The sequence below is a fragment of the Amphibalanus amphitrite genome, unplaced genomic scaffold (genome assembly GCF_019059575.1).
Source record: "Amphibalanus amphitrite isolate SeventyFive unplaced genomic scaffold, NRLGWU_Aamphi_draft 000444F_arrow, whole genome shotgun sequence".
Classification (NCBI taxonomy): domain Eukaryota; kingdom Metazoa; phylum Arthropoda; class Thecostraca; order Balanomorpha; family Balanidae; genus Amphibalanus; species Amphibalanus amphitrite.
This window is the reverse complement of record NW_024881938.1, coordinates 61792-133551: the sequence shown is the minus strand read 5'-3', so window position 1 is coordinate 133551 and position 71760 is coordinate 61792. Positions and strand designations below refer to the sequence as shown.

Sequence of the window (71760 nt, the reverse complement as noted above, 5' to 3'; positions counted from 1 at the left end):
GCCAGAGGTGCTGCCTCCATTGTTTATACTGCCACTGGAACAGACAGAGAAGTCTGTCAGAAAACAATGTTGGTGGTTTCATGATGGCTTTGTTTCAATATCCAATTTGGAAATTTAGAGAAGGCTTCGAATGGTTCAACGATACTTGTGTATTTTGATATATGATGGCAGTTTTTCATGATGAAAATATATAACTATTAAGAAATGATAAATAACGTGGCAGAAACGTAACATATTATATTATTAAAATGACCAAAAGATGAAATAAGCTTCCTTTTACTGCCATCTGAAGAGGCTGGAAAGCGGAAACTCATTCCAAGTTTTGTACCATTTTATCATGAAAGGTTTACATTTCTCCCAAGTTATCGATCATCTCTGATTATCTGTACTTATGTTGATGTGCACTGTAAGAAAACCTTTGATAAAGAAAGATGAAAATGTGTTTAAATGTCAGATAAAATAGGAAAAATTACAAAGGCGCAAAATTAAGTGTTACATAATCTGTTTTATCTGGATTTGAGTCCGTCCAACGATGTGCAGCAACATGCAAGATGCGATTTATATGTAAACTATGTTTGGCATGCATGCTATTGTTTGTATTTACGGTTGTATTTGCATTTGTTTGTATTTACAGTATTTACACTCTTGTAAGTTCATGCTTCGAATGTAGTTAACACTTGAAGGTGTGGCCTGGTTTCCTACCAGCTTTTAAAGTTTAATTTACCTACCAGTGCACAAACTTAAAATAAGCTAATTTTGGTGACAACAAAAATAATACCACAAATCAGTAACACACATATCACAGCAAACAGCAGGTGACACATATTACCAAGGCTTCCTACTACCGTGCAAATATGAATGTTCACCATGGGATATTGACCAGTTCCGTTCGCGCCCGAGCTTACCTGGAGAGACCGAGCAGGTAGACGAGTCCCAGCGCTGGTATCCAGAAGCTGGTGCTGAGGAACTGTCCCAGCGCACTGCTGACGTTCGTATTTCTAAACTTCCTTCGCGATGGTGCATTGCACGCACAGGATAGTCTTTTATCAAGCACAGGACCGCGCTCTGGAAGAGATAAGAGTTGTTGCTTTTGTTGTTGCTGCTCCCGGTGCTTTTGCTTTTTCTGCTGGTGTTGATGACGAGCATATTCCTTCTGTTGCTCTTCCTGGTAGTCCTGCTGATGCTGTCCTTGATGTTGCTCGTATCGCTGGTGCCGCGGAGGGTCTGGCGGTACCTGATTGCCTTCAGACCACTGAACTCGGCGGGACGCCATCCATCGGCGCAGACCGTGGAGCCTCCTGGACATCATCCTCGGAAGCCAGGTCATCGCATTCGACACTCTCGACCACAGCCTTCGCATCCTGCTGGGCACAGTGTTGCTGTTCCAAATGGCCGCTCCCTGTCGCCTGTTGATGACAGGGCGACTGGCTCGTCTTGTCAGGTACCCTTCAGAAGAAGTGGACGAACCTTCCCCGGGATCGAATTCTCCATATACGAAGTTGCGGGATATTGAACTATTGGTCACCGACTTCTCAAGTAAATTTCTAGTCATGGTCCTTCGAGTCACTATGCCCGAGCCCATACCGTCAGAGATACTACTGTTGCCGACATGACGATATGGCGCCGTGGTTGTCCTGAGCCGGGGATATCTCCACGTTGCATAGGACTGTTCAGTCACATTAGACCCACTCTTTTCATTGAAATGCCTCACGGTATCAGAACCCGTCTGGTTCTCACCACTGGATGACTGCACCGATCTTTCCACTCTGCTGGCCACAGCGCCTGTCCCTGGCAAATTGTCAATAATATCCCTGACAGTTCTGCTGGAACCCTCGCCGGCGTCGGAAGCCCGCAAGGTGACGATGTTACTCGGTGAGGTGATTTCTTCCATCTCCGTTTCCTTGTTGGTGACGCTGCTCGCCATCGTTTCATTTGTCGAGTTATGCGTCGTTCTGCTTAGGGAATGGGCCTCGCCTTCAACCAGTTGAATGAACGTATCAGTCAGACCTGAAAAGTACAAAACGCCGACGTTACTTTCTGATTACTTTCGAAGTGGTTGCATTATTGCGATGTCATTTTCTGCATTCCTAGAACCAGCCTGTATATCTAGGTTTGTAGTTTACGGCAAGCAATATTGTCGGTAGACATTGACGTGCTTTGCGGGTGTAATATCAACCGCGAAAGCGAGTGCCATTTCACACTTCTTCGATGAAACGCTGTTTGGCGACACGAGCAATGAATGGCACAACGAGTCGCGGACGCAGTCTAGAACCCTGGGCTTTTTATGGAAAGACTATATGCCGTGACGAACAGGTGAAAAATCAGGTCGATTCACTGGGTGGTCCATATGACACGCGCTCCATTCCGGCTCGTTTAACGCCAGGCTTTCCTGCAGTTGCGGAGCGTGAGCCGGTCTACCATCGTGCGATGTAGGCAACTGCGATTACATCGTCTACCAAGAATCGGTACAAAACTGGTTTGTCGCTCAAATGCGAGTCTATAACATCTCCTGATAAGAGCTAGGAATTAATGACTTGGAAAAATAGTGACTTAAGTCACGGAGATATGTGGGCGCATGAACGTATGAAGAAGGTAGGTGAAAAGGAGATATACCTACTTTTGCACCTGATATAAAGTTGAAAAAGCTCCTATGCATCGTAAAACAACACACTCAATCACAAACAACACATGCATACAGTTATGTAAATACATATAAGTGTTTAAAGATTGGATATGAAGATGGATAACTTTTTTATAAATATTTAATGTCGACTTTGGCACGCCATGGCATCAACAACACATATAGAACGTGGCGAATTGGCTTGATGTCAGCCGCGTGTGTCATGGTCCATGAATGATGATAATGTGCGATTATGAGGAAATAACACCGGCAAACAAAATTACGGGGTATTAAATCATGCAGCATAGCAAAAGTGGGCTGGGACGTAATGAAACAAATGACTTAAGTGCTACAAAAATACGGTAAAATGAAAATCTCGACAAATTATTGCCTTATACTAAGTACAGTTCTCATGATTTTCACGCGTCCGGCTGATTGCTAAATGCTAGATAAAAGCTATCGCCCACGCCCAAAGTTACCACTCACTGCCCGTGTCTTCACGCGGATCTCTCACCTGTGACCAGATGCTGGTACACGTCCTCCAGTTGACCGCACGAGCCCAGACCAATGACGCCGGCCAGGAGGCCACACGCTGGCTCGGAGCGCGTGACGAAGAACCTGCCTCCCACGGCGGCCGGCCCCACCCAGGCGGCGCCGACCGCCAGGAAGGCCCACAATAGGATGGTGACGGTCGCCTGAATATAGAACGGGTGGTGGTTAGAGGAGTCGTTTTTTTTAGTATCCAAGTTGATGTAGATGGACAGACTGTCGAACAGCACCTTCGTTCGAATCAATACAGACACAGTAGTAGGTAAGTACAGGTTCAGTACTGTTCAGGCAGCGTACCTTGACCTATAAATTACACGCGGGTGATATGATCAACCAAACGATAAACACTGAAAGATGGTATGCCGGTGTAGGCTGTAACATAAGCATGAGTGGTGTTCCATGCGTGTCAATGGCGACACGACAGCTGTTGCGCAATGTCGAGTTGCGTCAGCAGTTTTTCATTGAGCAGGAACGTCTAGACTAGGACAGACATGATTAGTGGTGCGCTGTTCTCGTTCTCAGAAGCGTGCATGTCCAACTTTGGACGAGACTAACCTTGAAGCCTCCCTCCACCACGCCTGGAGGTTCGGAGTCGAGTGCATCTGCCCTGGAGCACGCCTCCTGGCATTGGTCGAGGCGCACTGGGCCGGGGATTACTTCACCGCTGTATGGAACCGAGCCCCTAAAATCAACAAACACATCGGTCACATAATCACCAGGCCCGTGCTGCGGAGTACGACACGGGACTAACTGCACTTTGTGTAAGATCTGAAGATAACTGGTTCGTTCAGGCTGCAGATCTGCACTGGTTTTGGAAATCGTTAGGCGCGGAAGTCCAGATTTTACCGGTTTTGCCCCTGCAGATGTCCAGATTCACTTCTTATCGCAAAGGGCAAAATAACAGAATGCCGACTTCTGGACTGACTAATCACGGGACTCAAAGTCAACGACGCACTTAAAGGATGGGAGAGCAAATTTGCATGTATTTTTTCTTTATCAGTTAAATTGTTTTTATTCTCCGTTCAGAAAAAGACGGAATAATTAATCCATCAATAATAAAAATCAACAGCACAGCACTATTCAAATGATTTTTTTTATAGTGCATAAAAGCAAGCCGTAGATAATCAGATTTAATTGTCAAAATATACCAACGTCTTTCGGGAATAGTGAAATGTTGACAACGATCATTGATCAATTCATATGACCTCAACTGACCTCTATTTAGGTATCCATTGGCCATTAGTTGCAACCAGGCCATGATAGATTGCTATGGATTTCATCATCGTATAGTTAACCAGAACTATACGCCACATCACACTCACCTGATCAGGTGGTACTGTGTGAGTGCCCGGATGACATCAGTAAGTCCTTCTTTGGTCTGATCAGCCAGCAACGCCGAGACGCTGGCTGAGTCCGCGCCGAGAAGCTGCTCGAGGTCTCCGGGGGCACCCACCGAGCCTGCTGGCTTGCTCCAGTTGATGAGATGCGGAGGGACGTTCGACGTGGTTCGTAAGCCCAGGCCCATGTCACTCCACTTTTGATGACATCATAAGGGGGCCGCAGGACAATTAATGGCGCGGTGCGCCACAATCGCTCCCAAGCTACTTACCAACAGCTGCCATTTTTGAAAATACTATTTTGAAATAAAGATTCAAATAATGAAAATATTGTAATAAAGTTGTAGCTGAAATCTATACCATATCTAAAAACTTACTGAAAAATGATTTATTCATAGTAAAAATATAAGCTCGATGCGTTTTTACGTTGCTTTCCTGCTGCTGCAGAGGGTTTTTAAATCGTCTGTATCTTAAAAACCGGCCATTTCTTAGCATATTGCTACTCTTTTTTGTCGCTGGAAAATTGGTTGGGCTTTCCATTGACATCAACGGTTGAGCGGTATGTGTAGAGTGTCATCAATAATCTTCAAATGAAGTTAGTCATTTTTACGTTGTAAAGGAATGGAGTACCCCTTGCGAGCATCAGGGGTGACGTCACTCAGGATCTGTCTCTGATTGGTCGGCGGGGGAGTGACTGTACCTTCTATAGATGGCCTTGCGTAAGCCTTCAGTGGTCGGCTCTCGGCGATTGTAGTTTACCGTGGAACTTAGATTCTGTCTGAGCTGAGATATGAGCCACGGATTGAGTTGAACGCTGAGGTCGGGGCCGTTAAGTGATGCGATATGTGATGTGCTCTGTGAACGGACTGCGTTTGGTTGATTGTTCTTCGTACCAAGTTGAGGTCGTGGTCCATGATGGTAACTCTCAGCAGAACCATGTTCTCTGGTGACCGGTGGTGTTCTTGGCGCCTCAGCGACTAGCACTCGTCGGATGTCACTCGGGCTGGCACGCTGGTCTGAGTGCGATACCTGGTGTACAACACTCAACTGAGTCGTAGTTAGATCAGGAGAGGCCGGCTCTCTTTCCCCGTCTTTATGTCGCGGCTTATATGTTTTGTCAACAGAGGAGAAAGCTGATTCCTTGGTATATTTTGGAGCAGGCGGCCTCACTCCCGCTGTGCCTCGAAACGTCACATGAGGGTTTCCTGACGCAGGATTACGGGACATCCAGTCCCTTCGTGTCAAGTGCGTCCCGTGTCTGTCCTTCATCGAATTCATTAGAGGCACTCTTGTAGAAGTCGCCGAGGACGATTGTCCCAGTGATGGTGGCTGCATCTTAGTCTCTGGCTTCACTGGGAGATGTAACGCTCCCCTGGACTTCCCAGTTTTCCTCTGTGATAATGGCCGACCGGTCCTGCGGTGGACATGATTAAATTGTATTTTAGGCTGTCCCCCTCTTCTCCTTCCGCCGCCCTGGCCCACCGATACCACTGGCATAGGCCTTCGGCTCACCACCACTGGCAGCAGACCGACTGAGAGAAGTGACATGACCGAGGGTGGTCCCTGCTCCGGTGCCGGCTGTGACGTCGCCGGTGACGTCAGTCGACCAGTGACGTTCGTCGGGAGTGACTTCACCGAACTGGACATCATCAGAGGTAGCATCAGCGGCAGCAGCGTCAGGAGAGTTAGCGGCAGCCACAGGGAGCGACACAGTCTCGAGAGAGGCTGCAATGATGGCGGAGACGAGCCGAGAAGACAGTGCGATGGTCCCATCGCTGTTGAGGGACTCATCGTTTCTGGGTTGGAACTAAGCTGCGTAGCTGGACGCTCCAGTCTTCCGAGGCAATGGGCCTCCGTAGAAAGCGTTAGATGACGCGTTCTGCCGCATCGCTGAAAAGGAAAAGGAAAATCCCGTTAATGACAAACCTCGCATACTACTGATAACATTTAAGTTGACATATCTTTTCTTAGAACTCTGCACCTAGTTTCACCAGTTGACTACCAGAGCATCACAGACCACACATATAATTTCTTATTTATTTGGCACTTCAAGACAAACCAAACAGAGAGCAAAGACCGAAAGATTTAGCTACGAACTAGAGGATGACAATGAGGTGATGCACTGGATAGATGGTGCAAGCAATAAGCATACCCACTCGCACACAAACTGGAACATCTATTAGATGTTCCGTTTAGCCCTTGGACTAATATCAGCTGCGACATTTGCAGACACGTGTTGAGAGACGCGCGACGATACGATTTCTCTCCAGCTTATTGAGCAAACAATGCAAGACAAATTGCCGTGGAAAACTGTGGTCAGGGTCTGCTGGCGCATTTAGGTAGATGCATAAATCACTTATTTTGCAGTTTCTGTTGCAGACTCGTTATTTATTCGCATTAGCGTGCCACCACCATGACTACACAAAGGTCTTTGATGCGTGATGAATCATTCGCTCGCTGTTGCGCAAAGATAATGGCCTCAGAAGTAGGTCTTAAGTCTAGTTCAATGACAATTTTTACCTTCTTTTTAATATCTTACCGGCACCATTTCGCCCTAATTTAGCTAAAGCTTAGCAGAAAAAAGCGACAGAATGTACGGCTCGTTATTAGACAATTCATTTCACCAAAGCATTATCTGAGCAGTGATTTCAGTATTGTTGCATTGTTGCATACTGTCGCGTTAAATACCGTCCCGTTTGTTAGGAAAATTGCATTCTAACTTGGAATTTGGCCCCATTTCAAGCCGGTCACGTTCAATGTTATCAGGTCATTAAGCTGGTCGAGAGAGTCTATGCGCTTATAATTCGATTCGACATCTCATTCTGAACATTTTAGCATCCTTTCTTACGTGCTTACCCTACCCACTTTGATCAGAGACACATATTGTCAAAAGAGAAACTAAAACTTAACCCTCGCCGGCACAGGGTTGATGTAACCTCTCCCTAAGGTTTTTCGCGAATAACTCGCGTAAAAAGCGGCCGATCGCGACAAAACTTTCAGTACCCACCCATTGATAAATTTTACATCTACCCAAAAAAATTATGACCCTGAATCAAATGACCTTTGACCTGTGACCTACTTTCCGAGACCATGTTTGCCCGTAATCGCGATTCGGAGTGTGTCGGCTCGCATTAGCCGCGCGTTTGCAAGCTTTTCGTGATTTCAAACGTTAACCCGGCAGTTGCTGGGGTATTTCGCCACCCACCGTTTGCTGGGGGGGGGGGGGGTTAAACGCCCCCAGCCGATAACTCGAGAACCAATAGGCGCAGCGAAACGCACGAGGCGGCAAACGAAAGAACGCGACGAGACGCTTCAGATGAGTACTTTAAAGTTGAATTTTGAGGTCACAGGTCGGGTCAAGGTCAGGTCAAATACCTGAAATCGGGCTTTCAGTAGCATGGACTTCAGGACTTCGCAATGGGCGCCTCTCGTCATAATCTCTGTCAAAACGGTGCACAATCCATCATATAAGGCCTAAAAGAGTGTCAGCTCCATGTAGGGGTCAGTCAAGCATAGGTCAGGGTCAAGGTCAGGTCAACCCGGTAGGCACATATCCTCGAAAATCAAAACTGATATTCGCAGCCTGTGATACATGTTTTTTGGGTAATTTGGGGCGTTGAACACGATGGTGACATTCATTTTATCATATGTGTACGTGTTTGGCTAAAAAAGTTCAATTTAAGAAATGCATGTATCATGGTCGTGAAGTAGTCACGAGAAATTGCCAAGATTCAGTTCAATATTTTGGAAAATGCGGAACGATAATCAATAATCGAAGATAGCCATTTGATTGTTCATGGTATTGGCAGTCTAATCGCGTTTACGGCATGTCTGTATGTCTATTTTGTGATTTTATATGATTTTTTGAACATATGCCGTTTTTGGTCGAAAAGTCAGAAATCATGACGTAACTAAAACCTCGATATCTCAAAAATGTTCCGACTGATTTTTTTTGAAACTTTGTCACAATAAACTTCAATCAATTCCCTACAGGTACCCAAAATTTGGCGCGTCTGCGGCGCGCCGTTTTTATGCTATGGCCCGGCGAAAAAAGTGGGGGCGTTTAACGCCCCCCAGCAACTCACGGGTTAAAACATGTGGTTTGATGCTGCTTCCATGCATTAGGGTGGCTGTCAAGGTCACCTGAAGGTCAGGTCAGGTCACTGACCTTTGGTGACCTCGGTTCACTTTTTCGAGTTTTACATGTTTCTAGGCTAGTTTTTGGAGCTGAATTCGAATTTAGCCCCATTTGGACATATACGAAGTAGTTTTGGTGCCTTCGTAACATGTTACGAAGCTGTCAGAGGCAGTTGACGCGTACTACGAATACCTGTCATGGCCCCTACTGGTTGAACTGACTTGACCTGACCCGACCTGGTCTAAATGCTTAACCCTCGCGGGCCCGGGGGGGGCGTTTTTCGCCCCCCCCCCCTGGCGAATATTTGCGATAACTCCCGAACGCTTAGGGATAGGAAAACGAAACTTTCAGTACCTTTTCTCCCATCAATTTGACATCTTCTGAAGTAAAAAATTTGGAGCTAGCCCCCTTGATGACGTCACTAGGTCAATTTTTCTAGACCCCTGCACGGCAAACTTTGGCGTCACAGACGCAAACTTCAAATAGCTGCTAAAAATAGAGTTTTAGAGATGAAGACAAATTACGAGCACGGTTGTGTAGCATTTGACCAAGAGAAAATTAGAAAAATAGTTTTGGTGACCTGAGGTCAGAGGTCAGGTCAACGACCCCGAAATGTGGTTTTAGTTTTTCGTAAATAACTTCGACAAAAATGGTCCTAGAGCTACGGCAGTGGTACCATCGCATTCGCCTTGTCAAGCCGCGTCAAATGATATGTATTTTGTTCGGAAAAGGTCAAGTTTTATGTTGACCTCATTTGACCTCGAATGACCTCTGGTTGACCTTGACACATGAAAGGTCGTTCATGATGGATTTGTACCCGCTGATCACGAATCTGGCATCTATTTTCCTCTAAGCCTTCATTTAGAGCTTCCGGATGGCAAAATTTTCTTATTTATTATTACTAGCTTGAATCAGTGAAATAGCCTCTAGCAGGGATACTTTTCTGTGACCTTGACCTTTGAGCAGCCTTGTCTCGTAAGATGAACCACAAATAGGGAATTGATAAGCCTCAAAGCATTTCAAAACATCTTGGAAGCTAGCACGCAAGAAGTGCGAAAAAGTGCCAAGTTTGAGGTCAATTTTGAGCGTGACCTTGACCTTGACCTTTAATTTTGAGCACATTTTTGGAATCCTCAGATCCTCTTCTTTCGTTTGACACCCAATTTTGCCGCTTTGATGCAGCCTGCCGTCCTCTAGAAGGCTTAATTTGATATCACTACACATGTGCCGGTTTTTGCCTTTGACCTTGATCTCTGACCTTGAAAATTGACCTGAGGTCAAACATTTTAGGTGCTTTAGAATCGTCTCGCAAGGACCTTTCGTTCGGTATCGCTTTTGTTTCCGTAGCTCCCTTATTTACGGAGTGAGACAGGGGGGGCGAAAAACGCCCCCCCCCCGGCTGCGGTGGTTGGGATTACCCCCCGGGCCCGGCCGGGTTAAAGACATCATTTGTGATCAAATCTAACACGATATTGGTGATCAGCACCCCGAAAAACCCCATAGTAACTATGATTTTTTAAATTTTTCATAATAAAATTCAAAATTTATATTTTTATTTTTTTTTTCAAAAACTTTTCGGCTTTTCGAAAAAAACGAAATATATGTGATAGAACACATGCTTATGACTCTCGCACGTTTTAGCTAAATATCTTCAAAAATGGCCAAGTTATACGCATTATTGCAAAACATTCACAATTATAAATTTTTCATTTTTCAGTACGTATTTAACATCGTACACCAATATAAATAACACCATCGTGTGTCTGAGCTCAAACTGCATTCCATAGACACGTTTTTGTTGAAAAAGTTTAACTTCAAAATTTCACCTTTTTGACCTGAAAGTGACCTCACCTAACCTAAATTCAACTCAAAATGTCCTCGAATGACACAAACGACATCAAACTCGAAATCTATGGCCTAAATGAACCATAAAACATGTGTCACGTGACAGACGCATGATATAATATTTCCGTGACCTGTGAGGGAGGACCTGACCCTGACCTGAAAATCAAAGTACAAGTTTGGTACCCTCAGGGTATCTAAGGCATCTGTTCACGAGTGTGTAAACCAAAAATGAGCCTGATCTGACTTGTAAGACGCGCGGCGGCCAGAGCCCAAAATGTGATAAGCCAAAATGTTAATTTTTTTACTTTGACTTGACCTGTGACGTTATCGGTGACCTCGAGGTCAATGAAATTAGGTTTCGCTCGACAGCTTTCCGGGGCTATCAGACGCCGTTTGAATTTTGACGATCAGCCCAGAAGTTTCGGAGTTAGGAGGGGGGCTATGGAGAGCCCCCCCCCCCCCCCCCACAGTAGGGTGCGTTATACGCAGACCCCAGTGGGGCGCGGGATATGATGCATGCATTCGGGTGGGTATCAAGGTCACCTAAAGGTCAGGTCAGGTCATTGACCCTTGATGACCTCTGTTCACTTTTTTCGAGTTTTGCATGCTTCTACAGGTAAGGTACAGGTAAGCTTCTGTAGGTAAGTTTTTGGCAGTGTTCGCCACGGGCCGCAAAAACCCAGTCCAGCCCAGGCCAGGCCCATGGGGTCGCAGCCCGGGCTCGCAGCCCGGCCCAGCCCGAACCCATTCATGGTAAAAGTGTCAGAGCCCAGCCCGGCCAAGCCCGTTAAAAATGAATGGATCAAAAATTATGAACACCACAGAGGTATTATGTCATCCAAAGTTTGCAAAGAAACAATCTTTGCGAGCAGCATGCCCAATGCATATTGCATACGTGCTTTATTAACTCGTTTTTGAGTCTAGCACAGTAATAAGCTAGTTACGGTTTTTTGTCTCAGTCACGAACCCCTAAATACTTGGCAGGACCCCTACTGGTTAACCTGACCTGACCCGACATGGCCTAAATGCATGAAGACATCATCTGTGGTCAAAACTTACATGGTATTCGTGATCAGCACCCCGAAAAAAAAACATCAGAAGCCACACTTTTTGACGTTCTAACAGGTCCCGATTTTTCCGACTTTTGGGTCATTGACCTGACCTGTAAGTTCAACCGATGACCGAGGACCTTAAAATTAGGTATCATCGGCTTCCTCTCGTTACGGGCAACACGCTGTTTTTTTCCGCGAAGCTCTAACTTGATTAGGGGCGAAACGGCAAAGGGTGTTCAACGGATCCCCTCTCCCTTATACATATGTTCGAGGCTAGGAATTCACATATACGGGCGAGAGTTAATATTACTGCAAAATATTAACTTTGGTACTGTGAGCGCAGCGACATTTTTGCCCTTCGCAAGGAAGTTACGCATAACGGTCATCAGAATTGAAACGTTAGGTAATAAATCTGGTCTTTCAGCGTCAATTAACCCTCGCCGGCCGAGGGGGGGGGGCGGGTGCCGCCCCCCCCATAGGGTTTTTTCGCGATAGCTCCGAACACGCTGGCGATAGAGAGCTGAAACTTGGCATACCTGACCTTTGATCCAAGCCGCATCTTTTGACACCAACCGCATTTTTGGGTCAGGTCAGGTCACTGACCTATGACGTCATAAGTGAACCTCTGCACGGTCTTCAGATGTCGCAACTTCGCAACGCCCTCACTGCCAGAGGAGATGTCACAGGGAAATGAAACTTGCAGGATCTAGTATCCATTATGAGTCTCACAACTTGTATATCTCGGATTTTTCCTAAAGGTCATATGAGGTCAGGTCATTTTCGTGACCTCACCATTATAAGTCAATGGGGAAAAATGAAAACTGCTATTCTGGCGCCGGGAACGATCTCCAACTATCTCAAGCACACAGAATCGTGATTTGATGCACTCCTTGCAAGGTTAGATGCGTCACTTTTGCAATGTTGACCTTGCGTGACGTCATTTATGACGTCATCAAGGTCATATTAGTTTTTCGTCAATAACTCTTGATCAAATTGAGCTAGTGAGTCGAGAAAGCCACCAATGGACTCAGGAAGACCTGCCGAATCGAATGATATGCGACATGCCCTCTTTCGACCAACTTCGTGACCTGGGGGTGCTGACCTAACCTTGACCTGAGGTCAACACCCCAAGGTGACCTGACCCGGACAAAAAGTATATCATTCGACGCGCCTGAGCGAGGCGAACACGATGCTGCCAAAATCGCGGCTCTGCGGCCGTTTTTTGCGAAGTTATTCACCAAAAACTGAACCGTACCCTGGGGCACTTGACCTGACCTCAGAGGTCACCGGTTGACCTAGGACCTTAAACTTGGGTACCAATCTCTGCGTCTCGTAACGGCGCACACGCTCGTTTTTTCCGCGACGCGCTAGCTCCACCAGGGGCGAAACGGCGAGGGGGGGGGGGTCGTACCCGCCCCCCCCCCCCTCGGCCGGCGCGTATGTAGAAAACCAATAGGTCCGGCGAGGGTTAAAGAGCGGGTTGTTGTATTAATATACATAGCAACGTCACAATGTTGACGATATCTTTCGTGAAAAAGAAACGCCAAGAGGGTTAGACCCACCCAGGACCACCCATTCAGCCAGGACTGTTCCTATACAAAATGGCCCAGCGGCCAGCACGAAACAGCTGAGAGAATATGTCACACCTTTGGAGACTCCACCGCATTTCATTTATTGTACGACCATGGTTACCATATAATCGTGGGTTTCGTGGTTCTGAGTGACGTGGTTGGCGCGACAGAACCGCTGTCAAAATAACCTCAAGTACGTATATCGCCTACCGCCAGCGAAACCCACCAGTAATAAGCCGCGATCCCGACACATTTCAATTGATGTCATAAGCCAGTGGCGGTCGCAGGGGGGGGGGGGCATCAGGGCCATGCCCCCCCCCAAAGCCAAATCAGGGGGGGCATCATATCATTTGCCCCCCCCCCCCCAAACAACCGATGGGCCCCCATGGCCGTATGGGGCCCTGGCCCGTATTCGATTGTCACGAGGCTCGAGAAACCCACGCCAGCTATTAACAGCTCCCATACCAGTCTTTGAGGGTCCTACACTGACCTCTGAGGGCCCTTCAGTGGCGGTCAAGCGTCCAAATTGACCGCTGAGGCCCCACATTGACCTCTGAGGGCCCTCCACTGGCCTTTGAGGGCCCCTACACCGGCCTTAAGGGCCCAACCGGCGTCTGAGAGCCTCACACCGGCCTCTGGTGGCCTCATTTCTGTCTCTCGAGTCCCCAAGACTAGACTTTAACCCTCGCCCGTAAACGGCGATCTGCCACCTTCGCCCATGCAGGGGGGGGGGGGTTGGTGCGACCCCCCCTTGGCGTTTGAAAACGGAGCGTCGTAGAGCTTAGCGGAAAAGACCAACGGATTGCTCTCGCCGAGATCTCGCGATTGGTGGTATATTTTTTGGTCCTAGGTCAACATTTGACCTACTTTTGACCGGTCAAAGGTCAAATTTTCGGAAAAATAGACTTTTTCAAATTTTCCGCGGCGATTGCGGCAAAACGGTGGGAGATATCGACTTGAAACCTTCACTATCGTGTTCCTTGATCAATTCTCTATCGTTTGGTATGAATTTCGTTTCCCTAGCTCTAAAAATGGCGCGTTGGGAGCGCCGGAAGTCGGCAAGGTCACAGTCGGCGGCAGAAATTCGAAAAATCAAAATTTAAATTTTTGAAATCTGATTGTATTTTTGGATTTGGGATGTCCATTTGCTCCCTATAGAAGCTAATATTGCTGCATATTCCCATTGAGGTGACAAGAATTAGCAAAATAGTGGTTCGGGCGCTTTTCAAAAATAGTACCGGACGCTGTTCCTCTTGTGACGTCATAGCTCCGTGACCTGACCTGACCCGGTCAAATTTCTTATACCATATGATAGCCAATACTTGCCCCAACATGCATGGGAAGTTTCATCACGATCCATCAACCGATGTCCGTACCACCGGCAGGAAACCTCGGGCGTTGGCACTCAGTTTGTGAAAATCCGGCCGGAGGCTGTTCCCTTTGTGACGTCATAACTCCGTGACCTGACATGACCCGGTCAAAATTTTTTATCAAAAGATGCGCAAGGTTTGCCCCATAAGGTACCCAAAATTTGGCGGCGCTGCGCGCCGCCGTTTTTGCACTATTTCCGAAAAACCTCAGGGGGGGGGGTTGCACCAACCCCCCCCCCTACATGGGCGAGGGTTAAGTGTCTCTGAGGGCCCCGCACTGGATTCTGAAGACCCGATGCCGGCCTCTAAGAGCCCGCATCGGCCTCTGGGGGTCCATCTTGGCCTTTGAGGGCCCTCCGCTGGTCTCTGGTGTACAACGCCGGCCCATATCGGCCTTTTAGGGCCCCACACTGACCTCTGAGGGCCCCATGCTGGCCTGCAAGGACCCACATTAGCCTCTGAGGGCCCCCGCACTGGATTCTGAAGACCCAATGCCGGCCGCTCAGGGCCCGCATCAGCGTCTGAGGGCCCATCTTGGCCTTTGAGGGCCCTCCGCTGGCCTCTGGGGCTCAACGCCAGCCCATGCCGGTCTTTTAGGGCCCCACACTGACCTCTGAGGGCCCCATGCTGGTCTGTAAGGACACACATTAGCCTTTGTGGGCCCCGCACTGTATTCTGAAGACCCGATGCCGGCATCTAAGGGCCTGCATCATCCTCTGAGGGCCCATCTTGGCTTTTGAGGGCCCTCTGCTGGCCTCTGGGGTCCAACACCGGCCAATGCCAGTCTTTTAGGGTCCCATTCTGACCTTTGAGGGCCCCATGCTGGCCTGTAAGGGCTCACATTAGCCTTTGAGGCCCCCTGGATTCATAAGACCCGATGCCGGCCTCTAAGGGTCAGCATCGGCTTATGAGGGCCCATCTTGGACTTTGAGGGCCTTCTGTTGGCCTCTGGGGTCCAACGCCGGCCCATGCCGGTCTTTTAGGGCCCCACACTGACCTCTGAGGGCCCGTGCTGGCCTGTAAGGACCCACCTTAGTCTCTGAGGGCCCGCACGGGCTTCTGAAGACCCGATGCCGGCCGCTCAGGGCCCGCATCGGCGTCTGAGGGCCCATCTTGGCCTTTGAGGACCCTCCGCTGGCCTCTGGGGTCCAACACCGGCCCATGCCGGTCTTTTAGGGTCCTATTCTGACCTTTGAGGGACCCATGCTGGCCTGTAAGGGCTCACATTAGCCTCTGAGGGCCCCCCACACTGAATTCTGAAGACCCGATGCCGGCCTCTAAGGGCCTGCATCGTTCTCTGAGGGCCCATCTTGGCCTTTGACGGCCCTCTACTGGCCTCTGGGGTCCAACGCCGGCCCATGTCGGTCTTTTAGAGCCCCACGGTAACCTCTGAGGGCTCCATGCTGGCCTGTAAGGACCCACATTAGCCTTTGAGTGCCCAATTCGGTCTCTGATGGTCTCAAACTGCCCTTTGCAGGCCCTGTACTGGTCTCTGGTAGCCCTAAACTGGCCCCTATGGGCCCAAACCAGCCTCTAAAGGTCCCACACCGGCCTTAATGATGGCCCTATTATGTTCTCTGGGGGGGGGGGGGGCTCAAGCCTTACCTTTGGGCGTCACGCACTTGCCTCTGAAGGCCCACATCAGCCTCTGGGGCCCTACCTGGGGCCTTTCAGGCCCTTCGCTGACCCTTGGGTCCAACGCCGGCCTCTGGGGGGTCTGACAACGTACTCTAAGGGCCCCATTGCAGCCTCTAGGCGATAGGTATCGCCGAAGCGCTATCGATGGGCCCATAAGTGTAGGAACCATGGGTGCAGTGGGCGCAGTTGCACCAACAATAATTCTGCAGTGGGTGCAAACAATGTATTCTGCATCCACAGTAATCTGGAACAAAACCCCCTTTTCTAAGCAACACTGCTTTCCATGCAGCACGACAAATTTAGGATATTTGGCCCACTATCCATCTTCCGAAGTATTGGCTACTGTAATGGCCTTCAAAACTTACATTTGTGCTCAAGTAAAAACAAAAAAAAAGATGAAACAGAACACATGTGATTGAACAGTGAACAGATACCGATGAACTGTCAAAAGTTTTAGCACGATGATCTTAGAAAATGGCAGTTAGCCGCGCCGCCTTTACTTTTGCGGTAGTCCATTCACAGTTGCATGAATTATTGACAATATCAATGTTTCAAAATGCACTTATCGGTACCTTTTCGACATGGTACACCCTCAAAGCTCGCATTTCGCAATGAGCCTCCTCTCGGGTGCCGCTCACTACCTCCCCCCCCCCGCTTCACCGGCCATGGCCTGGATTTCTGCACCCGTGCACTACGTCCGTGGGCCCCTTTAAGCTAGCACCGGGCCCCCCCGGGTCAGCGCAGGGGCCCCTTTGACAAGTTCCCCCCCCCAAACTCCAAGTCTGCGACCGCCCCTGTCATAAGCCATTTTGAGAGGGGTTACTAAAGGTCACTACACTACGGTCAGAAGCGCAGTAGCCGCAAATATCGAGTGCAACGCCCGCCTACTGATAAGTAAATAAACAGACGATAATCAATTAAATATTATGTTTCAAATGAGCTCAAAGACTGCATTACGTCAAAAGCCATGATAACGATGCTACTCTATTGCGCAAGTCGCTAAGTCACGGCGTCATTTATCGTTCTCATGACACCAGCATGATCAACTTCTCTCGTTAGCAGGGCTGTATTGCCCCCCGGCCCGGCAATGACTTGGACAGTCACCAGCCGCCAGGCCTGAACGCTACAGCTGGGCGCCCGGGGCATCGACCCAAATCGCCCCCTCTTACGATCTATGGCTGTTTATCGACCTATTTGGCTAGCTTATGTTGAGTGATAAATGCCCTTTTGTACTTGTTAGTGATCATTACCTTCTGATAGATCGATTAACAGAGGGGTAAAACGGGTAAGCGCGAGTTATTTAAAGACATTTTTATATGAGGAGCAGTGTGATATAGGTACTAGAAATTAAATCAATTAATCCTATTCATCTTACTATTTAACCTGCCCATATATTGTCCGCATTCCACCACCGGTTGAGGCGTAAAATGCCACCTGTCCAAGTTATGAGCTGAATACGCTAATCACATAAAACTGTTGATGGAGATGGCCCAGAAGATTATTTTCATATAATTTCGACATGTGACCTGTAGTTCACACGTGAATGGAATGAACTGAATCGGAGCGATTGGGTTGGGAATTATTAGACCGTAATCAAACGACTCATGCACACGGTCACCTTCCTCAATCCTCACGTACCGTCGGTTTGTCCACCCCATGAGCTGTATCCGTCCTCCTGCTGATCACGGAAGTCCGCTCGGCGTAACACACCTGCCCCGGTCGCTCCGTCCGGGTCACCTGCACGCTCGTGTCAGGCCGCGCCGAAGGACTGCGGTCTGGAGGCACGTCGCGGTGCTTACTAATGACACTGGTGGCGGCGATGCCGCCAGCCTGTGCCGCTTGGCTGCGTGCCGCACTGGGTCGGTAGGCGGTTTGGGTTCAGCGCTTCAGTGCCGTCCCCGCCCCCGCCACGCCAGTCTACCTGCCGCGGCTATGATACGGTCATTGCAGGCCCCGGGCGCTTTCGCTAATTGCTGGTCGCCCCACTTTGCAGTGGTGTCAATGTATGTAGGTGTGTGTGCGTGGTTAGTGGCTAACCAATTTGTTCGGGCGGAGGTCAGCAAGGGTGGAAGTAGAATCGGACATGGTTCATGACGGTGACTTACTTTACATGGAATGGCTGTTAGGAAGCTCGAGCACTTAGCTGCTGTCATTTTTTATGTTTATCGTGGGGTCCACTGTGTGAAAAAATGGATCATATGTGTGCCGTTATGATAATCCTGCTTATTCAGCCGATCATACGAGTAGGTATGCCCTATCTATCTATTTATCTATGGACCAAGTACTATAATTGTTTCACAAGGTTTATAGCGTTTTTGATATAATTCACTGTTTCTCACTTATCGCCGAAGGACTGAGGAGTGAGGGCGGAGCCTTCCGGCTTTCCACGAATCAGCCGGCTTTTCACCCACAAAGTTATGTTTTCTCTGTCAGTCAAAGCTCGGTGTCCGGGCCAAAATAGCCGTCATTGAACGTGCATTTTGTGTCATCTGTTGTATTTACATTTATGAAAGCGAAATAGTACTAGGCCTGATTTACACTCCTTAACAAACTTCTGCTGTTATCTCTTATCCTCGCACGAATATCCCTCAGACGACCGTATTTCAAATATTCGACGCGATTGTGATTTGATTGCTATGATAGCCGATAATATACCTTCCGCATGCCATCCTCATTTGCAAATTGGGCTACAAAATATGTACGTTTTTTTAGGTCTAGCGCCATACAGCCGGATGTGCTCCTTCCCAGCATTATGGATATTCCATGGGTCGTGGACGGTGGCATTTGAACGCCGTTCCGCCACTGCCTATCGGCCGTTTTGGCCGCCCGGTGCGGCAGCTACCTGATACCGTTGGCGGCCGTGGCTGGACCACTATTGGGCCAGGCGGTTGGTGGCCACCGCACCAGAACGGTCCGATCGTCACCCCGAACACCCGCCGCGGTAGGAGCCAATTGTAGCGCGCGACGCGGGCGAATGAGGCGAACCCACTGATCGGTTACCCGCCGATTGAAACGAGCCGTGAAGTGCAGCCGAATTTTCCTCCAAACAGAAAACTCTGAGAAATAATGTTCTTTTTTCTTAGATACACGTATTTAGTTGATACTTCTGAATAGAGGGGCATTCCACGTCAAGTGGGACAAAAAATGACGATTTTGAACCTCACCTCCTCCGATTTTTGCGAAACTTGGCGAAACTACTCATCTATATGTGAAAAGAAAGGAGACATTTTTTTGTCAAGATATGACGTCACGTTTCCGAGATACACGTCATCAAACATTGACTTAGGCAAGGCACATTACCATCTTTAAAGCGTCATAACCTTTACAGTTTTAGACATATCACCATGCGACAAAGTTTGAAATGGAGGGAATGGATCAGGCTTTAATTTGAGAATAATGATATTGACGTCATTAACTAATTAGTGAACATAATTAAAATTCAAAAAATAAATTTTGAATTTCTGAAGAATGGGTACTCTTCGATTTTGCTGATTTTTACATATTTTATCCTCCTATACATTAGCTACATCATATACAAAATTCAGAATGGGCCGACGTCTTTGTAACTGTCTTTTGGACTTCGTAATGTCTGGCACTCGCGTGTTTCGTTTCAGCAACCAAGGAGAGGCGCTACCCGGAGATGCTCGTTTCTACCCCAAACCAAAGCAAACCTAACCTGACCTGACGTGACCTGACCTAATCTAACACGCGTAAATATGTACAGCCCTCACGGCAGTTGCCGGCTGGCCAAATGCTACTTAGATACGAACACTAGCCCTCACGACAGTTGCCGGCCGGCCAGATGCTACTTAAAAACGAATGCGAGTTAAAACATTTGAGGCTGACCGGCCGCGAGCCAGCGACCTATAGATTACGATGTGGGTACATTCGGCACACTAACTACTAAGCCACGAAGATAGTTGGTCATCGCTGAGATGTAAGCCAGTTTTTTTAATGATGCAATTGGGCATTATCCGGGCAGCGCCTCTCTTTGGTTGTAAAAAGGAAATACGCCTGACTTTCCCAGCGCTAGGGGAGAAAGGCCCGGTTTAGCCAAAGGAAGTATTAAAAAAAAAACGGAATTTGATTTGTTGGTGGGGCGGTGGGGAACTTTATCGTGTGCCAATTTCATGACCCTAGATAAATACATTCAAGCCCAAGTGAGGTTAAACGTGATCAACTTTACCATAGTGATTATTTTGCGTTTATACACCCATAGCTCTAAGAATTACCGGCCGATTTTCCTATTTTTTTATTAACCCGCGCCCTGCTGGGGGGGGGGGGTGTTTGAACACCCCCCCCCTGTGGTTTTTCGCGAATATCTCCAAAACGGCGGCGCGGAGCGCCGCCGTTTTTGGTACACCTTATCATACATCAATTCTACACATGTTGTGAAAATTTCAGACCAAGGTCATTCAAGGTCAGGTCACCAGGTCACTTGAAGTGACCTCACCTCATAAAAACTTTCAATGTCTGTCATAGCTACACCGAGTGACCGATCGCTTTGAAACTTTCAGCGATTGCTAAGAGCAATAGCATGTACAAAATGTATATCTCAGAATTTTGATATCGATGACCTAAGGTCAGGTCAATTTTGCGACCTCCCCATTATAAGTCAATGGGAGAAAATTGAAATGCGCCTCTTTTGGATGAAAGACATTATAAACACTCCCAAACACCGAATTACAAGTGGTTTAGACACACTGAACTTGAAAATGGTGTCCGTGACCCTTGTTTATGCCCTGAGGTCATCTTAGGCCACGAATGGTATCTAACAGTTTTTCGCAAATAACTTTTGATAGAGGCATGCTAGAGCAATGAAAACGCCTTAGATGTGTTCAGCTCGACGATACGGATCGACTGATATGCAACATGACCCTTTCCGGTCAGGTCATGACCTTGACCTGAGGTCAAATTTTCAAGTTGACCTTTCAAGGTCAAGTTATAGTTCATTCGATGCGTCTTGACGAGAGGAACACGATGCCGGTAAAAGTAAGCTCGTACAAGGCTTGGGTCAAAAGTTATTGCAGAAAAACTGTTTTCGAAAAAATCGGTTATTTTTGCAGTTTTTGCCCCCTGCAGGCAAAACCGTTGACGTTAGGTCAAATCTGAGAGAATTACTCAGAAAGGGCGTTAATAGGGCTATCGAATGCGCTTTTCCGCGGCGCTGTAGCTCTATTGGTTCCCGAGTTATGCGTTGGCTTCTTGGAAATTTTCGACATTGGACCTGGAAATCGGCGAAATTTTGCCTTCAATGACCTCTGGTGACCTGACCTTTGACCTGACCAAAAAATTGACCGAAGTGATTTCGTCATTATTTTTACGCTCTTTCGAACGCCGCCTTCCGCGTATCGCTACGTGGCCCAGGAGCCGAGTTACAAGGGGGGGTGTTCAAACACCCCCCCCCCCCCCAGCAGGGCGTGGAAATCCAGGACCCCCAGCAGGGCGCGGGTTAATTCGATGTTTTAAGCATGTTAACCCGCGCCCCGCTGGGGGGGGGGGGCAGAATCTGCCCCCCCTCCCGTTTTTCGCCAATAACTTCTAAACGCGTTACGCCAGCGACGTCAAACTTTCAGTACCTTATCATACATCAATTTGACACGTTCCCTGAAAATTTGAGCAAAATCCGTCGGAAAATTTTTGAGAAATTGACGTTTTAGTGACGTCATGTTCGCCATTTTCGCCTCAAAAACGGCAAAATTTCAAACGCCGCTAACATCTTCATTTTTAAAGGAATCAAGACGTAACAAAAAAGGTTATACGTGATTCTACTTTGTCTATCAAATGGCTATCTCGGTTTTTTGAAAATTTTGGATTTTGGCCAATTTTTTTCCAAAAAACTGACTTTTTTGGGAAAATATTTATAAAATTCAATATTTTGAGTTTATCGAAAAAACCGGAATATATGTCAAAGACGTGGTCTATGTGCACCTACATACCAATTTTTAGAAGAATCGGTTCAAAAATGTGGGAGTTATTCAAAATTTTATGACGTCACGACACACAAAAATTTTGAAAAATGATTTTTTTTTGGAAGTTCTAGACCTCGTACGGAAACAAAAATAGCACCATTCGATTCGCCGTGAAAAACTGCATCGAATAGACACCTTTTTAGGCCTTAACAACCAACTTCAAAATTTGACCTCACTTGACCTGACCTTGACCTGACCTCGACCTGAAATTCATCCAGATGTGGTCCATATCACTTATTGAGTGTGCCTATTGAATTCCATGAGTAAAATGACCCATAAAACACGTGTCGCACATGCCATTTTCTATATTTTGTTTTTGGTGACCTGACCTGACCTTGACCTTGACCTTTGAATGACATTGTGTGCAATGAATATTGTCTTGGTAGTCTAAGAACACGTTTTGGGCAATCAGTCTCAGTCCATTCTTCGGCAACTACGGTGCAAGGCCGATACTGTAGAAACTTGTATTTTGTACCCTTGACCTGACCTTGACCTGACCTCTGACCTACTAAAGCAAAAAAAATTGGGCTCTTAAGATCCGCCTTGTTGAGAGCTTTCGATTGCCGTTTTCCCCGTCTTTCTATGACCATCGGTTCGGAAGTTAGACAGGGGGGGGGGGCAGAATCTGCCCCCCCCCCCCAGCAGGGCGCGTATGGCTGAATAGCCCAGCGGGGCGCGGGTTAAAGGGACAGTATCATCGAAAAAAAAATCCATGTATGGAGCTGATTTTTTTTTTACTAGCATTTCTTATTTTTCTGAATCACAAAAACATAGTTTGAGGAGCGAACTCGGTGAAAAATATTGCAACCACATTTCATTTTCATGATTCATTTTCATGAGCGAACCACCACTATACAAGCATGGCCGCCAGTTTGGAAGCATGCAAAATTACTACAGAACTGGCGCAGATTTGACGCTACGCTTACGCGGTCGTTCTTCTGATTGAGTTGTCCTTAGGGAGAGGTAGCCTTAGGTATTGCCTATAAAAATATAACGTGACAATTGGAGGGAGTGACAATTGGACGTGACAATTGACAATGGGAGAAAATATCACGTGACAATCACGTGATAAACGTCATACATTGGAGGGAGATTGTGATTCAAGCTGGAGGAATTCCTTTGTTGAGCCGCTAGAATCCGAAGGAAACAGCGGAAATTGCCTACGACTATTTAATGAATTTAACGGTGATGAATAAGTGCGAAAAACGTTTTGGCTTTATAAAATTTGATAAAATGACCAGGGTAAAAGTTTTATTACTGGCGGTCAATTCAAAACGGCGCAAACATTTAAACAGTGAAGATAGTGAAGCACGATTCAAAGCAATTCAAAGTGTGGTACACCTTTCGTACTTTGAGCGGCGATAGCGGGATAACGGTGTGGAGCTTCGAGGATCGGTCTTCAGTTCCCGGACCAGAAAGGTGGGGCCTATGCAATGTCAAATTTCATCAAAATGGTGATACTGTCCCTTTAAGAGAATCTCTAGTTAAGCTAGCAATAAATTTGGCAGTTAGTGACCTGCTAAGAGTAAGCTGTCGCCGGCAGAGTCGTGGGTCGGCCGATGCGGGAAACGTTTCAGTCACAATATTCTGTTTGCAGCCTAATAATTCAACTTTTACTAATTTAGTTTCGTTTTTTTACCATAATATTGCCTGTACATTTCTAAGCCTTCACACAAGATTTGACGCAAATCGATAACAATCAGCGGTAAGAAACGCAGTGCAAAGATGGAACCGTCCCGCGCCGGCACAGTCTACCATTCAGGCGGCAACGGCCGGCGCCGGCCGCCGAGCCGCTCCGGCAGGAATGTTTGACTTTACACCGCTATTACTAGAAAAGTTGTGAACCGATTTACCTATTGCTTGCACCAGAATATTTGCAATTCGATTCTGGACAGGTATTGACAATTTGACGTTAATATAATGAATACGACGTGAGTTATTGGCGAAAAACAGGTGGGGCTGGCGAAATCCGCCCCTTTCCACTGCGCGTGTATGTTGCACTTTTTGTTGCTATATCATCCAAAGTTATCGTTGGCCCACTCTAATTTTCTCAGCAGGTGTGCCTTACGTGTAGTGGAAGACAATATCAAAATTTGAGCAAAATCGAAGGGTACCCATTTTTCACAAATTATATTTTAAGAAATTAATTCAAAATAAGATAAATTCAAAATTTTCAAAATATGTAAAAACTGCCAAATTTTGATAGTATAACTCCTTATGTATACGTTCCACTTTGTTTAATGTTAATAGCTTCAAAAATGTTCAAGCTATAGACCTTTCAAGATTGCGATACACGCCCAATTCTGCTAAAAAAGCAGAAGTTCAGCGGCTTGTATCTCTGTAGCCCGAGGGCATATGACAAAATCCTTTGACCCTCAGAGGTTTCACCCAATAGGCAATAAGCATACCAAGTTTGAACAAAATCGCAGAGGTGACCGATTTTGACTGTCCCGGTTGACATGGAATGCCCCTAGACGGAATGACGAAGCTAGAGCCTGTCCAACGTTGATTTTGCTGCGTAGGTCCTGAACACAGTGAACACTGTTCGATGGTGAGATTGCAAAATGTCAATCTAATTTAGAAGCGACAGTTTAGCGTGTCACATGCCACTGAGACAGCAAAGAAAAAAGTTGCACACTTATTGCCTGACCAGCGCGTGACTATTAGTAAAGTGATCTAAGCGCGATGATTTGAGCAGACGGCCTTTCACACCCGAAACGATCGGTATCATCGTGTAATTCATCCGTGTATTATCCAAAATGTCTAAAAACACATGGCACACAACTGTTACGCGCGGCAAAATCACAGGACACATCATTATTGGTGCAAATTGTATAGAGTACCTCGGCCACCTCGACGCCTAGTCGGTGACAAAATAAACATTTATACAATCTGAATACTACACCGTCAATACAATGCCACATATTTGTGCACGGAGGGCAACCGTGGTTACCCGTCGCTAACATTGGCACAGCAGGCGGCCCCAAATTTGTTCACTGATCGAGGCACCATTGCAATAAATTCGCCTTATTCACTACCTAGGCGTAACTAAACGGGGACGGCAACACCAAGCGGACACATTAGCCTCCAGTTACAGCATTCGGTGGAATGTTAGTAATACACAGCAGGAGGAATAATAAACTAAAAAAGGCAAACATTAAGTAATATATGCCACCGCCACCAAAACGCGCGAGTTATAAAATCAGTAGAAAGATGGACAGAAGTGAGACGGAATCGACAGGGAACCCAATGTTCAACCCACCACCACAGCAAGGTCGGACGCAGTGCAAGAGTGCATAGCAAGACCGCTAAAATATTCTTAAAATACGCGTCTCAGCCAGAGTTTGTGCAGTGTGGTTATAGTGACGACCAGTCAATCTATAACACCGTTCCACGATCGAAGGCTGCACGCCCACTAGCGCCCTCTGCGCAGCCTCTCTCGCTGTAGGGCGCATCCGCAGCCTGCACCCCGGCGCTCGCATCCAGCACACATCAGCTACGTCGTACCCGACCACGACACCCCCGATACCGCGCACTACTTCTCGGGCTCCTCCACCCCACTGCGCCGACCCGGCCCACCGCGGCGGCCGGCCGGGCCAGGCCCGTCTGGGCCTTCACCCCTCCTTGGCAGGCGAGGTGGCGAATTCCTAGATGGGCTTGTAGAGCAGAGTGGTGACGTACTTTTTACGGTAGCGATGGGTGGCGCTGAGCACCATGACACCGTCCTTGATGCTCAGAGCGTACAGATGGTTAAGCATGACGTGGTTGGGCGCTGGCAGCAGCGTCGGCTCCATGGAGCCCGGCGTGTCCTTGTTGAGAATCACCTCCAGAAGATGCGGCGGCAGTGCCGGAGGGTGGTTGGGCGACGACGGTGCCCACGGCTTGGGCTGCGGCACCTCCTGGCCGTACTTGCCCGGCGGAGAGCCGGACAGATCGCCGCCAGCCGACACGGTCTCCATGTTGAGCGCGTCGCACGCCGTGAAGTCGGATAGTTTCACGGTGATGAAGTTGCGCTTGTCGCCGTCGGTGACGGTCGTCGGCTCGTTGTTGTCCACCATCCATTCCCCATCGATGAAGAACTTGTACTCGTGTCTGCCCTCGGGCAGGTTGACGATGCTCATGTGCTCCGAGTCCGTGTTGCTCTCACTGCGGGCCATCGGCACCGGTTTCCAGCCGGTGAAGCTGCCGCACAGCTGCACGTTCTTGCCGCCCTTCTTCCACTGGATGACGACCGGCAGGCGGCGCTCCTGCGGGCCCTCAGCCGGCGGCTCTGGCGTCGCGCGCGGCACCGAGATCGGCACCGAGCGCTGCGTCATCAGCGGCGGGTGGTGCGGCGGCACGACGGCTTCGATGCCGCTGAACCGGCGCCCCCTGTGCTCGGGCAGCACGGGCGCGCTGCCCTCGTGCGTGGCCGACGAGTGGCGGCGACGGTCGTGGTCCCAGATGAACGGCGAGTCGGAGAACCGGCCCACCGGAGAGGCTGAGCCGCTGGCCGTGTCGCCAGACCGGTGGCGCTCGCGGTTCTGGGCGTTACCCATCCTGCCCGGCTGACAGGGTCACTGGCTGTGGGCACACAACACATGACAATGGTTACTGCAAGGGAGAAATGTGAACAGACCCAGGCCTATTGGATTTAGTTACAATGCAATAGCTTGGGCCAGCCTGTACCATAAATTTGATAGAAATTCAATCTAAAACCAGTATAGCGCCTGTTGGGGCGACTAACGGAGCGAGCGAGGGGGTGAGTCTTGCACGTGCGAAATTTCGAGGGGGTACCTCCAACTGACTTGTGCACGGCACCCTACTAACCGGTCTCTAGCGATGTGCCAAATTTGAGCGCAATCGGCCCAGCCGTTCTCGAGATCTGGGAGCGGCACCCTGCACGTGCGCACGTGCAAAATGGGTCCCAACTGACTTGTGCACGGCACCCTACTAACTGGTCCCTAACCGTGTACCAAATTTGAGCGCCATCGGTCCAGTCATTCTCGAGATCTGGAAACGACCCCTGCACGTGCGCACGTGCAGCAGCACCCCAACTCTGGCACATGGATATGCAGTGCCTAGTGGGTGCCTACCTACATGCCAACTTTCAGCGCAATCGGCCAAGTAGTTACCGAGATATTGCAACAATTACAAAAATGACACCTCTTCGTTTTGCACGTGGCACGTGCATAAGGGGTCACCCACATGCATCGGGAATAGTCCAATACTTGGTAGAAGGAATGAAGCTACCCTACAAAAATTACCGCGTGTAAATCGGTCAAGTGGTTGCTGAGATATAAGCCTCGCAAAAGCGTCCGCACGGCCGGCCGGCCGGCCGGCCGGCCGGCCGCTCATACTCAGAAATTTCCGTTATTCTACGTAAGACTCCGCTCGCTTCGCTCGCTCCGTAACAATATAAATGGAAGGCATTGTGTGGAACAAATTTCGGATCTGAGGAATATATGTCACACCTATCTAAAAACAGCATAACCTGACCTGACCCAACCTTATCTTACACCTTATCTAACCTACTAAGACCTAATCTGAAGTATCATTGCCTTTTGCCTAGCATATGATGTCTGTGTGTGTACCCATAAGTGGATATAGTGGTGGTCAGGAATAGATCTAAGACAAGCAATAGGTACCAGCTGAGGTAAATTTTCAGGTTCAGTTGACAGTTACCTTGTAGTTGGCTTCATGCTGTAGCTGAAGCCAACTGTAGAATGCCTTAGCCTGAGAATTAACTTCATCTTTTGCCTAAAATCTCTCCTTTGCTCTCTGCATAAGGACAGAGACCTTGTCTTCATTTTCTTCATGAAAGGAGGAGACCTTCATCCTCCCCATAATCAACTCTAATTACGGAGCGAGCGAAGCGAGCGTAGTCTTTCCTTAGATTAACGGAAATTTCTGAGTATGAGCGGCCTGCCGGCCGGCCGTGGTCACGCTTTTGCGACGCTTATATCTCAGCAACCACTTGACCGATTTACACGCGGTAATTTTTGTAGGGTAGCTTCATTCCTTCTACCAAGTATTGGACTATTCCCGATGCATGTGGGTGACCCCTTATGTACGTGCCACGTGCAAAACGAAGAGGTGTCACTTTTGTAATTGTTGCAATATCTCGGTAACTACTTGGCCGATTGCGCTGAAAGTTGGCTTGTAGCTAGGCACCCACTAGGCAATGCATATCCATGTGCCAGACTTGGGGTGCTGCTGCACGTGCGCACGTGCAGGGGTCGATTCCAGATCTCGAGAACGGCTGGACCGATGGCGCTCAAATTTGGTACATAGTTAGGGACCGGTTAGTAGGGTGCAGTGTAAATGTCAGTTGGGACCCATTTTGCACGTGCGCACGTGCAGGGTGCCGCTTCCAGATCTCGAGAACGGCTGGGCCGATTGTGCTCAAATTTGGCACATCGCTAGAGACCGGTTAGTAGGGTGCCGTGCACAAGTCAGCTGGAGGTACCCCCTCGAAATTTCGCACGTGCAAGGCTCACCCTCTCGCTCGCTCCGTTAGTCGCCCCAAAAGGCGTTATACTGGTTTTACTCTTCAGCACTGGATTATGCACCTACTGGTGAAATGACAACGAATGACACATTTACCTAGCACACCTTTGCTGCAACATGACTGGTCCTATTTTCTACTTCCAAGTTCTACAAGTAGGTATCTTAAAAAGACAGATTCCGAAGAGAAATGGACCATGTAAAGGCTTCAAATAGATTAAACTGGGGTCTAAAGACTTCATTGTGCCATGGTGGCAGACCCAGAGTGGCAACTCTGTATGAGATTGATGCTACTGATGAACAAGAGAAAGAGTGAAAAGCACAATGCAATGGTTAATAGACAAAATAATCACAAGTAGGTGCACTTGCTGATCCAGAAGAGTGGTCTTACCAGGGGGCGTCGAAGTCTAGTTCCTACCAACCTGGCACTCCCATGCCTACGTCACCACGAGGACGCCCGAGGGCATTTACATGTTGAAGATAGGGAAATTGCCATAGTTTAGAGCCGCCTGAAGGGCAACCTTGAGATAGATGGTAATGTAAATGTGTGCTAATATGATCATCAACATGTTATTTATCCAAATCCAGGGCCAATTAATCGATAACCTGTCACGTTTTCCAGTGGTGATGCGCTAACTTTCGTGGTTTTTGCAGCCAATAAGGGTGTTTCATAGTGCGATTCAGCCGCATTATCGACTTTAATGCCATAAACCGCCACGGAACATACGATTTGCAGCTCCCGGCGTGATAGCTGCCAGTAGGACTCCGGAGTCGGAGTCATGAAGTCGGTCAGAGTTGACAGTTCTGACCTGAGTCGTCGAGTCGGAGTCAGAGTCGATTTTAAAAGCTGGAGTCTGAGTCAGTCACCGAAATTCGATCCCCTCCGCGCAGACCTTTCAGGGTTCCGTAGTCGGAGTTGTAGTCGGTCGGAGTCGACAGTTCTGACCAGAGTCAGTGTCAGAGTCGATTTTGAAAGTCAGAGGCGGAGTCGGAGTCACCAAAAATACATCGCCTCCGCAGACATGCTAGGGCTGTGAAGTCGGAGTCCGCGGTCAGAGCCGACATTTGACATCAAAGTCAGAGTTGATTTTTGAGTCTGAGTCAGAGTCGGAGTCATCAAGAAACCCATCGACGATCCGCAGTACCATGCAAAGGGCGCTGTCGATCGATGCCCTGAATTGCCTATGAATTGAATGAATAGATGACGATTAATTAGGTAGGTACCTTCTATTATTCATCCCCTGCCACTTGGTGGACTTACTTTCAGTAGAAAAAAGACGCATTATTTGTTTTTTTTTTTATTATTTATTGACAAATACTTTTTGAGCAATTAGGGATGCAGACACAAAATACAATGATAGCACCTCGCTGGCGCAAATCATTGCTAGATAGATGTTGAAATGTGTTGCCGTTGAAGAATCTACTGATTTTCCTGGCGGCTCTCGTTTTCAAGTAACTACTGGTCTTGTAAGATCTCTTGATTGCTCTCCGTCTGGCGTCTTCCATGAGGTTTTCTGAAAGCTAATCAAACGTTGCCACGGCTGCTCTTGATTGCATGGCGCCTGCTGGTTCTGGGTTCTTAATTGGTGGTTCTTGCGTCTGATCCTGTTGCTTCATGTTCAATCAATCACATTAAATTTCTAATGGAACAGACACCTCTACCTTTTCTTTCACTATCAGTCGACTTGCATTTACCCCTGTGGCCTACTCGCCCTTTTATTTTCACGCTAGATTCTACCAGTTATTGAAAAAGCCTCGAATAAAAAGCAAGAAAAGTATGTCAAGTTAAATAATTCACACGGTCCTAGAAAACCCGAAAAAAAAATCAAAAAGCCTGTCCATCTCACGTCCCTCACTTCATAACAAAAACCAGCCAAACATGCGAAAGAGTCCTTAGCAACGCCCTAGCAACGCATTTGTCTGAAGTGCGCAATATGTGTCACATCTGGAAAATTTAGTAGCTACTTGATTATTCAACTAGAGTTGGTCTATATCAGCTAGGCTTTTATATAAAAAATAAGTGTTTGCTTATCGAATTTATAGCAACTGGTTGCTTAACTTCGAAATAATGATTTAATACAGAAAAAGCTTGTTTGCGACATATTTGTAAAGAAACAACGGAAATAGCTTTGACTCGTGCGCTATTCTAGTACATTTTTGGTAGAAAACTTCGTCCAACCTTATGTTTTAGGGCCTTGGGTCTTACACATTGGAGGAAGCATATACAAAAAAAAAGTTATTTCCTCTTTTAGCACACTCTAAAAACTGGACAAATTGGCAAAATAGGAAGATGAAAGGAAAGGACACATCCTTCTAAGCTTAAAAGTGAGATCAACCATCAACACTCCCGAGTTATTACGGAGCGAGCGAAGCGAGCGTAGTCTTTCCTTAGATTAACGGAAATTTCTGAGTATGAGCGGCCGGCCGGCCGTGGTCACGCTTTTGCGAGGCTTATATCTCAGCAACCACTTGACCGATTTACACGCGGTAATTTTTGTAGGGTAGCTTCATTCCTTCTACCAAGTATTGGACTATTCCCGATGCATGTGGGTGACCCCTTATGCACGTGCCACGTGCAAAACGAAGAGGTGTCAGTTTTGTAATTGTTGCAATATCTCGGTAACTACTTGGCCGATTGCGCTGAAAGTTGGCATGTAAGTAGGCACCCACTAGGCACTGCATATACATGTGCCAGAGTTGGGGTGCTGCTGCACGTGCGCACGTGCAGGGGTCGTTTCCAGATCTCGGGAACGGCTGGACCGATTGCGCTCAAATTTGGTACACGGTTAGGGACCGGTTAGTAGGGTGCCGTGCACAAGTCAGTTGGGACCCATTTTGCACGTGCGCACGTGCAGGGTGTCGCTTCCAGATCTCGAGAACGACTGGGCCGATTGTGCCCAAATTTGGCACATCGCTAGAGACCAGTTAGTAGGGTGCCGTGCACAAGTCAGTTGGAGGTACCCCCTCGCAATTTCGCACGTGCAAGGCCCACCCTCTCGCTCGCTCCGTTAGTCGCCCCAAAAGGCGTTATACTGGTTATACTTTTTACACAAAACATTCATAAGTTACAGCCAATCACCCATTAATTCAGGTAAGGTGAGTTTAGGCCAGATAAGGTTAGGTCATTTTGATCAAACATGTTGATGTTGGATTAGGTTTTTCATTTCTGCTTAGTGTACCTGCCTTTTTTAGGAGTAAATGTTTGTTTGAACAGTTTTCTAGGTTAATATGATTTAGGCAATATTGGGTGGTTTCTTATCATTTTTGAGCCTAGGGTGCAAAAAGATGATTTCACCAAAGAAGTTTCTGCAAATTCCAAAAACTCCCATTCCTATTTGTCATGCACTGTTGTGCATTTTAAACGTTAACACAACCTTTTCCTCATAAAAGTTGATCACCTAAAAGTTGTGAAGTTGAAGTTTCCTTTTTATTCTTTAAAAACTGTACATTTTCATTGATTTTGACTGCCATGGGGGCATTTACCCCAAATGCACCCACTGGATCCATCAGTAACTGAGAAGGTGGAAGATGACCCGTAATAAAAAGCATTGTGCGACACATGAAATATACATAAAATCTGTAAACATGAATTACGTGATCAGTAATTGGCATTAACACAGCAGTTGTGCCAGCTTTCAACAGATGTTTCATGTCATTCAAAGTCTTAAACAACACAACCTAAAACAGGAACCATCGTTTTAAAGGTATAACCTTACCTAACCTGACCTACTGATGTTTGCCTACTGGGGGAAAAGGAAGAAGTGACTTGCATGAATAGATTGCAAGCAATGGTAAGTCAAATATTTTTAGGTTAAGTGGTTATGCATCAGGCTTCAGGCCTTCGGCCTGAAGCCAGATACACAACCACTTAACCTAAAAATATTTGACTTACCATTGCCTGTAATCTCTCCTAGGGCATTGCCTTCGGCACTGCACCGCTCCGCCACGATTATTTTGACGTCACTTTCCTTACAATTTATTATCAACCGTAATTTCGCTCAACCTTGGTTGGACCATTTGTAGCGGGTGCGCCGCGCAGACGGTCTTTTGACACGTGCAGTTCCGAGCGCTGTTCGGCGGCCGGCTAGCGCGCTAGCCCGCGCACACATACGTGCACGTTGCCCCGGCAACGGGCTATTGACCAATGAGAAGCGCGCTACGGGGGGCACAGGTATATGAAAAATCGCAGTGACGTTGCACTTTCCTCGCTTCTCATTGGTCAATAGCCCGTTGCCGGGGCAACCAGCACGTATGTGAGCGCCGGCAAGAGTACTAGCCGGCCGCCGATCAGGGCCCCGGTCGGAGGTGGGGCCGCTGGTGGTGATACTGGTGATACTAATGTACTGGTGCTTTTAAATTGGTTTCTAGAAGGAATAAGTATCAGAAATGAAATCAGGAGGTCTTAGAGTATCGTGTGAATGACTTTTATTTACCCCTCTGTTTTGCGGACCTAAAGTAAATAAATACCATTTCTTTCCAACCAAGGAGAGGCGCTATGCCTGGCCCTGGAGGTACTTCTTTCTAACAAAACCTAAACAAACCTAAACCTAACTTAACAAGATGCTCAATTATATTGAACCTAGCATCAGCATTAGGGTGTGTCGATAGTCGCAGATTCGCGTTAGACAAAGATATAAATTGGCGCGAGCATGCCAAAACACTAGCCCTGCAGTTGGTTTTGCGTAAAAATGCGATTTGACGAGGCTCGGGCAGGTCGAATTTACAGCGAAAAAGTCGCAGTCGACGGTGCTGCCACCTACATTGCCAATAACGGGCACTATCATATCGTGATAATTGGGGTAGTTTCAAATGAGAAATGACTTCTATTTTTGTTCAAACTGCTTAAGAAGAAATAAAACTTTTCGGAAACAAACATTTTTCCCAAATATCGCGTTCCATTTTTTCCTGTTAAGTTGTTAGGAAAGTGGTAAATTTCAAGGTTGACGGCTAAAAAACGAAACAGGAGGAACAGAGCAGGAATCACCAAGACGTGTGCCGCGCCGATGCTGTAGCCTGTAGATAAGGGGTGAGCAACAGAACCAGCATACCTAACGATTTTGATTAGTGATAGATATTTTTCTCTAAATGAAAGACTATTAGTAACTCAGGCAAGCCTTCTAATATAGGTATCGACAGGGTTGCGGTAAAAGGTACAATCGATGGCACATTACAATTATTCTGAGTTGGGAAACAACACTCTTCAGATACCTACCATCAACAACCTCACTATCTCCTATATGGGAGCTATATCATCTGATTCCAGCGCCCTGAAAACAAACAGGTTATTACCAAAAATCTCTATATTAGCGCCTACCGACATACGCTGAATGACGCTATCAATACCCGACATTTGTAAAAGGTGATTCGCCACACAGCCCGCCGGCGTCTGAGGGGTTGAATAAGTGAGCCAGATTGCCAGCGACTCACCGCTGAACTACCGGGCATAACAAAACGGACGATGCGACATGACTCAGAGATCATCACAGACGCAACGAAAAATGTAACCGAAGGCCATCTGAGCTGTTGTTGTTGTTGTTGTTGTGTGTTCCCTCCAGCCGCGTCACCGCGGTGTAGCCGTGCGGCTCTGGAGGTCCCTCACGGCGGCCGCCAGGGCCGCCACCTCTCCGTCGTCGCGGACGTCTTCCGGGTTCAGGAAAATCGTTCCGTACATCCGGAGACGCCAGCCCATGAGGGCCGGGCACCGGAAGAAGAAGTGCCGGGGCGTGTGGCCTCCTCCCGGCACACGGTGCACCGGCCCGCCGCACAGTCGGTGTCAGGGCACTGGCGGCAATCATCGGAAGGGTTCCGTCCAATCCGGTGAAGGTATTGGCGGGATCCTGACCAGTGGCCCGTGCGGAGCTGGTGGACGTCGACGGCCGACGATCTGTCCCCCGTCGCGGCCGGCGGCGGCAGCCGGTTCTCCATCAGGGTCAGGTACCAGCCCTCCGGCCAGGCGGCGATGGTGCGGTCGCGGGCCAGTCTGGCGGCCGCGCGGTGGGCGGTAGCGACGTCCACCGGGACCGCCGCCTGGGGGAGCGCGGTCGCCTCCTTGGCGATCGGGTCGGCGCGCTCGTTTTCGTCGACGCCGCAATGGGACGGCACCCACCTGTAGGTGGATCCGGCGGGACGGACCGGCCAGGGCCGCTAGTTCGGTCCAGATGGCGGCTCCTAGCAGGGTCTTCTGGGACGCCGGGCCCTCTCTCAGCGTCGCGAGGGCCGACTGCGAATCCGAGCAGATGGTGATCGGCGCGCTCGGCTGGTGCGGGTGGTCGCGCAGGTGGTTCAGGGCCGCGCGGAGTGTGACCATCTCCGCCCTGAAGCTCGAGCAGAGTTGACCGGCAGGGACGCGTAGCTCGTCGGTTGCACCGTCCGGCCACTCCACAAAGGCTCCTGCTCCTCCGCTGTGGACTCCCGCATCCGCCGATCCATCCGTCCAAACCCAGATGGCTTGCTGGGGGAGGGACGCTAGGTGTCTCTGCGCCGCCTGGTGCAGTTCGTCAGGTGGGGCGTCCCGCCGCAACGCTCCGATGTCCAGGGAGAATGTGACGTGTGGGCAGGCGGCCACCTCCCACGGCGGCGCGCGGGCGGGCAGCAGGGGCTCGATCGTGAGCACGATCCCAGCAGCCCGCCAGGTGTCGTGCCCCACCCCGCCCCATCTGAGCTCGTGCGGAACCCTCGTTCAGATACGTAATATCGCTATCTGCCACCTCGCGGTTCCCTTGTCAAGCCGAACTCATAGGCGGCGGAACGGGGAGGGCACCGCGGCACCGTGCCCCCTTTGATTTTGGCATTTTAACATTAGCCCTATGGGCGTTGCATGGAATGAATGGGACCAAAAGTCGGCAGTGCCCCCCTTAATTGAAGGTATTCCGCCGCTACTTGGCCGAACTGATGACACGCAATGGCCAGTCAGTCACAGCTCAGCTTCCTGCGGAACACAGGAAGACACATTCAGTGAGAGTCGGTGGTCATTGATTGTGTCAATATTATTGACATGGTGACTAAAGAACGGTTATATTGCGCCAATACTGTTGCCAGTAGCAGCACCACCAATCTTTTGAACTAAAACCACTTGACATCGGTAAAAAGAAACCCTCTAGCTTTTTTTCAAGCAATCCGTGAATTACAGGGGATTAGAAAAACCGAAAACCCAAATATTAGCACTAGATAACATAGATCTTAAATTTTGGCCAACATTTTTAAAGCATAGGTACATCAGAGGAGCTGTTGGCGGCTTACCGTCGCGTCTGTGATGATCACTGAGTCATGTCGCATCGTCCGTTTTGTTACGCCCGGTAGTTCAGCGGTGAGTCGCTGGCAATCTGGCTCACTGATTCAACCCCTCCGACGCCGGCGGGCTGTGTGGCGAATCACCTTTTACAAATGTTGGGTATTGATAGCGTCATTCAGCATATGTCGGTAGGCGCTAATACAGAGATTTTTGATGATAACCTGTTTGTTTTCAGGGCGCTGGAATCAGATGAAATAGCTCCCATATAGGAGATAGTGAGGTTGTTGATGGTAGGTATCTGAAGAGTGTTGTTTCCCAACTCAGAATAATTGTAATGTGCCATCGATTGTACCTTTTACCGCAACCCTGTCGATACCTATATTAGAAGGCTTGCCTGAGTTACTAATAGTCTTTCATTTAGAGAAAAATATCTATCACTAATCAAAATCGTTAGGTATGCTGGTTCTGTTGCTCACCCCTTATCTACAGGCTACAGCATCGGCGCGGCACACGTCTTGGTGATTCCTGCTCTGTTCCTCCTGTTTCGTTTTTTAGCCGTCAACCTTGAAATTTACCACTTTCCTAACAACTCAACAGGAAAAAATGGAACGCGATATTTGGGAAAAATGTATGTTTCCGAATTGTTTTATTTCTTCTTAAGCAGTTTGAACAAAAATAGAAGTCATTTCTCATTTGAAACTACCCCAATTATAACGATATGATAGTGCCCGTTATTGGCAATGTAGGTGGCAGCACCGTCGACTGCGACTTTTTCGCTGTAACTTCGACCTGCCCGAGCCTCGTCAAATCGCATTTTTACGCAAAACCAACTGCAGGGCTAGTGTTTTGGCATGCTCCCGCCAATTTATATCTTTGTCTAACGCGAATCTGTGAGAAAACCCCCTCTGTCGACACACCCTAATCAGCATCTTCATCTTAAGGTCCAAAATCTGAACGCCTATTGCAATAGACTTTAGGCATAGATCAAGATTAGCTATGTATTGCCTATTGGCTTCTTAGCAGCTTTAAATCAACGCTAGACCTTTGAATTAATTTTTCAACAATACAAGCAGCCTTCTCACCTACCTGTCAATATAAAATTTAAACAAAATGGGCGAGAAAACGCGACCACAATTGTCACAAACTCATTTGCGTATTTTCCTCATTCTCTTCTCAAGGTACGTCCATCAATTGAGCAGCAGATTGATATTCGCGAATATCAAACTAAAAATTCGATATTCGGACGGGGAACGCAATAACTCAAGAACCAGTGAACCGATTTTGATGAAAAGACCCTCATTCGATTCCTCGTTCCTCATTCCAGGTTGACAGCGATTTCCAGGTCACTAGGTCATGACCTTCAAGGTCAAGGTCAAGGTCAAAGGACGGGGAACGCTCTACAGCCTAAAGTTACCGTCCGATTGGCTTGTTAATGGTCTCAATCGATTCCTCGACCCCGATTCCAGCTTGACAGCGATTTCCAGGTCACTAGGTCATGACCTTCAAGGTCAAGGTCAAGGTCAAAGGACGGGGAACGCTCTACAGCCTTAAGTTACCGTCCGATTGGCTTGTAAATGGTCTCAATCGATTCCTCGACCCCGATTCCAGCTTGACAGCGATTTCCAGGTCACTAGGTCATGACCTTCAAGGTCAAGGTCAAGGTCAAAGGACGGGGAACGCTCTACAGCCTAAAGTTACCGTCCGATTGGCTTGTAAATGGTCTCAATCGATTCCTCGACCCCGATTCCAGGTTGACAGCGATTTCCAGGTCACTAGGTCATGACCTTCAAGGTCAAGGTCAAAGGACGGGGAACGCTCTACAGCCTAAAGTTACCGTCCGATTGGCTTGTAAATGGTCTCAATGGATTCCTCGACCCCGATTCCATGTTGACAGCGACTTCCAGGTCACTAGGTCATGACCTTCAAGGTCAAGGTCAAGGTCAAAGGACGGGGAACGCTCTACAGCCTAAAGTTACCGTCCGATTGGCTTGTTAATGGTCTCAATCGATTCCTCGACCCCGATTCCAGGTTGACAGCGATTTCCAGGTCACTAGGTCATGACCTTCAAGGTCAAGGTCAAGGTCAAAGGACGGGGAACGCTCTACAGCCTAAAGTTACCGTCCGATTGGCTTGTAAATGGTTTCAATCGATTCCTCGACCCCGATTCCAGCTTGACAGCGATTTCCAGGTCACTAGGTCATGACCTTCAAGGTCAAGGTCAAGGTCAAAGGACGGGGAACGCTCTACAGCCTAAAGTTACCGTCCGATTGGCTTGTAAATGGTCTCAATCGATTCCTCGACCCCGATTCCAGCTTGACAGCGATTTCCAGGTCACTAGGTCATGACCTTCAAGGTCAAGGTCAAGGTCAAAAGACGGGGAACGCTCTACAGCCTAAAGTTACCGTCCGATTGGCTTGTAAATGGTTTCAATCGATTCCTCGACCCCGATTCCAGGTTGACAGCGATTTCCAGGTCACTAGGTCATGACCTTCAAGGTCAAGGTCAAGGTTCGCGAATATCAAGCTAACAATTCGATATTCGGACGAGGAACGCAATAACTCAAGAACCAGTGAACCGATTTTGATGAAAAGACCCTTATTCGATTCCTCGTTCCTCATTCCAGGTTGACAGCGATTTTCAAGTCACTAGGTCATGACCTTCAAGGTCAAGGTCAGGGTCAAAGGACGGGGAACGCTCTACAGCCTAAAGTTACCGTCCGATTGGCTTGTTAATGGTCTCAATCGATTCCTCGACCCCGATTCCAGGTTGACAGCGATTTCCAGGTCACTAGGTCATGACCTTCAAGGTCAAGGTCAAGGTTCGCGAATATCAAACTAACAATTCGATATTCGGACGGGGAACGCAATAACTCAAGAACCAGTGAACCGATTTTGATGAAAAGACCCTTATTCGATTCCTCGTTCCTCATTCCAGGTTGACAGCGATTTCCAAGTCACTAGGTCATGACCTTCAAGGTCAAGGTCAAGGTCAAAGGACGGGGAACGCTCTACAGCCTAAAGTTACCGTCCGATTGGCTTGTTAATGGTCTCAATCGATTCCTCGATCCCGATTCCAGGTTGACAGCGATTTCCAGGTCACTAGGTCATGACCTTCAAGGTCAAGGTCAAGGTCAAAGGACAGGGAACGCTCTGCAGCCTAAAGTTACCGTCCGATTGGCTTGTAAATGGTTTCAATCGATTCCTCGACCCCGATTTCAGGTTGACAGCGATTTCCAGGTCACTAGGTCATGACCTTCAAGGTCAAGGTCAAGGTCAAAGGACGGGGAACGCTCTACAGCCTAAAGTTACCGTCGGATTGGCTTGTAAATGGTCTCAATCGATTCCTCGACCCCGATTTCAGGTTGACAGCGATTTCCAGGTCACTAGGTCATGAGCTTCAAGGTCAAGGTCAAGGTCAAAGGACGGGGAACGCTCTACAGCCTAAAGTTACCGTCCGATTGGCTTGTAAATGGTCTCAATGGATTCCTCGACCCCGATTCCAGGTTGACAGCGACTTCCAGGTCACTAGGTCATGACCTTCAAGGTCAAGGTCAAGGTCAAAGGACGGGGAACGCTCTACAGCCTAAAGTTACCGTCCGATTGACTTGTTAATGGTCTCAATCGATTCCTCGACCCCGATTCCAGGTTGACAGCGATTTCCAGGTCACCAGGTCATGACCTTCAAGGTCAAGGTCAAGGTTCGCGAATATCAAACTAACAATTCGATATTCGGACGGGGAACGCAATAACTCAAGAACCAGTGAACCGATTTTGATGAAAAGACCCTTATTCGATTCCTCGTTCCTCATTCCAGGTTGACAGCGATTTCCAAGTCACTAGGTCATGACCTTCAAGGTCAAGGTCAAGGTCAAAGGACGGTGAACGCTCTACAGCCTAAAGTTACCGTCCGATTGGCTTGTAAATGGTCTCAATCGATTCCTCGACCCCGATTCCAGGTTGACAGCGATTTCCAGGTCACTAGGTCATTACCTTCAAGGTCAAGGTCAAGGTCAAAGGACGGGGAACGCTTTACAGCCTAAAGTTACCGTCCGATTGGCTTGTAAATGGTCTCAATGGATTCCTCGACCCCGATTCCGGGTTGACTTTGACCTTGACCTTGAAGGTCATGACCTAGTGACCTGGAAATCGCTGTCAAGCTGGAATCGGGGTCGAGGAATCGATTGAGACCATTTACAAGCCAATCGGACGGTAACTTTAGGCTGTAGAGCGTTCCCCGTCCTTTGACCTTGACCTTGACCTTGAAGGTCATGACCTAGTGACCTGGAAATCGCTGTCAAGCTGGAATCGGGGTCGAGGAATCGATTGAAACCATTTACAAGCCAATCGGACGGTAACTTTAGGCTGTAGAGCGTTCCCCGTCCTTTGACCTTGACCTTGACCTTGAAGGTCATGACCTAGTGACCTGGAAATCGCTGTCAAGCTGGAATCGGGGTCGAGGAATCGATTGAGACCATTTACAAGCCAATCGGACGGTAACTTTAGGCTGTAGAGCGTTCCCCGTCCTTTGACCTTGACCTTGACCTTGAAGGTCATGACCTAGTGACCTGGAAATCGATGTCAAGCTGGAATCGGGGTCGGGGAATCGATTGAGACCATTTACAAGCCAATCGGACGGTAACTTTAGGCTGTAGAGCGTTCCCCGTCCTTTGACCTTGACCTTGACCTTGAAGGTCATGACCTAGTGACCTGGAAATCGCTGTCAAGCTGGAATCGGGGTCGCGGAATCGATTGAGACCATTTACAAGCCAATCGGACGGTAACTTTAGGCTGTAGAGCGTTCCCCGTCCTTTGACCTTGACCTTGACCTTGAAGGTCATGACCTAGTGACCTGGAAATCGCTGTCAACCTGGAATCGGGGTCGAAGAATCGATTGAGACCATTTACAAGCAATCGGACGGTAACTTTAGGCTGTAGAGCGTTCCCCGTCCTTTGACCTTGACCTTGACCTTGAAGGTCATGACCTAGTGACCTGGAAATCGCTGTCAACCTGCAATAAGGAACGGGGAATCGAATGAGGGCATTTTCATCAAAATCGGTTCACTGGTTCTTGAGTTATTGCGTTCCCCGTCCGAATATCGAATTTTTAGTTTGATATTCGCGAATATCAATCTGCTGCTCAATTGATGGACGTTCTCAAGGTCACATCGGCGCTTTCACAGGCTCGTCAAAATGGACACATATTCATTGGAGGACAATCATTTGAGAGGACACAATCATTGGAGGACAATACAATTATAATGCTTGGCATATTCATTTATCAATTATCATTGTACGAATGGAAAACACTTGAGATATTGGTAATGGTAATATTTATTGTGTTGGATTTTGTGGTCCATTACATACAGGGTGTCCCAAAAGTAAGGTCATGATTTAAAACTTAAATATCTCGAGAAGTAAGAGTCCGAATCACTTCCAATTTTAACACGTACAAGTTACATCCATAAAATTATTTTCTTGCATGCTTAAACCATTTTTGATCAAACCTACACCGAGCAGTAGGCATAAAACTGAGAAGGTCGAAATTCAACTCTTAGAGAGGGTCCGTCATTAAAACAATGGATAAATACCGCCCAGTTTTCGGCCCTAAGCAAACCCTATCAGCTCGCCCTATCTCTGAACTCATGCATAGTTTCGCATCAACCGGTAAAACGTCAGAAAAAAGGTATAATGTACAGCCCTCTGCAAACTGCGTGGTAGGTATTCTTTTTTCGACAAAACCGATAATAACTCAAAGGCTCTGTTATCAGTCGGTCGGATCTCATTGCATATAGATGCGCCATGCTTCACTCCTTCGATTGGTTCTATCACTGAACAAAGTATAGGCCTAGTGTAGCAACAAAATGCAAAAGTTTGTTTTGGGGGCAAATATAAACTTTTGTGTGTTGTTGCTAAACTAGATGAAAAATGTATACCAAAATAAGCCCAATCTAATGTGCGGAGCCTCGCGCGTCTTCCCGTTACGATTTCCGAGTGACCGTTAGCATAGCATTCGCGTTATCCTCGGTTTTGTGGGGAAAAGAATACCTACCACGCAGTATGCAGAGGGCTGTACGCACAGGGCATGTATACTTAGCCACCTGTGCTTCGAGGTCCTGAGGACGACATCGGGAATCGGGTGAAAATAAATCAAGAGAGGTGGCCGAGAGTCCTCCCAGTGGTTCTTCCGCTCGTCGCAACGCAGCTGTGCCGACACCATCAACCAGCAGTGGTTTCAGCAGGATGGAGACTATGCTTGCACCGTCCTGAAGATCATGCATTGTCTCCGAGAGTGGATGTGAGATCGCGTAATTTTCAGTCAGGGCAACGCCATTGAATGGCCTCCGCGGTCACCTGACGTTACACCTTCATATTTTATTTTCTGGATACACAACGGAAAGGTTGTCTTTTAGGACAACCCAACGAGCCGGGAAGAACTAAAGGATGAGCCCTCCGAGCAAACATAAGCGGCATCTCACCAGAGAATCGCTCCAGAATAGTGGAGGAAGTAAAACGCAGTCTATTCGTGCCCGCGGCCCAAAATGGTAGCCATGCAGAAAAGCAGCAAATGTGGGGCTACGGGCCAATGTATTGACTCATATGTAATTATGTAGGTATATCAGAATAAAATTTCATAAAATGCTCTTTTATATGATGTCCTATTTATTTCTATCCATCGTGTATTTTTGGCGGTGTGGCCAAAACAAATGATGACCTTACTTTTGGGACACCCTGTATTTCGAGTATACCTATCTTTTTCAATTAATGGAGACATACCTACAATATTTTTGCTTCTCGAATAGCGATTTAGGTATAATCACCATTGCGATTTCATTCTAAAAACGAAAACGAATCATTTCTTCAAGCTGCAAATCGTTTCGTTTTAGGTTTACTGGGGTCTGGGCCTGCATTTTCTCCGAGTTTTAGTCCTCGTATTTTAGAGGGATCGAACGAACCCCTTCAGTTACCTGTAGGCCTGACAGCTCTTCTCGCGAAGGTCTTTTTTTCGGTCGAAAATGGCAGAACATGACGTCATTCTGACGTCGTTTATGGCCAACCTATCATAGCCTCTGGATTTTTTTGTCACAATGTGTAAAATTGATGCCCTGAGGGGTCCTGAAAGTTTAATGGCGATATCTCCAGCCGTTTAGGAGATATCTACGGAAAAGGACAGGGGGGCCGTTTCGCCCCCCCCCCTCCTACGGGGCGCGGGTTGAGCGGTAGGCTCGTATGATTGACAACTTGAAACAGTCCGTCTTGACCACTTACCAGAGTGGTCCGCCTTCGAGCAGTTACCGTCACGTGGATCAATTATAACCAGAACCACAGCCAGAGAGTGAGCACCTGGTGCCGGATCGGTATGAAGGGCGCGCCACCCTTTTCTGTATGTATGTACTTGCGGAGCGTCATTGGCACGGCATCCTGCACGGCGTTACCCGAGGCCCCTGAGGTCACCGCCGGCACCCGGGTCACCGCTGGCACCGGGGTGCAATGATCGCCAGCCGGTAGCCAGCTCCCAGATCCAGCAGCGGCGCCAACCCTATGATAATCTGTGGGAGCGCCTGTGACCTCCTTTGTCGCGTTGGAATCTAATTTTGTTGGCCGTCATCACCAGCATGAACCATTTGTCACCAAGGGCAATCAGAGCTCTCACCAGCCTGTCAACGATTATAAAATGAAGTACGAGTCACTGCTTCTGCAAGTCAGTTTTTTTTAGGACAGACGATGAAAGGGCACTTTGGTAGGTATTTGCAAGTGTGTAGGTACTGACGAGACTGCAGCTAACGATCGTAAGTGCCGGCGGGGTACTGCATGTAGATAATACTGTGTAATGTTTATCTGCATACATACGTCGTCCACTCCAGAAGTTTTGAGACTTTTTCAGTAGAGACATGTATTTATCTCGGAGAAGCATGAAACTTCAGTCACCCTCGAAGTAGGATCCCCCGTGTTCGATGCACTTGTTGTAGCGCTCCAGCCACTTCTTGAAGGCCCGCTGGAAGTCTCCCAAAGTGAAGGTGCCAAGGGCCTCTGTCACAGCATCCTTCATCTCTTCCTCATCCTCAAACCGGCGGCCCCTGAGTTTCTCTTTCAGTCTGGGGAACATCCAGAAGTCACAGGGGGCCAGATCTGGACTGTAGGGAGGATGAGGGACGGTTTTGATGCCCATTTCTGCCAGGTAGCTTGTCACCATGATGGACTTGTGGGTGGGTGCGTTGTCCTGGTGAAGGTGCCACTGGCCAGATTTGAAGAGTTCTGGCCTCTTGCGGCGAAATCTCTTCCTGAACTCACTCAGAACCTCCACATAATATTCTTTGTTGACCATCTGGCCGTGGGGGACCCAGTTGATGTAGATGATGCCTTTACTGTCAAAAAAAACGGAATCATCATGAGCTTTCCAGTGGACCTGCTCTGTCTGGCTTTCTTGGGTCTGGGGGAGTCAGTGTGCTTCCATTGGGCACTCTGTCTCTTGGTCTCTGGGTCGTAACAATAGATCCAGCTTTCATCACAGGTCACCAGAGAGTCAATGACACTCGGATTAGAGGCAATGAGCTGGACCATCTCCTTGCTGTCACCGACACGCCTCTCCTTCTGTTCGTCACTGAGCAGCCTGGGAACAAATTTCGCACAAACCTTACGCATGTTTAAATCTTCATGAATAACTCTGTGCACAGTTGCCTCACCAACTCCAAAATGTGCGGCAACTGTAAGAAGGGATACCCGACGGTCCTTATCCAAAAACATACGAAGTTTGTCCACAAGATCCGGCGTTCTGACGTCCCTCTCCCTCCCACATCTCTCCTCATCCCTCACTTCCTCTCTGCCGTCCGCGAACTTCTTGTGCCACCGGAACACAGTTGCACGGCTCAAAAAGTCTCTCCATATGCACCTTTTATCATGTCAAATGTTTCTGCGGCATTTTTACCAAGTTTAACACAAAATTTTATCGCATAGCGAGCCTCCAAGTTCTCTTCACGACAGTGGCGCAGCCAGGGGGGGTCAGAGGGTCAGCTGACCCCCCCGAAATTTCTGTCAGGGGCCCGCTCGAGAGAGAGAGAGAGAGAGAGAGAGAGAGAGAGAGAGAGAGAGAGAGAGAGAGAGAGAGAGAGAGAGAGAGAGAGAGAGAGAGAGAGAGAGAGAGAGAGAGAGAGAGAGAGAGAGAGAGAGAGAGAGAGTGAGAGAGAGAAACCGGGAGAACGGGCCCGGACTTGGAGCCCAGGTGGACGTGGCCCGGGCCCCCGTGGGGATAGGGCCCGGGCCCTCGGGTGAATGGGGCCCGGGCCCCGGGTGGATGGGGCCGGGTCCCCGGGAGAACGGGGCCCGGGCCCCGGGTGGATGGGGTCGGGCCCCGGGTGGACGGGGCCCGGGCCCCCGGTGGATGGGTCCGGCCCCAAGCCCCCGGGAGTACGAACCCCGGGCACCGAGTGGACTGGCCCGGACCCCCGGGTGGATGGGGCCCGGGCCCCCGGGAGAACGGGGCCCGGACTCGGAGCCCAGGTGGACGTGGCCCGGGCCCCCGTGGGGATAGGGCCCGGGCCCTCGGGTGAATGGGGCCCGGGTCCCCGGGAGAACGGGGCCCGGGCCCCGGGTGGATGGGGTCCGGCCCCGGGTGGACGGGGCCCGGGCCCTGGGTGGATTGGACCCGGGCCCCCGGGAGAACGGGGCCCGGGCCCCTGGTGGACGGGCCCCGGAGCCCCGGGTGGACGGAGCCCGGGCCCCGGGTGGATGGGGTCGGGGCCCGGGTGGACGGGGCCCGGACCCCCGGGTGGATTGGACCCGGGCCCCCGGGAGAACGGGGCCCGGGCCCCTGGTGGACGGGCCACGGAGCCCCGGGTGGACGGAGCCCGGGTCCTCGGGTGGACGGGGCCCGGGTCCTCGGGTGGACGGGGCCCGGGCCTTCGGGTGGACGGGGCCCGGGCCCTCTGATGGACGGGCCCCGGAGCCCCGGGTGGACGGGGCCCGGAGCCCCGGGTGGACGGAGCCCGGGCCCTCGTGTGGACGGGGACCAGCCCCCTGTGGATGGGGCCTGGGCCCCCGGGTGGATGGGGCCCGCTAGGGTGACCCGCTTGCTCCGCAACGCGAATAAGGGATATTTTCGATCGGTGGGCGTTTGATTGGTCTTGTGTCCGTGGGTCATGTATACATTTCGGTCGGTTGTTTTTTTGACGGCTAAGCATTTTGGTTTGGGAAAAAACATCCATCGCATCGAGGTGCTCGTGTCTGATAACCATACGTCTACTATAGAACTTGCCAAGTGTATTTTATAGCATAGGTTGACGTAGGTCATTGAAAAATGAGAGCCATAGATAAATTGCCATGTAGAGGTTTTTTCATATTTTTTTTAGAATACTGTTGCTCGTCTTGCAAGAGCGATGATTGGATCTTGGACAAAATTGAATGCTCTTTCCAACGATGCCATTTTTAATTGTCAAACGTATCAGGTTATGCAGCAAAACCCGTGTAATTAGGTAATTAAGTCATGAACAAATACCATTTTCTCCAGCGATTTGTTCCGCATTGTTTTTGATCAATTATCTTTTCACAAGTTTTCCTTGAGAGGCGGTACATTTCTCTTGCCAACAGGCGTTGTTTGAACCCGCTCCGTCTGACAATCACCCGAAAATAGCATTAAGTCCAAAATCCGTCCGAAGCGTCAATTTTTCAAGCATAAGTGCCCTCACGGGTGCACGTGGCGCGTGCCATCCCTGCACCGCTCACCATTCGATAGCCCGTTCGATCCTCGTATACGATACCTACTGTGTTCCCCATGCCGATCGGACCCACGGTTACCGAGATACCTACTGCACGGGGCCCGGACCCGTGTCGGGCAAATTTAGCCATTTTCGCCCAATTTTGCAAGCCGATTTATACATGTAAAGTCTATGACGCGAATTTGCACTTTTTGAGCACGCGCCATGTGCTCATCACCGGCCCGATCGAGCTGAGACCCCTCACAGGCACGTTCCCCATCCTTAATCTATAAGTTGCGCAAAGTTCAGCGCACTATGTAGGTGCAACGGTCTGGCCTGTACCTACCCCGGGATAAGTAACACCATGCCGGGACCACGGTGACAGACAGAATCTACGTCCCCACATCACCACACCACAACAAACCTGGCCCAAGGCAATACATGACCCATGTGAGCGCGTTAACCCTCGCCGGCTCAGGCCATTTTGCGTCCTTCGACGGCACAAGGGAGGGAGGGTACGACCCCCTTCCTCGCGTTTGGCCCATGATCGAGCTTCGCGGAAAAAAAAAACGAGCGTGTTGCCCGTGACGAGAGGAAGCCGATAATACCCAATTCCAAGGTCCTAGGTCATTGGTTGACCTTCCAGGTAAGGTCAATGGCCCAAATGTCGGGAAAATCGGGACGTGTTAGAACGTCGTAAAATGTGGCTGCTATAGGGTTTTTGTCGGGGTGCTGATCACGAATATTATGTTAGTTTTGATCACAGATGATGTCTTTATGCATTTAGGCCAGGTCGGGTCGGGTCAGGTCATGTCAACCAGTAGGGGTCCTGCCGGGTATTCGTAGTACCAACATGTCAACCGCCTCTGACAGCTTCGTAACATGTTACGAAGGCACCAAAACTGCTTCTTAAATGTTCAAATGGTTGCTAAAATCGAATTCAGCTAAAAAAAAACAGCCTAGAAACATGCATTACTTGCAAAAGTGTACCGAGGTCATCATAAGTCAATGACCTGACCTGATCTGACCTTGACATTGACATTGACATTGACATTGAGGTGACATTGACATCACCCTTATGCATGGGAGCAACATCAAATCACATGTTTGAACGCTTGAAACCACGAAAGGACTGCAAACGCGCGGCTAATGCGAGCCGGCATACGCCGAACCGCGATTCTGGCCAAACATGGTCTCGGAAAGTAAGTCAAAGGTCATTTGGGTCAGGGTCATGAAATATCTAGGGTAGGTAGGTGTAAAATTGATCAACGCGAGGGTGCTGAAAGTTACGTCGCGATCAGCCGCTTTTTACGCAAATTATTAGCGAAAAAAAACCTAAGGGGTGCATCAACCCCTCCCCCCTGTGCCGGCGAGGGTTAAAACTTTTTTGTGAGCAAATTCACGTAATGATCAAGAATAATGGCATAATCTACATATGTACTACAGCAGCCAATAGATGGCTTAAGACAGGCACATCAGCCTACTTAAATCTTGTCCGACAGAAGCAGGCAATAGTTCCGATTGCATATGCCTATATGCATATGCATATTGCGGAAGGGGCACTTTTCGGCCTCGAAAGATACGAATTCATACGTCATAGTAACATATTTCTGTTGTGGTCAATTTGCGTAAAAATTGAACACCGGGTGATTACCGAGCTATTGTTCTATCCAAATTTTCTGATTCATACTCGCTCAGGGTTATCGTGCAGGTAAAGGGGGCCCGCTCAGCAGAATGTGTATGAAATATGGAGAGACTCTGAAAAATGGGTGGGGGGTAGAGGTGGCAAAATGTGGACCCGAGGACCCGGTCCAAAGAACCAGTCTGGACCCATATGGGTCCAGACCGGGTCCTGGAAATTTTCTGACGGGTCCAACCGGGTCCTACCAGGCATAAACTATACATCTTGCACACTACACATTATTGCAAAATATGAAGTGAATGAAGTGAATGTTTCTTTGCACGCAGTAGCTCATGAGTATTCCCAGTGGGGAAAAGGCTGTTTTACATCAGCAAAATTATGATACGTACAAGTAGTTTGTATTGATTGACTTTTAGGGAATGGGTCCAACTGGTTCCGATACCAACTTAGACCGGGTCCGACTGGTTCCAGAAATGTCCAGTCGGGTCTGGTTCGAGTCTGGTTCCCAAAATTTTCAACTTTTGCCACCTCTAGTGGGGGGCCCGCACACAAGGGGGCCCGCTTTGGAGGTGATGACCCCCCCGAAACGAAATCCTGGCTGCGCCACTGCTTCACGACCTGACTGCATGCTGCATAACTGGCCACTGTGACAAGCCCCGTGGACCTTCCCGTGTTCAGGGTCATGCCCCAGCCGCTTCTTACCACGTAGAAAAACAAAATTAGGCACGTGCGTTAATGACAACTGTGGTAATGACATGTGAGAAGTATGTACATTTGCCTAGCACTGTTGATAGGGATTTTACGAGGGCAGTCTCAAAACTTCTGGAGTGGACCACGTATGTGAAGTCCGTGAAGAGCACGTTGGCGCAAGCAAACGTGATAGGGATCCTGGAAAAACGATTTTTTTTTTTGCATAATCACTCTATCGTCCGGTCCTGGGTTACGCGCATCGTCTGACAGTGACCACATGGGCCATGTTTCACGATACGCTGCTACCCGACGCTACCAGGCACTGGCGCTCCGTTTTCCGATGAAACGTTAGCCAAACTGCCTCCAGTTTACTTACATTTCCATGAAAACCGAAGTGCAATATCTGTTAGGCACCTTGTAGCTCCGGGTAGCGACGTATACCGTGAGGCATGGCCCAGGTCAGCCATGCTGAACTCGCCACCATCCTGGCAGTCTCGAGAGTCCAGCAGCCAAACTCCGACCAGCATGGCCCAGGTCAGCCATCCTCAACTCTGCCAATGCATCCTGCCGGTCTCGAAAGTTCAGCAGCCAAACTCCGGCCAGCAGCCGCACGGTGGTTGTGGCGTCAGTGAGCCGCACCTGCATATCGGCCCACAGCTGGACTGGAGTGGCCGAGATGGAGTGGCGGTCTTTGTGCTGCGTGCTGCTTATGGTGACGACGACCGGTTGTGTCACGGCCACGTCCTCCCGATGTGCCGCTCAGGAGGTCTTTCAACTCGTGACTGCAAGCGGTCCGTACTGGTAATGATCAGTTCGGGACCTCTTGAGGGCCTTTCGAGTCACGAGTGATAGCTTTAGAACGCTGAGTGGGTCACGATTAAGATTCAATGGCGTCAACCTTGCACTGCCACGATCCCTCTTTCTCTGGCCAACGGCAGTGATCACTCGTCAAGGCGTGGATATTGTGATCGTGATGCTGATAGAAAAAAAAACTGAAAGCTGAGCGATCGGTCGAAGGAATCCTGTCAAAAGTTCTTACACGAGTGACCTACGGACTACAGAGCATGAGAATGAAAAGTGTTTCGTCAACCGTCACAATTGTTACTTCTATTATGCGTTTTACCTATGGTGCTTTGTTTATGTTTCATTCACATTATCCTCAACTTTAGAGTGGGGTCTTCAGGTAAATTGCAGCGCTAGCAGAGCTGGAACAGACAAACCGATAGATCTGAGCCGATGCCCATCGCGACGCCGCTTCTGCCGTCCCGCAAAAATATCAAGTTTCGGAGATAAGGCGTTATGCGTATGCATAGAAGAGAACGTGAACAGCATCTTTCCCCTGTCCCTTGGTCAATGATTTTCGGTTGAGTAATGATTCAATAACAGCAGGCGTAGGTTGACAGAATCTGTCTTGATCATTCTTTGTAAAGCGGTTCATCACTGTTAGCTCCACAGACAGCGAAGAAAGGACCCAAACACACAAGCATCACTGTATTATTACCAAGGATCTCATCAAACGCCTTATACCTATGGCGCATCGCATACCTATGCATAACTATGAAAGGTTACAACATAGTGAGATCACCCTGTAGTCGTCTGTCATGTCACGATACATCATCACAATAGGTCACTTGATACAGGCCACCTGTCCTATACACCTCACCAGAGGGTCAGCATTCGTAGTAATCAGTCATCGCATAACCCTCATCAGCAGTAAATAAAGCACCATATGCCACGAAAGCAGGTCCGCACACCAGCTCATATCCACTTATATCAGCTGTGCAGCATACACCATCACCGAGGGCAGTTGCCGCCAACCCCGCTGTCTAGCTGCCATTAATTTAGGACCCTTTAAGCCTGCCCTTTTCAACATCATCATTGAATGCTTAGGTGCAGCATTGTTCGCATACAATTGTGCATTAGCGCGAATAAAATAGCCAATTTTGTTTGGGCCACTTTGAACTTCAGGGAAGTATCAGTCAAGATACTTGCTGTTCAAACATAACGCTTAACGAAACTGGAGCCCGGATGACCGCAGTCTCCGGGCGACGCATGGGCTCAGGCAACTTCCTCCCAACACGCGAATATCATGCGCATTGCGTATTTAGTATTGCGAGCCAGCATTATGTAAGGGCCAATGATATTTGTGTGGGATGGCGAAAATAGGGCATCAAACATCAACATCAATAAGTCATCAAACGGCTACCGCCCATGCAGTAAATACTTCTAAGAACATTAATTAGCAAAACTAACAAAATAACCCCGTAACATCCAGCAACACTCCTTTGAAGTTTCTTTTTAGCTCCCTTTGCACTGCAATTTAGCTCCTCACAAGCTATTTGTTATCTCCTTTTGTTGCCACCGTTACCATTGTTCCCATTGTTACCATTGTTTCCGTTGTTTCCATTGTTTCCGTTGTTACCATTGTTTCCGTTGTTACCATTGCCGTTGTTACCATTGTTTCCATTGTTCCCGTTATTCCCGTTGTTGCCGTTGTTCCCGTTATTCCCGTTGTTGCCATTGTTCCCGTTGTTGCCATTGTTCCCGTTGTTGCCATTGTTCCCGTTGTTGCCATTGTTGCCATTGTTGCCGTTGTTGCCATTGTTCCCGTTGTTGCCATTGTTCCCGTTATTACCATTGTTTCCGTTGTTGCCGTTATTTCCGTTGTTACCATTGTTTCCGTTTCCGTTGTTAGTGTTTGTGTTTGTATTCGTGTTTGTATTATCACCACCCGTGTTTGTATTCATGGAGTTGTCGGTTATGGTGGTGGTGACTGTATTCATGCTGGTCTGTGTGGCTGTGTTGGTGTTTGTCGGCGAGTTGGTAAGGGTGATGGTGACCGCGTTGGACAGGTTGTCGTCGTCGTTGTTGGTAAGCGACGTCGTGCCTCCGGCGTTGACCGTGACCGCTCCGGAGCTTCCGGTGCTGGTGGTGGTGGTGGTAGTGGATCTGAAACAAAGAAAACAGGATACAGTTAGAGCAAAACGAGGTAGCTCGAGCTGAGTTACCAAACACTTGTAGCATGTAGCTCTCACCAACCAAGTGGTTGTCAGTTATCTGATGGTCGTGCGGGTGGCCCTGCCTCGAGAACATAATTGAATAATTTACTGAATGATTACATAGATATATGAATAAGGGTGCCCGTGGCTATGACCATTGCCCTGATCTGTGAATGATTTCATAGGCGTTATAGGCCCACAACCTAAGTCCTAAACAGGCATGACAAGTCCAACGTATTCAAATATCCTAGCGAGTCTTGTTCGCTGTAGCCCGAAACTTCTGGCTGACAGTCCACAACACAAAATTTGTCGTTTAGGGAAGACATTACCCTCGCCGCCGTCTAAAACGGCTCTGAAGCTCTGTGCGTCACACTGTCAAAGACTCCCCGTAAACGATCTTACCTGGAGAGACCGAGCAGATAGACGAGTCCCAGCGCCGGTATCCAGAAGCTAGTGCTGAGGAACTTTCCCAGTGCGCTGCCATGGAGTAGGCCGGTCTTGTACCCATTTTTCGGTCTCACGTGACACTTGCAGACCTTGGTATTGACTGCCACGGGAGCGTAGCCAGAAGATACTCGTCGCTGCTGTCGATGCTCCTGCTGGTAATAGTTCTGATATTGTCTCTGCAGCTGATCGTTTCGCTGAGTTCGTGGCGTGTCTGACCGATCCTGAGCACCAGCTGATCGGCGAGCCGCCATCCATCGGCGCAGGCCGTGGAGCCTCCTGGACATCATCCTGGGGAGCCCAGACACCGCACTCTTCACCCTCAACCACAGCCGCCCAGCTCGGGAGCTTGGGCGGTTGTGGGGACGAACGAGGCCCACTCGGTTTTGAATGACAGGATTAGCCGTCTCAAAACCATTCGAGTCATCACGGCTGCTTTGTCGCGAGCCCCCAGCTTCATCCGTGTAGTTTACGTAAACTGAAGGCGAGTTGTTCTCCACACCAACACTATAGAAAGACGCCGCTGCTGCCGAATTTCTGAACCATTCGTCGCTATGATCGCGTCGGACAGTCTGTGCCTGTTGAGTCATCCGCTGCAGGTCCGTGAGGTAGGCCAGTGTCACAGGACGAGTCCTCGACCGGTCGTCGTCGGTCGTTGATGGCACCGACCTCCGGACTCTGCCTGGAGAGGTCCACCAGCCCTCAGGGATGTCGTGGGAATCGAATGATGCCTCGCTATCGCCACTGACGTCCTCTGATCGCGGCAGTTTGAGACTGTTCGCGGTTTGTGTCGGCTGTTCTCCGGTTTGTGTCGGCTGTTCTCCGGTTTGTGTCGGCTGCTCTCCCGTTTGATGCCACCCGGATGAGAGGCCAAACACGTTGTTCATTGGTATAAAGATGTCTGATTCGGTCTTGGAAGCAGCAGCCAGGTCAATGAAGTCGGCAAGCACGTCTGAAATGAGCGACATCATGTCACAAAGGGAATGACATCGTTATGGGTTATCGTGCGCACAAATGTCTAGATTAAATTAAGAACATTATCGTCGTCGAGGTCGTTATACTATGTAAAGAGAGAGTGTTTCTTTCCAAAGCGCTAGTTATCGAACGCTACTTGTTCTCACTCAGCAATCCATTATTTTGCCCTAAAGCCTGCTTGACTGGCTATTTTCAATGCTGCCGCCTCCGGCCTGAGTCTGATTTCCACAAAAGACGCTAGCTCACCTCCGGCTGGTGGCAGCTCACCTGGGTCGAGCTGTTTGATGACATTCTCCAACTGAAGACACGTCTCAGGGCTGATAACCTCGGCTAGTGTATCGCAGACAGAGATGGGACCAGCTGCTAAGTCCCTGCCTCCAACGGCGGCAGGCCCCATCCAGGCAACGCTGGCCGCTAAGACGGCCCAGAGCACGATAGTGGCGGTCGCCTGAGGCAGGCAGTTGATATCTTAGTCACGATAGGGCAGGTGAACCAGTGACGTACCCAAAGGGGGGGGGGGTCACGGGGGCCAAGGCCCCCCCCCCCTGAGCGCCGAAGGCGCTCAGGGGGCCCTTCAGGCCCCAGGATATTTTTTAAACACTGGATAAAACGTCTTTTACTCGGAAGAAAAATTGATATTAAAGTTTCATTTATGTGCCCTTGGTACCCGAGGGGCCCCTGCAGTCATCCAAGGGCCCCCAGTTTCCTGGGCCCCTGGTCGCCTAGGGGGCCTCTGGTAGCCGGGGGCCTGGTCTCATGGGGCCCCTGATAGCCTGTGGCCCCTAGTCGCCTAGGGGGCCCTGGTCGCATGAGGCCCCTGATTGACTGGGGGCCCCTAGTTGCCTAGGGGCCCTGATAGCCGGGGGCCTGGTCGTATGGGCCCCTGATAGTCTGTGGCCCCTGGTCGCCCAGGGGGCCCTAGTCGCATGGGGGGCCTCTGGTTGCATGATATTGAGGCCCCTGATCGCCTGGGGGTACCTAGTCGCCCAGGGGGCCCCTGGTAGCCGGGGGCCTGGTCGCATGGGGCCCCTGGTTGCCTGGGGCCCCCGGTCGCCCCTAGTCGCCTGGGGGACCCTGGTCGCCTTGGGCCCCTGGTAGCCTGGGATCCCCTGGTCGCCTGGGGGCCCCTGATCGCCTGAGGGCCGCTGGTCACCTAGAGGGCCCCTGGTCGCCTGGGGGCCCCTGGTAGCCGGGGGCCTGGTCGCATGGGGCCCCCTGGTCGCATGGGGGCCCCCTGATCGCCTGGGGGCCCCTGATCGCTTTGGGGACCTGATCGCATTGGCCCTTGGTCGCCTGGAGGGCCCTGGTCGCCTGGGGCAGTGGGGCCCCTAGTCATCTGGAGGACCTGGTCGCCTGGGAACCCCTGGTCGACTGGGGGTCCCTGGTCGTCTGAAAATACGCTTATCACCTGATTGATCCCAAATCATCTGAGTGGCTACTGGCTACTGGATATAAGTAGTGACTGGAGTAGGCACTCATCTGAAGGAGCCAATATCTTTCACAGTGCCGGAGATATCACAGAAAAACAAAAAGGCTAAACTGAATACCCCCCCCCCCCAACCTTGGCCCCAAAGGCGTCATTGTCTAACACAGGGATGTGGGTCGATTTGCAATCGCATTTCCTCCGAAGTCCTATTCCTCCAATTAATACAGAGTGTCCCAGAATTACCCAAGCATTTATTTTCTGGCTAAAAGTACAATTGCGCTCGTTTCCTAGCGAAACATATGATAACCGCGTTTACTTAGGGCTAGTTGCCAGATAGTGGAATTCCGATAAGGAGACATTTATTCCCCACTATTATATTATATACCTACATATCCGGAATTGGAGGATGTTCAGTAATTGAGGCGCTCGCTCATAAAATGCCGTGCGTCTCATGCACACTCCTCAAGCAAAAATATTTTTACTTTCCAATTTTCCACATTTTCTCAAGGCTTAGACCGTTACAGAGACCGTTTTAATTGACTTTGATGAAGTTGAACGCGAGAAATCACAACCAAATGCTACATAAGTTGTAAAGAACTGAATTGCGTTTTCCCACACACGTGGCGTTTTCTCACCTACGTCTGCAGGAGAGACCGGACCCACTATGCCCCCCCCCCCACCATCGAAAGGTTCTTCGTGACTCCCGGGGGCCCCCGGGGAACCTGGGGGCCCTATACACTGTGGGGGGCCCCTTCGAAAGCAGGTGGCCCCCTCCTGGGCGAAATCCTGGGTACGTGCCTGAGGTGAACATATAAATGCTGTATGGAATCCAGCATACCAATGACGTTGGCACCTAAAAGCATCACTGTGTCCATGATCCATGGTCTACAATTTCCTGGTCCTATACCTAAAGAGGTCTAGGGCTTATCACACTTGTGATTAAACTTGAACCGATTCTAAACGTTCGGGAAATTTGCATCAGATTATTCATCCAACCACAACGTTCAAACTAATTCAGTTCATGGCCATTCAGCAGCAAAGAACACAACTGTTTTCTTTTCTTCACAACATGGGCGTGCTTCTGTGCCTATTGTGACTCGACCTCCATACATGATCCTAATGACAGTCAGCCTTTGACAGACATGGACTGACCTTCAGACCTCCGCTGGCTGCTCCTGGCTCTTCAGATCCCAGGTCATCTGACCTGGCACAAGCTCGGTAACACTGGTCGTTACGTTCCAAGTCAGAATCTTCATTGTTGAATGGAACTAAGCCCCTAAAACAGCAGCAACAACAACGCTAGAGTGAAGGACATGCACCAATGCAAGATCAACTTCTCAGTTGTGGCATGGTGATTGCCGATTGGCATACATGAATATGAAATACGAAGAAGCCACATTTTGCTCTATCAAACCCAAACGGTGCTACTTAGCCCTCGCCCTTCTAGGACCCGGGCTAAGTATGTAGAATCGTTTTGAAAGAAAAGCATCAATTGATTTTGAATCGCCGACATAATGCTTAACAGCTTTGTTTTTACTGTTGCAGAAGGTAAAACAACTGTTTTGACCTGACGTGTGAACTCATCGGTAGCACTTTACATGTCAACGAAACAAGATCACCAGTCAGATCATTTACGGAGCATTTAATGATTTTTTTCTTTTAAATGATTGCTCGATACGGATAATCAGCTTAGAGGTTGCCGAGGCAGCAGAGGGACCGAAACGTCCCCCTTCCTCCTTCGGCAGGTGGGGTCCGGCACAAGCCCTAAGGAACACTGATGACAATGCCTCGCTCGGTTGTAGGTAATGTAATATTCAGCTAGTAGAGGTGAATATTACACTGATTTTTAACCTTTGACGGCGAATTGGGTTGTTCGCAAATTGGCAGATCACTTGCACTTACCTTATAAGGTGGTACTGAGTTAGAGCCTTTATGACATCACTCAGATCCTGTTGAACTTGTTCGGTCACGTCGCTGGAAGGGTTGTCTGCATTCGTCTGAAGACGCGGTTCAATAGCTTTCGCGGACTGCGATGCATCCTGTGGGTTCCAGTGGCGAAGACTCGAACGCACCATTGCAAGACTATCAGAAGTTTTATCAGTTATGTCTTGAATATAGTAGTTGATTCCTGAGCTAAGATTATGACGGAGTTGTGTAAGCCAGGAGCTCGTCTGAAAGCCCGGCTCTGATCTATGAGCTGGTTCCAGTCCTGAACTATGATGCGCGCTGGCTCTTGGAGCATCAAATGGCGAGTTGAACGTTGCGCTGCTGCTGTACGACCTCTGCTGTGGACCTGTGTGCCGGCCGGCGCGTTCTGCCGAATCACGCTGGTTGACCGTCGCGGACGCCGCCCGCGGAGAGGATTGTGTGAATGCGCGCTGATCCTCGATGGATTCGCCCGACTCACGCGACCAAACTGCTTGGCTCGTGACACTGTTCCTCTGGGATTTGTTGTTCCCAGCTGTAACTGGTTCTGCCTGGTCGCTCCTGCGCTGAAACTCGCGGGCTTTGCTGTTATGCACCGCATAATACCTTTGGTTGTTTCTTGGTGCAGTCATCCGCCATGCTGCCTTTCGCACTTCTTTTCGAGGCTCCCACGAATTTAGGCTCGGATGAATCCCATTTCTGTTTGAGATGTGAGCTACGTTCCTGCTATTTCGCGTTTCATGACGATCTTCTCTATATCTCGAGGTAGGATGCGGTAGCGTAGTTTCTCGTTGGGAAGCTTTCCATGTGGCATTGAGCTGCGTTGTGTTTTCCTGGAACTGAAGTGTATGGAAAACACTGTTGTTTGTCCGTCCATCTGACATCGCGATGCTCCTTCCAAGCTGTTGAGCCTCAACAGAGGATACATATGATGAAGGTGACCCTCGACCATCATCCGTTCTCCCTCCGGGCGCCGTCCGCCATGTGGCAAGCGACGTCCTCTGACCTGTGGCATTCACAGGAGCAGAGGCCACCGGTGCCGGCAGCAGGAGCGGCGAAATCAAAGACACAAATGACAGGAGAGTCGGCAGAAGTCGCAGCAGAGGACGGCCTCTAGGTGGCCACCGTAATCTCGCTGCTGAATGAGCCTCGGCCATCTCCTAAAGGGCTGGGTCTTCTCCGGTAATCACTCAATTTCACTCTTTGTTGGTGACAGCCGCCCCACTTTGGCGACCTCTGCAGCAGATGTGAACCAACTTTACAGCGACGTCCCTGCAGAAAGAGAAGATTGAAATGTTAATGTCACGCAACGGATGGCAACTCTACCATTATATAACGGCAGTCATGTATCATAATTATCGAGAAAATAAAACGAGTCTTGGATTTTGGGATGACGATGCATAAGTTTGCAAACTCTGACGCATACCGACGTTTTCACAGCCGCTAACGCATAAAAAGGGCCGATGCCTCCTCCCCCTGATGATTACTGATCTGATCGATTAGTAGATAGATTAGTAGATTGAATAGTAGATAGATTACTAGATATATGCTCGATTACTGATCGAGGTAGAGCTTCACTTAAAAGCGAGCGCGTGGCTCGCAACTCACGAGACAAAGTCGATGGTGCAAGATTTTAACGCCTTTGGTCATTGGTTTATGGCTGACCTTCCAGGTCAGGCCAATGACCCATATGTCGGGAAAAGCGGGGTCTGCAAGAACTTGATAAAGAGAGGTTACTAGAGGGTATTTTTATGTTTCTTTTGAATCTGGCAATCGTTTTGCTAAACAATGATGTATTTGTGCGTTTGAGTAGGTCAGGTCAGGTCAGGTCAACCACGAGGGGTTCCACTGGGTATTCATTACGGAGCGAGCGAAGCGAGCGGAGTGTTTCCTTAGATTAACGGAAATTTCTGAGTATGAGCGGCCGGCCATGTTTCGCGAGGCTTATATCTCAGCAACCACTTGACCGATTTACATGCGGTAAATTTTGTAAGGTAGCTTCATTCCTTCTACCAAGTATTGGACTATTCCCGATGCATGTGGGTGACCCCTTATGCACGTGCCACGTGCAAAACGAAGAGGTGTCAGTTTTGTAATTGTTGCAATATCTCGGTAACTACTTGGCCGATTGCGCTGAAACTTGGCATGCAGGTAGGCACCCACTAGGCACTGCATATCCATGTGCCAGAGTTCGGGTGCTGCTGCACGTGCGCACGTGCAGGGGTCGTTTCCAGATCTCGAGAACGGCTCAACCGATTGCGCTCAAATTTGGTACACGGTTAGGGACCGGCTAGTAGGGTGCCGTGCAAAAGTCAGTCGGGACCGATTTTGCACGTGCGCACGTGCAGGGTGCCGCTTCCAGATCTCGAGAACGGCTGGGCCGATTGTGCTCAAATTTGGCACATCGCTAGAGACCGGTTAGTAGGGTGCCGTGCACAAGTCAGTTGGAGGTACCCCCTCGCAACTTCGCACGTGCAAGGCCCACCCTCTCGCTCGCTCCGTTAGTCGCCCCAAAAGGCGTTATACTGGTACTTGGTAGTAGATGTTTACCATGATCGACAGCTTTGCAATGCTGTGCATGGTCATCGAGACGCTCTCTCACATGCCCAAATCGGAGCTAAATCCAAAAACAGCTTCCGAAACCACCCTAAATGCTGTTAACCTATTAAATTCAACCAAAGGTCATATGAAGCCCATAACATTAGCCTGACCTTTACATGACCTGACCGCCATCGTAATCCACGCGGAAAATATTGTTGTTTTACATGCTTGCAAGTCTCTAAAAACAAGTGTCTCGAAACGTACAGATGTGAGCTGATAAAAACGTTGAACCTACAATCTGATCTCTCATTGTCTAAAAAAACTCATTTTTCAAGGACCACAAATCGTTTAGGTCAGGGTCGTCACATTTTTGGAGAGGTGCAAAATCGATCAACACAAGGCTACTGAAAGTTTATTCTGATATGCCGCTTTCTAATTTAGTTATTTGTAAATAAGGGGAGATCCGTTCTTTCCCCCCCCCCCCTAATCATTCTAACCCATATTCGTTTCATACGCCTTATTCTTAGCATGTGTACCTACTTGATATTTACAATTTCATTTACTATAATTCTTACTTTTGTTTCTTTGTGGAAGTCAAGCCAGAAAAGAAAATCCATTCAACTTAACCCGGCCAGGCCCGGGGGGAGGGTTAATCCCAACCACCGCAGGGGGGATATTTAACCCTTGTCTTACTCTGTAAATATAGGAGGTATGGAAACAAGAACGGTACCAAACGAAGGTCTTTACAAGACGATTCCACAGCATCTAAAATTTTTGACCTCAGGTCAATTTTCAAGGTCAGAGGTCAGGGTCAATGGCAAATTCATCATATAATTCATCATCAAATTCATCATATAGCACCTTCAAAGTGTCAAGGTCAGCCAAAGGTCATTCGAGGTTACATTAGGTCAACATAAGACTTAACCATCTCTAAACAAAATATATGGCATTTAACGCGTCATGACAAGACGAATGCGTTGGTACCACTGCCTTAGCTCTACAGCCCTTTCTTGCTGAAGTTATTTGTGAAAAACTAAAATTCAAGCTCGGGGTCGTTGACCTGACCTCTGACCTCAGGTCACCAGCATTATTTTTGTATTTTTACCTTAGTCATGTGCTACACAACCGTACTCGAAATTTGTCTCTGGCTCCCAAACTCAATTTTTGGCAGCTGCTTGAAGTTCACGTCTGTGACGTCGAAATTTGCCGTGCAAGGGTCTAGGAAAATGAACCCTGTGACGTCATCAAGGGAACTTGGTCTAAATTTTCTAATCCAGGAGATGTGAAATTGATAAGGAAAAAGGTACTGAAGGTTTTGCGCCTCCACCGCAAAGCGCTCAGGAGCTATCGCAAATATTCTTCAGAGGGGGTAAATATTGTCCATCCGGGCCCGCGCCGCTAATAAGAGCCCACCCCGTTAGCCCACTGGACATTAGTCAGTCTCCCGTCGGGTCACTGCAGTGGTGAAAGCGGCCACTTCGAGCCGTTTCGGCGCTAGCTATTTGCTGTTGAAGAATTGCGTTACAGGTCAGTTGAAGCTGGCGTGTGGGGTCAGGTTATGTCCGGCTAATTGGGCATAATAAGCGTTCGACTCGAAATTCTACCGGTCTTAGCAGGAAATTCTGCTAAACAGTTCCTTGACTTCAAAATTCGCCTGCACAAAACACTTTTTTTCTCAATCTACTCAACAGAAACTGGAGCTGCGTAGTCTTTTGACAATGGTGTTGCATATGACTCAATGCACGTCCAGAGCCTACTATATCCCTGACTATATCCACCTTTTTAGACGCAATTTCACAAAGTTAACACGCGCAGTGGAAGGGTTGCGAGTACTACGCCCAGTGGAAGGGGGGGGGGGGAGCGGATGGCGCCCGGAATTTGGAGGGTAGGTGGGGGCCCCGGGGGCGTATTCGCCAATTGTATTACACGAATCGGCCAACCACTAGCTTGCCTCCTGAGTGACGTCAGCGTGGCGTCATACTTTCGGTCCTCGCCCTGGTGGCGTCTATTGAAGCTATGTTTTAAGTTATTGACATTTAAGCTACATGGGGTACATTATCGCCGTGGCGAAGTGGTTAGAGTATCGGACTGGTAATTCAGAGGTAGGTGGTTCGAATCCACTCGGCGACTTCGATTTTCGTGTCATCTGTCATTGTGCGTTTTTTATACATTTGTAACGGCGTGCACCTAAGAAATCAGACGTAGGCATTCTTCTAATGAATATGTTGCATAAGATAGATATTTGCAGTCCAACCGATTGGTTCGGTTTCGGTATTTTCCAATGGTCTTTGTTTGTATTTGGTTTGGTAGCGGTGTTCTGATTTTCTGTGATTGACATCACTAATGCATAGTGCTTACTATGCGAACGTAGCCAATGGAAAGACAAATGGTGCTGGGCGATGGCCATTCATTGATCAATATTTCTCACTGCCAATGGGTGATAGCACGCAGCATTGACAGGGGCGGCGCTGACCTTTTGAAAGTAGGTGGGCACTTGGCAAGGTAAAGTACCTAAAAGTAGCGAAACCTAAGATGAAAAGTAAAAATCGCACGCTGGTAAGCAGGCTATTAGATAGCTTTTCGTGTAAGAATCACCATGCACAAAAAAAGTTCGGCATAGCTGTTAGCGAAATCACGGGACGAGATAATCAGTTTCCAGCCGTCAGAGCGTCATCTATAGGAGCTATGCCCTAACTATAACTTTTACATTTCAGCCGCCAGGGGGATACCTAAGTCCTCTTACTTGGAATCTAGTTAAAGTCAAAAGATTTATATTAGACGTTTATGAAGATAACTTGGGACTGGTTGTTAAGTTGCATGCTCACGGCGGGCTGTCATCAATTTATCTCTATACATGTCTTATCTGATCGAAGAAATAATACAGGAATCCGTTGTCATTCGAGTGTGTTTCATAATAGCTCTTCCGACTTTGACGAATATCGACAGTGCCGTAACAAAATTGGTAGTTCAGGTATAGACTGCAACTGCAGTTCTTTTGCAACTTATTCCTTAATCAGATGAACACTTGTCAGAGATTTATTGGGCGTACGATATTGGCGTGCGAACGTAGGGGCCAAAAATGCGCGTCTACGACCGACTTCTTTTTAAGAGAAAAAGAACCGCTGAAGCAAGAATCGATCCACCGACCTGTCGTTCATCACACGAGACTCTAACCACTCGGCTACGGCGACACATACATGTCTGATAGCCATATACAATGCAATAATAGTCTCAACTCAAATCTAGCCTCAATGCATGCATTGTCGCGGCGGATGGCTATGACGTCGCACTAGAGATGTCGCTAGTTGATGGGCCGATTCGTGTAATACAATTGGCGAATACGCGCCCCGGGGAACTCTGTTGTGTGTGAATTTCATGACCCTAGGTCAATATCTTCAAGGTCAAATGAGGTCAAATGTGGTCAAATCTGCCATATGAGCGACTTTTTGCGTTTACACGCCGATAACTCAAAAAGTTACCGGCCGATTTTCTTTTTTCTTTCACTATACGAAAGAACATACATTTGTGAGTATAAGGGGTGAATTTCTAGTTAATCAAGCAATAAATATGGCAGTTAGAAGCCTGCTAAGGGTAAGATGTCGCCGGCTGAAGCGGGATCGACGGACGCGGGAAAAGCGGCAATCACAATTTTGTGTTTACACACTCATAACTCAAGTTTTTACCGACCGATTTTCAAAATTCTTTGACCATAAGATTGCCTGTACATTTTTTAGTCTTCTCACCAACTTTGACGCGAATCGAATATAATCAGCGGTAAGGAGAGCGATGTAAAGACGGAACCGTCCCGCCCCGGCACAGTCTACAATTCAGGCGGCGCGTAACGGCTAGCGCCGGCCGCCGCGCCGCCGCGCCGCCGCGGCGGCAGGATGTTTGACTTTACACCGCTATTACTAGAAAAGTTGCGAACCGATTTTCTTATTTCTTGCACGAGAAGATCTGCAATCCAATTCTGGACAGGTAGCCCAAATTTCACATTAATATTATGTTTGAGGCGCGAGTTATTGGCGAAAAACAGGAGGGGTGGGCGAAATCCGCCCCCCCTTCCACTGCGCGTGTTAACACGCGCACCGACGGGCAGAGTTGGCCTACGTTACGTTATTTTGAAGTTTTCGGTAACCCGTAGCTATCAGTACAGTTTCGTAGCGTAATGGGGATGTTTCGGTAGCGTAGTACGGAAAATAATAGAATAACGTAGGAACTACGAAATGGATTCCGTAGCAATTACAGGTCAGCTGTATTTGTATAAGCCAAGGTACATTTTTTTTTTTCAGTTTACTCATATCGTCACCAGACCTCCGGCCGTTTACACGGATGTGAGACTATATGAATACCACTGAGTCTTTTTTCGGCCGGACCAAGGCCCTAAAACATAAGGGCCGGACCGACACCGAGGATTTCCCACTGGGGAGTCCCATGGAATCCCCTGTCGGAAGTCCAGCGCATCTAGCGAGTAGCGCGTAGGCACCGCCGCACCGACGATGCTGCAAAGCCGGCGATCAATTGTGCGCAGTATTTGGCTTACTAGAGACTAACCGTTTCCACTGGGTAGTGGATGATAACATATTGCATAACGTAGTACGATAAAATAATTTGCTGCGTTAAAGGGACCCTCCCACCTTAACACGCGCAGTGGAAGGGTTGCGAGTACTACGCCCAGTGGAAGGGGGGGGGGGGGGGGGGGCGGATGTCGCCCCCCCCCCTAAGATCTCAGCTCCCACTGGAGCTAGAAAGACGAAATTTGGAGGGTAGGTGGAGGCCATGGAGAACTCTGTTGTGTGTGAATTTCATGACCCTAGGTCAATATCTTCAAGGTCAAATGAGGTCAAATGTGGTCAAATCTGCCACATTTGCGACTTTTTTGCGTTTACACGCCGATAACTCAAAAAGTTACCGGCCGATTTTCATTTTTCTTTCACTATACGAAAGACCAAAGATTTGTGAGTATGTGTAGTGAATTTCAAGTTAATCCAACAATGAATATGGCAGTTAGAAGCCTGCTAAGGGTAAGATGTCGCCGGCTGAAGCGGGATCGGCCGACGCGGGAAACGCGGCAATCACAATTTTGTGTTTACACACTCATAACTCAAGTTGTTACCGGCCGATTTTCAAAATACTTTGACCATATGATTGCCTGTACATTTCTCAGTCTTCTCACCAAATTTGACGCGAATCTAATGTAATCAGCGGTAAGGAGCACGATGTAAAGACGGAACCGTCCCGCCCCGGCACAGTCTACAATTCAGGCGGCGCGTAACGGCCAGCGCCGGCCGCCGCGCCGCCGCGCCGCCGCGGCGGCAGGATGTTTGACTTTACACCGCTATTACTAGAAAAGTTGTGAACCGATTTTCTTATTTCTTGCACGAGAAGATTCGCAATTCAATTCTGGACAGGTAGCCAAAATTTCACATTAATATTATGTTTGCGGCGTGAGTTATTAGCGAAAAACAGGAGGGGTGGGCGAAATCCGCCCCCCCCTTCCACTGCGCGTGTTAACATTAGATTTGAGTTGAGATAGCCAAAATGGGGTCCCTGGCTCACAATTACCGGTTTCGGCACTCACAGCATCGAGAAATGCCTTAAATCGGAAATATTGAATTTCAAAATTGCAGCATTTTGATTCAGAGGGGCTAATGCTTAGGAATACCCCTCTGAATGTGTGACGTCAGCGCAGATATCTAACGATTTTTAAATGTTTGACTAAAACGTTTTGTAGCACGCGGTGGTATATGCTATTTGCGCGCAACATCTGCCGCAAACGCCGCACTTCTAAAATAAAGTCGCTAGAAACAGCGGAGATCCCAAAAAAGTAAACAAAAGTAAAAGTCTAATATCTTGAAAACCGGTGAATATTTTTCGGTGAAATTTGGTAGATATTCGTTTTCGCTCTTCACCTGAACCGAACGACATCACTTTCATGCCAATTCATAAACTTTTTTGAAGGTGGAAGGGTCCCTTTAATTAACAAATACCGTAATTCAGTAACGTAGCAATATATAACGTATCGTAATTCGGTATCGTAGTTTTGGCCAAAAAAGCAAACGTAGCGTAACGTAGTGCGTAACGTAGCGTAGCGCAGGCCAACTCTGCCGACGGGGGTCTGCGCCAACTTAGCACCGACGTGGGGGGGGGGGGGGGGCGGATGAACGCCCCCCCCCCCCCTGAGATCTCGAGAACGAAGCAAGATAGCGACAAGCGGTAAACGGCATCGGATATTCACGGATAAGGTCTACAATTTTTACTCAGGTCATTTTCAGGTCAGGTCAAAGATGACGTCACAGGGGCCAAAAAAGTCAAAATGGCGGCGCAAGATATTGAGAGTTTTTCTCGAATAACTTTCGAATTAGTCAAGATAGGAACAAACTAAGGGAATCATCGTGATCCTCTCGTCAATCCGCATGATATATATGTTGACCTCGAAAGGTCGAGGTAAAAGGTTGACCTCAGGTCACCTGACCTCGAGGCATGTATATCATTCGATGCGTCTTGACGAGCTGAACACAATGAGACCATCCGCGTGGCTGTATCTTGTTCCTGCACGTAGTTATTGGCAAAAAACCTTTGGTGACCTTTGATGACGTCACATGACCTTACAGCTGCCCAACAGCAAAACAGACCTCAGGGTAGGGAAGGTTGATCGTATATGAAGTCATGTATGGTATATGGGGCCATTCCGACCCGTTTTAGTGGTAAAAACAGGGAGTTGATTTTTCCCCCATTGACTTATAATGGGGAGGTCGAGAAATTGACCTGACCTTAGGTCACCGATATAAAATTCCGAGATATACAAATTGTAGCTACTAGTGACCTTATAACATCCTGCGACTTTCAAAGGCCTCCGACATCTACTGTAGCTCTGGCACGGTGACAAAGCTGCAAAAAAGTGACTTGAGGTTGGGTCATTCAAAGTGACCTGGTGACCTGACCTTAAAAGTTAGAAGGTTCAAACTTGCACACCATGTGTAAAATTGATAAGAGAGAAGTCGGATAAATTTTTGCGGCGCTACGCGCCGCGGTTTTCCTGCTATTTGCGAAAAACCTCAGGGGGGCGGATATCCGCCCCCCGTCGGTGCGCGTGTTAAAGGCCAAATTCAAAAAGTTTACGTTCGAAATTTTACGTAAACGTTTTAAATTTTGTCTCCAACTTTTTGAAATTGCGCCTAAAAAGGTGTAGAGCGTCTAGAGCCTTTTTCGCAAAGATATCCCTTCGCCAACCGCGGCACCTGAGGCAAAGACCAGAGACCGGCAGTAAAGGTTGGTGTGAACCTATGATTCTTTTCGGTATAGTCACTTCAACAATTCTAATTGATGTTTACCTCGCTTTGCCCCCTCACACTTATGATACCGGGGAGGGGGAGGGGCAGCTGACTCCCCCTCGAGGTTTCCGTGAATAACTCACGCAAAAGATGACTGATAGCAACGTAACGCCTGGTATCCACGAGTTGATCAATTTTGCGCCGCCCTAAAAATGGCATGACCCTGAAACAAGGACTGTCCCGTAACTCAGCTGGTAGAGCACCGGACTCCCGGTAGTGACAGCCCGGGTTCGAGTCGCTCCGGCGCTCAGTATTTGAGACTCCTCACGGAGATAGTCTGCGGTTGGTAAGAGCAGCCGTATCCAGTTGAAGTCAGTTGAGTGGGACAAGTGTCAAGGGTCTGACTTAGATGAGCACGCTATGGGCTGGCATCTAAATTCTCCCGCTACTCTGAATCCGCGATCGGACGGTATAGGGGTCGGAATTTACGCAACAAACTCTGCATTAGCGCGGGCTCCGGCTCCGTCAATCGGTCCATTCAAACATTCGAGCTATTTTTTCATATAACAATGACGTTTGACTTGTGACCTGTTTCTCAAGACGATGTCAGGCTGGAAAAGTGATTTGGCGTATGCCAGAGCACAAAATTTCCCTTCCTGTTGTGGTTGTAAACGTTCAAAGATGTGAAATGGCGTTTATCTTTCTAGTTGAGGTTTATTTGCCATTGGGTCTACAGTGCAGGGATATTTCTATCTCGCACTTCTCTGAGCTGCAAAGATAAGGTCTCGACTCGAGGGTTCATAGCCAAAAATCAAGAGTTCAAGTGATGATGGGTCAATAACTGAACCATTTTTAATGTTTGTCTGTGTATGAAACTTTGAAATGAAAGCAAACTAATTTTGATTCTATTTTTACATAGATGAATACATTTAAATATAATATTTAAAGGTAGTGTGCTAGCTTTCCTGGACCATATGGAGTTAATGACCCGGATAAGGAGAGCCGGATTTTTAGAACTTATCCATACCTACCTTCAAAACTCATGGAAACGTCTTAAATTCTTCAAATATTGAGTACCCCAGTGCGAAATTCGCCCCGACGGGTTGTCGGTCGTACCCGAACCACATTTCACACCACTATGAACAATAAATGCACATAATAAAATCGCTATTACCGATAGGCTCATCCAATCAAGTTTCGATAAACCAGTTCATCATCAGCTCCTGCGGTTTCGAACACGCCTGTTAGGTGGCTTCGATGCTCGTCGAGGTCGGAATTTCCAAATACGCTGCTCATACTTACTTTGTGGTGCGGTGGTGGTGCGTCGGGCCGCGCGCTCTGACTTCGGCCAAGAAAAATGAGTCAGCTGATCATTGTCATTTCTGCCAGTGCCACTTGCGTGTGGTGAAATGGGGTCATAACTTAAGAGACGGCTGTTTCATGTCAATTATTTTACATAAAATCATATTTCAAACCATAAATTAATGTTCGACAGCCAAATTAAAGAAACAATACCAATACAGGCTTACAGTTTAAGTTCGACATCGTGTTGTCAACGATTAGACAGCTGATAACTCATTCCCGTACGTCGTAACTCTATAATGACCTTTGCTTATTGTCACATGTGCGCCGCATTCGCGATTGTTGCCGACACCTGTTTGCAGGTCAGCCCACTACAGTTGTTATACATATCGAAAAACCGATAAACTTTTAGGCGAAAAAGGCACTATTCCAGGCCCATTTTTGATTTTTTTTGCGATATTAGGTAAAAACAGAAGCTTCTTATCCTAGGAAAAATAAAATGGATAATCATTGGAAGGTGGCACACTACCTTTTATTAATTAAGAATAAACCTCAACATAGAAAGATATAGGATTCTTCATGGCTCACTCGTGGAAGATCGGATATCTTTTCCTCGCGTGTTACGGAAAACCTCGCTCCTTCGTCGCTCGGTTTTTCAGTAACCCGCTTGGAAAAGATATAGAGGATTCTTCATGGCTCCGAGTGGAAGATAAGGATATCTTTTCCAAGCGGGTTACTGAAAAACCGAGCGACGAAGGAGCGAGGTTTTTCTGTAACACGCGAGGAAAAGATATCCGATCTTCCACAAGTGAGCCATGAGGAATCCTATATCTTTCTATGTTAAGGTTTATTCTTAATTAATTAAATATTGTATTTAAATGTATTCATCAATGTAAAAAAGATTTAGAGTAGTTTGTTTTTATTTCATAAGTTTCATACATAAACAGCCATTAAAAATGCCGTTCGCTTATTGACCTATTCATCAGTTGAACTCTTGATTTTTGGCTATGAACCCTCGAGACCTTATCTTTGCATCTCAGAGAGATGCAGAGATAACAAATTCTTATCTTTGCATCTCAGAGGAGTGCGAGATAGAAATATCCCTGCACTGTAGACCCAATGGCAAATAAACCTCAACTAGAAAGATATCCTTATCTTCCACTCGGAGCCATGAAGAATCCTCTATGTCCCAAGCGTTGTTGTGGGTGTCAAGGTCATTGACCCTGGAACCTTGGTTAACTTTTTGAGTTTGACATGTTTGAAGGCTGGTTTTGGAGTTGTTATCGAATTTAGCATTTATATGAACATTTGAGAAGAAGTTTTGGTGCCATGTAACATATATACGAATCTGTCAGCGGTGGTTGACAACTAGTTTGGATAGACGGCAGAACGCCTACTGGTTGACCTGACCTGAGCTGACCCGACCTACCACAAGGACATGAATACATCATCTTTGATGAAAAATAACACCGTTATTTTCCGTTATAAAGTTCTGGACCCCGAAAACCGCATTTCCAGCAGGTCCCGATTTTCCCGACTTTTTTTGTCATTGATCTGACCTGGACCTGGATGACCTGGATATAGAAATTGGGTATCATCGGGTTCTTCTTGCCACGGGAAGCATTCTTGGTTTTTCAACGAAGCTCTAGCTTGATCAGGGCCGCGTGGTAGGGGGTCCAATGGACCCCCACATACATTAGCGACTGGGAAGGTGCAAATACGGTCTACGGATGAGGATAGCAATAAAGTGCGTTTTGTTTGTCATAAGGAAAAGTTTCCGTAAATAGGTTTTCTATGTCATTTTTCCGTTTTCTTATATTCAAAACAAGGTCAAAATGAAAATGTTGAAGGTGCGGATGCTTCTGAAAACTTTTAGTACCTCTTCAAAAAATAGTTCATACCAACACATCAGCTTTCGAGATTGGTTTGCCGTTTTATTCTGAGCTGCTCTAGCTGAGTCGTGTGCTAACTATGTGGAATTTTATACCCCGCTCTCACCGTCACTGGTTGATATCACCGGACAGCGAAAATGCGCCCAATTGCGGATGTTTCATTTGTTTGTCAATTCATTGGTGTTTGTACAAAAGAGTCAAGAATTTAACGATGAATTAAAATTTAGATGGCGATTAACCCCAAAACACATATACGCCATGTCACTGAATGACTTGCTGGGTCTCGGGATCGTGCTAGGTCACCCTATAGTAGGTCATCCGGGATCAATTAGCATAAATTTGATCTTTCATTGAGTTTTATAATTTTACGAACTGCTTATGAGCTTCACAGTACGGCACAATTGTCATGATGCACAGGATTTGTTGAAAAATGATTCGAACGAAGCGCCACTTATGAACTCATAGCTCCGTGATCCCACCTGTTCCGATCAAGTTCTTTACCGGTGGATGAGAAAATATGCTCCGAAGGATGGTGAAGGCTGAATGAATAAATGTACCAAATAACTTGCAACGATCGTAGACATGCAATATGTTTCTAGAACATAAACATGGCTCGGTGACAGGCCGAATAGGCTTAAATGCCGAATGCATTGCCTACGTGAATTTCTGACTGGCATTTGATGTCGGTAAGTATCATCAATATCGTCTCATCATGCTGCTTTTTGATTTATCACCATGTAGCCGGTGACAAACAACACAAGGTTGTTCATCAAAACGTTCACGGATCCTCTCACAGCTGGCCTACCTGTTGAATATCCCGAGCTATTCCACCCCCACCAGCACAGCCATGTGCCCCTCACATGGGCTACGTCCGCGCGCGACCGAGCACGACCACCAACTGGACAGGGTGTCGCCGACGGCGCAGCTTCTCACCGCGACCCGCGCCGGTATCGGCGCGCGCGGCACTGTTTCCCACTGCACGCCGCGTCCCGGCGCGCTGGATGCGCTGGCTGCGGCGTACCGCTGCTCTTCACGCCAGTTCGGCACCGCAAGCCAATTAGCTGGGGCGGGATCGGCGCTAATCGGCGCTGTTTATTATTTATTTACGTCGCCTCCGCACGAGCAGCAGGTGCTCCCGGCCGGAGAATGCTCATCACTGGAGGCATTAGCGCGAATCAGGATGGGCTGGCTAAGGCTGAGCCTGTTAGATTCTTTTCACTCCGGCTGTGTGCTTATTTATTTATTTATTTCTGTAACCTTGAGGTGCTTGAATGGAGCTATTGGCGCCTACGTTTTCGATTTCGAGGCTGTTGTAAATACGAATCACTAGTGTTATGAACACATGCTCATATATGTACTACGCATCATAGTACTTACGTGGCATTGTCACATCCAATGGTATTTAACCATCGCCCGTACTGGTGTTTTGCCAGCCGCGAACATAATGGGGGTGGGGTCCCTTGGACCCCCTGCTGTTCGGCCCCTGATCGGGCCAGGGCTTCGCGGAAAAAAAAACGAGCGTGCTGCCTGTGACGAGAGAAGCCGATGACACCCAATTCCTAGGTCATTGGTTGACCTTTCAGGACAGGTCAATGAACTTTTAATGAAAAGGTCGCAAAATTGACCTCAACTGTTGTTACCGATATTACACATACTATTTATTGTCTTTACCAATGACTGAAAGTTTCAAAACGATCGTTTAACCTGCGCATGACTGGGGCACCTATTTTCCATAACGGGAGTGACTGAGGGGGGGGGGGGGGGGTTACATACCCCCCCTGCTATCTCCGAAACTTTTGAGTCATGCATCAATGCATGACTGGTATCAATGCATGTCAATTGGCAGGACTCGAGTCTTACCAGTGCGCAAACAAGTGGTAGACTGACGTGAAGCATGCTTTAACTCGTCGTGAGTCCGTGACTACGAGTCATACCGGAATGATAATTTTGAATTTCATTTTTTCACGACAAATTTTCGCAGCAGGGACGTGAACTATCCACAAACAGTTCGTGAATTAGTTGTAACCTCTTCGGGTTGATGTGGGAGAATGCGGCCAATGCGTGACAGTGCGCGCCATGTCACATATGTCACGAACTTCCACGGAAAGTTCACGGACACCTCACGTCGAGCTCACGAGTGGTTCATGACATGT

General features: G+C 48.4%; 2 protein-coding genes across 3 annotated transcripts; both read right to left on the bottom strand.

The window, feature by feature from the left end:
- Positions 1-24819: 24819 nt before the first annotated feature.
- Positions 24820-37001, bottom strand: LOC122391557 (5'-AMP-activated protein kinase subunit beta-1-like). 2 transcript variants are annotated; one of them, XM_043385598.1, is made up of 2 exons: positions 36896-37001; positions 24820-26655 (listed from the first exon to the last, which is right to left on the bottom strand). In XM_043385598.1, exon 2 carries the CDS (start codon positions 26628-26630, stop codon positions 25740-25742), a length of 891 nt encoding a protein of 296 aa, XP_043241533.1. In that variant the 5' UTR covers positions 26631-26655; positions 36896-37001; the 3' UTR covers positions 24820-25739. The 2 variants fall into 2 exon arrangements, with proteins under 2 accessions (XP_043241533.1, XP_043241535.1); XM_043385600.1 differs by lacking the exon at positions 36896-37001 and adding an exon at positions 30430-30447.
- Positions 37002-43726: 6725 nt separating this feature from the next.
- LOC122391553 lies at positions 43727-57829 on the bottom strand. Its single transcript, XM_043385594.1, has 8 exons — positions 56575-57829; positions 55825-55948; positions 53514-53694; positions 52815-53223; positions 52230-52562; positions 51215-51777; positions 49397-49490; positions 43727-44171 (listed from the first exon to the last, which is right to left on the bottom strand). Exons 1-8 carry the CDS (start codon positions 57753-57755, stop codon positions 43727-43729), a joined length of 3330 nt encoding a protein of 1109 aa, XP_043241529.1. The 5' UTR covers positions 57756-57829.
- Positions 57830-71760: the final 13931 nt, after the last annotated feature.

Bases quoted from the DNA above. Each gene is read 5' to 3' on its own strand.
- LOC122391557 (XM_043385598.1), bottom strand. From the start codon at position 26,630: ATGGGTAACGCCCAGAACCGCGAGCGCCACCGGTCTGGCGACACGGCC.
- LOC122391553 (XM_043385594.1), bottom strand. From the start codon at position 57,755: ATGGCCGAGGCTCATTCAGCAGCGAGATTACGGTGGCCACCTAGAGGC. The intron at 53,224-53,513 runs GTGAGCTGCCAC...CGCTCATTTCAG, and splicing joins CATCAAACAGCTCGACCCAG to ACGTGCTTGCCGACTTCATT. The intron at 49,491-51,214 runs GTAACAATGGGA...CGGCCACTCCAG, and splicing joins TGGAAACAACGGAAACAATG to TCCAGCTGTGGGCCGATATG.